At 38.3% G+C, this 72,089-nt stretch overlaps 1 protein-coding gene across 2 annotated transcripts; it reads right to left on the reverse strand.

The window, feature by feature from the left end:
- Positions 1 to 17,478: 17,478 nt before the first annotated feature.
- LOC109236532 (ultraviolet-B receptor UVR8) lies at positions 17,479 to 55,318 on the reverse strand. Of its 2 annotated transcripts, XM_019402721.1 has the most exons (12): positions 55,073 to 55,318; positions 48,295 to 48,481; positions 45,236 to 45,382; positions 44,121 to 44,202; positions 43,432 to 43,587; positions 37,938 to 38,111; positions 33,882 to 33,953; positions 32,731 to 32,802; positions 32,472 to 32,590; positions 18,410 to 18,495; positions 18,239 to 18,294; positions 17,479 to 17,817 (listed from the first exon to the last, which is right to left on the reverse strand). In XM_019402721.1, exons 1-12 carry the CDS (start codon positions 55,158 to 55,160, stop codon positions 17,731 to 17,733), a joined length of 1,326 nt encoding a protein of 441 aa, XP_019258266.1. In that variant the 5' UTR covers positions 55,161 to 55,318; the 3' UTR covers positions 17,479 to 17,730. The 2 variants fall into 2 exon arrangements, with proteins under 2 accessions (XP_019258266.1, XP_019258267.1); XM_019402722.1 differs by lacking the exon at positions 55,073 to 55,318 and having other exon boundaries at positions 45,236 to 45,456; positions 48,295 to 48,382.
- Between the last annotated feature and the right edge of the window lie 16,771 nt (positions 55,319 to 72,089).

Consider the following 72,089-nt stretch of genomic DNA (forward strand, 5'->3'; position numbering starts at 1 on the left):
TCATGAACGAGCTATGAAGCTAGGGAATAGAAGTTCTACAACTATTCAAGGAACTAGGCTTAACTGTATTTCTGAGGTAATTGATACGTTGTAAAAGAAACGTAGTGTAGGGAGAATCATTAAAATCCCCAAACATAGAGAGTTAGCCTCACATACCTTAACTTCCTCCTCTTGAGCATAATACAACGTTTGTCAACCCTTTCAACTTTAATCTAAATCAATACAAGTCAAAGAGATTTCATATTAGCAATGATTCTCATGTTTTTGTCACTTAAGCATCTTATCAAACACTTGGTGAAAATAAAGATTTATAGTCCTTATTAATGGTGTCTCTACACCCAATGACCCATTCTCTTGTTCCTAGATAAATTCTAAAGCATCAAATTGCTATGTTCAATACCCTTCTTTATCACCCATAAGATAAAACGATATCTTTAATCAATAATCAACAATCAACAACTCAATCCTATAATTTTTCATGTTTTTCTATCAAACCCATCAACTCATATCTCATTAACTAGGGTTTATAATCATTAAACCAATTTTAGAATTAATTAGAGGGTGAAGATATTACCTTTTTGACGTTCAATCTTCTTGAATTCGAGTTCTAGGATTTCTTCTCTCAACAATGGTGTCCCAATCGAATATCTAATGATATGGAGGGTTTACCCATGTTAATAAGATGTTGGAAAATTAAAATTAACTTAAAATCACCATTAGAACTTACCTTGGGTGGTGGAAGGACCCTTAAGGAGTTAGGTTTTTGAGAGTTCCCCTTTCTAGAGCAAGTTTTTATATTTTGGGGCTGTGGGGGACGAAATATAGCTTTAAAATGACCCCCCACGCGCGAGTTCGCACACCTGGAGGCCTGTTCGTGCGAGAGTTCACGTTCAACGGCAGTATCACTGCCTCCCACGCGCGAGTTCGCGCACCTAAAGGCTTGTTCGCGCGAGTGTTCGTGCATACGCGTACTGTTCCGAAATGCACATAACTTTTTGCATAGAGATCCGTTTAGGCTCCATAATATATCGTTGGAATGCTATTTCAAAGGCCTACAACTTTCATGCTTTAAGTTTTCTCAAATTCATTACACATTCTTACTAAACACTGATGGAATATAGACCTTCTGCAAACTTAGTCGATTTTGTCAAATCTTATGCACCTCACTTTCCATCTTGATTTTGAAACAACTATTTTCACCCACAATCATCCTGCTAGGACTTCATATGTCTAAAATATTAAATTAATACCCATTTAACATATCCATACCTAGTCCGAATGTACGGGGTGTTACATTATCGATACCGAATTTTGTAATCAGAAGCTATGTGGTTGGAAAATTTTGCTATGGGCATATGAGTCATGTGGTACATCATGTGGTTGCATCTTGCAAGTACAATTATGCTTTAATACATCTTTTTGAGATTGATACAGTGTATACATTTGAGAATCGAATCTTTGAGGGAGCTCCGGAAGTTAGAATTGGTCTTATGGATCCTTAATCTAAGGTTGATGAAATTTTTTTAGTCTGGATTGTGTAATGGCCTTATGTGGTTTGAGGTAACGTGAGACACCCACGGGTATGGGTATGATGAGTCATACAGTGATTTCACAGCTTTGGAACGATTCTTGGCACGTTCCAGGACAAATGTATGTTTATGTGAGGGAGAATGTAACGACTAGACTGATCTTTTTGAACTTTGGCACTTAGCTCAGAGGGTTCAAACATTGAGTAGCTTCATATTATGGTTTATTGTCACACCTCCTTTTTCACTACTACACCCCCGGGAGGGTATAATAAAGGGAGTTATTTCCAACTTGAAGTGACAATCGAAACGGGATTTATTATTAATATTCAGAGTCGCCACTTGGGAGATTAATGGTGTCCCAAGTCACTGGTTGAATCCCGATCCGAGGAAATTATGACTCTGTTAACGGTCCGCGAACCAGAACTCCGAGTAAGGAATCCTGTTAACCCGGGAGAAGGTATTAGGCATTCCCGAGTTCCGTGGTTCTAGCACGGTCGCTCAACTATTGTATTTGCTTTTATCTTATTTTAAAAAAACCATATTCTAACCTATGTGCCTTTTATTTTAACCGCTTTTATTTTATGTCTTTTTAATAAGAATTGCAACGTCGTGAAAATGCATTTCGAACCACGTCGCACCAGTGCACCCGTGATTGTCAACACATTCCGACTCCGTTGAGATTTGGATTTGGGTCACATAAATGTGCACCCGAGTTTAGGAAAGTATATTATTAAAATACGCGCCTAAAGCAACTACGCTTTTATTATCTTTGGGGAAAACCGTGAAATTCGCTAAGCGGTTCACCCGAATTATAAGTATTTTATAACATCTATTGAGGGCCCCGTGATTTTGCATTTTTATTGGCGAGGCTCATCTCACTTTATTATTTAAAAGGCAACCTAAAGAAACTACGATTCTCCTATTAAGTCTTGTCTCTAAACGACCTTAATTAATTAGCAATGATGTACTTTCTGTGTCTTGGGCCTCAAAGCTGGCCCTAAACAAATTCAGCCGTACTCATAAGAACAAAGTTGCCCAAACATGGGCCCTGTACAAGCAAATTCCAGGCCCAACTGGAGTTGCGTCAATTTGAGCGGCTACTGAACTTTACCAATTGATAATTCAGAAATAAAGCACTCTGTCTAGAATGCTAAGGGCCCAACACTTTGGGCCTAATGTTAGAACAGTTGGCCCAGATATGATTAAATATAACCAGGTATAACTGAGGAACATAGCTTCAGGGTCGAACCCAGGCAGGGACGGCTTGAGTGTAAATCCAAACGTCCCAGCCTTCCCAATATGATTACCAAATTATGCAATTACTCGCGTTTTCTGGGATTCGATGGTAGTAATAGTCTAATTGCCAGTTCAGTTAAAACAAACAACTATGGTGAACTCCATTTGGATTAATGCTATGCTACCAATATTCAATCAAGCATTCAGCTCATGATCCGAGCCCTTAAAATAATAATCATGCACGTCTACTTTTAACAGTTCATACACAATATTCAGCTACTAAGAGATTGATCTACAGCTAATTCTAAACATCAGCTGTCCAGCTACACAGTCCAATTAATACAACCATGAATATTCAATCAAACAGTAATCGAGCTATCTAGACTTAATAAGATGTCAAATTGAAATTCCAGGGCAGCACACAAGCTTCAATTGTATTTCCATATTCATCAAATGCAGTTGCATCAATATAGGCTGGAAATATGTACCTGGTAGACAGAATGTAAGCAAATGAGGATTCACAGCAAAGAAAAATCAGAGGAACAACACAGCAGTACAAGCAGCAGCGAATGATAGTTTCCAACAGCAACAACACAGAAAATTCAACCCAGGAATGGACCAGTGATCCCAGTATCAAATGGAATTGAGAGATTGAACACAGTAGCACCAAAATAGACCCCAAGACTGACTTGCTTGGACTCCAAACCCAACCGAAAATCAAAACAAGACTACTTCTGACCTTCAACTACAAGAAATTAAGTTAAACAATGCAAACCAACCACTAAACTTGGAATTGACCTAAGAGATTGAATAAACAGTATTCCTTTTTTGGATTTTTGTTTTGTAATTTCCTATTGTTTTGGTTTTCGAATTTTGAATTTCTGCTTTCAAATCTGGGGACTGAAGAGTACTTTTGGGGAAGAGCCTTTTTGGAGGTTCCAAAACTTGTGAATCAAGGCAAATGAATGCCTATTTATAGGTGAACTTAGGGTCCAATTTCAGATTTTCCTTTTACCCCTTAGTCCCTATTCTAATTCTATTTTTACCCTTTATTTTCTGACTTGTTACACAAGTAACTACACCTATTCTATTGAAATCTATACTATAGTCCATCCTAGAAGGTTCTATACCCATTACAATTCCTATTCTACCCTTACTTTACTTCAACAATTACCAATCTTAATGAAACTACCCTTTTCCATGCCTAAACTACCCTTTGAACCCTCTTGGAATTACTGAGCTAAACCAGACCATCCTAAACTAAAAACCTAACAATGCTAATTAATGCTAAACACTGAATTAAGGCATTACTAATGATGACAACTGATTAAACGAGACTAACTGACCAGACTAACTCAAACATTAGAACAAAAATTAAAACCAGCAAATCCTAAACAGAATTGACTAAGACGACTAATGAAGAATTATGACGATGAACCATAAACTGAAAGCAAGCATTTAGCAGGACAGATTCAAAACGAAAAAAATTAAAACTAAAACCTAAGGTTTAACAGAATAGGATTAAATCAAGCCAACAAAATTAAGCTAAAGCTAAGAACAATTACAAGAACAAGATGAAAACACACACATAATCAAAGACAGAATCGAACAAAACTTACTGATTTTGAGCATTCGACTGACCATAGGACGAACTCTGACCGGCTAGTTGTTCTTTGAATCCTCCGGGATTCTTGACACGTAACATCCCTAATCGGGTGTTTTCAAAAGAAAACACGTGATTAGGGAAATTACGGTCCAAAATCCCCAAGATTTCTGAGTTAGGGTTCTGCCGGACTTTGGGACTTAAAATTCGTAATGTTCCGGGCAGATTCGAGACAAGTGGCTATGGGGGTTGGGTAGAGAAGACTCAGATGAACCTAGGGTATCAATTTGGGACCATTTGGCATACTTTGGGTCTTGGCCGGAAAATATTCAAACTGAGATTCGACCAATTCCAGGCAGATTCGAGAGAAACTACCCGGGGATTTGGATAGGGAAAGGGGAAAGGGACCTAGGGTGTTAATTTGGATCGATTTGGGAGAAGTTGTGTCATGGCCGGAAAAATCTTCGATCTAATATTCGACGCTTTGGGGTGAGATTCGAGACAAACCAAGATGGGGGTTGGAAAGAGGAGAGAACAGTGGTTCTAGGGTGTAATTTTGGTGGTCATCGGAGCATCGCCGCGGCGGCGGCGATTTCCGGCCGGCGGCGCTAGGGCGGAAGACGGTGGTGGATGGTGGGGTGGCAGTGGTGTTACAGGGAGTACGAGGAAGGTGAATTGTGTTTTGTTTTTTGTATAATTTTCGGACAGTTTTATTTAATTTTGAGAATCAATCGTGGCCACTGGATTTGGGGAGATGGACGGTCGTGATTAAACGACGTCAAAACGACGTCGTTTTGAGTATGGGGCATTTGGACCGGGCGGGCGTTTGGGCCAGTGGCTTGGTCCGGTGATTGGGATTCTTTTGGGCTGGGTAAAATGTGACCAAACGGCCCAAAACTGAGTATTGTTAAAGCACCCTCTTTTAAATGTTTTTGTTTTCATTTTTATTTCCTTTGTTTACTCTTTGTAATTCATTTTGTATATATATATTTTTTTTTATTTTATAAAAAATGCAAAAAATTAAAATGAAACCTAATTTATTTCAAAATTTAGCTAATTATTTCTATTTAAAGTAAACTCAAGACTAACAATTAAAAATGCAAAAATGGACTATTTTTGTTCTTTTTCCTTTAAATTTTGTTCTAAAAACAACTTAACCACTAAGTAATCCTTAAATATGAAATTAGATCCTAAATGCAAATGTCAGGCATATATTTTTTATATATTTTTAATATGAAATAAACAAATAAAAATGCAAACAATTAACAGAAAATAACACCAAATTCACAAAAGTGTAAAATAATAAAAAAGAAATTATTTTGTTTGAATTTTTGGGAATAATTCATATATAGGGCAAAAATCACGTGCTCACATTTATTACTTTTGTGTATAGTTGAGTTTGACTTTCGAGAGGTTCAGAGCTGATTTGGAAGGGTAATTCTCGATTCGGAAGCTTAAGTTTGACGAGTTGACCGAGGTTTGACTTTTGCATAAATTACCCTGAAATTACAATTTGATGGTTTCAATAGGTTTGTATGGTTATTTTGGACTTAGGCATATGTTAGGATTCGAATTTGGCCAGGTTTTGGCTCTATTTGTCGAAAGCTGGCAATTTGAGGAATTTGAGAGTTCACAAATTTGATCGGGAGTTGACTTTGAGGCTATTAGGGCTGGATTATTGTTTCGAGAATTAGAATAGGTCTGTTTTGTGATTTCGGACATTTATGCAATGTTTGGATTCATTCAAGATTGGTTAGACTTGAATCAGATGCTTGGTTCGAAGTTGGATGTTTATGTACTTAAGAGATTGGTCTTGATTGACGATTCTTGGTTTAGACCTTCATCGTGGTGTTTTGAGCCTCTAGAAAAGTTTGGATAATTTATTTGGACTTATAGGTATGATTGGACAGGGTCCCGAGGGGCTTGAGTGAGTTTTGGGATAGTTTCAGACCATTTTGGATTATGTTGCATTGTTGATTTCTAGTGTTGTTCTGATGAGCCTCGCGATTGCGCCAAGAGCATCACAATTTGACTTTTGCTGACTTTTGGAAATTTCTTCAAAGATTGAAAATTTATAGATTGGGATCACTTCTTATGGCATTGTTGACTTTCTTGGATGATGTTTTCCTTGGATTTGCACGATTGGAGAGCTAGATCAAGGTTTTGGTGCGATTCGAGATTGAAGACTAGCCTGGATGAGGTAAGTAATCTTGCCTAAGCTTGGTTTGAGGGTAATTTCCCCATTCACTGTGATATTTGTTATGTGTTGGGGTGACGTATATGTGAGATGACGAGCGTATATGTGTGCACCGTGGTTATTCATGATCCGAGTAGTTCTTAGGCCACTATTATGCCTTATTTTGCTATCATGCCTATTTGATATCTGTTTTCTCCACTTCTATGACTATGTAGGTTATTATTCGTGCTAGGAATGATGTCTAGGCTATTTGCTTGTTTGTTGAGGTATGATAGGGTTGTTTTCTCTATGCAGATCTATTTATCTTAGTGGTAGTCATACTTTTCGGTCATGATATTACATCTGCATGTTATATCACCATCTTTGTATACTTCTTACATGTTATATCACATGTTTTTAGCATCCTTACTTGTGTAATATGATTTTGAGTGGATTTGTGGCACATTGGCATAATCCAAGGGGTATACTGATTTTGACACTGTGAGATATTGGCATATTGAGATCTGAGCGGATTAATGACTGAGTTAGGGCCATAGAACCGTATTGATATTGATATTGAGGTGACGCATGTGTCAGGCCCCCCATTGGGCTGAGTGGTATTGATATTGAGGCGACTCCTGCGCTAGGTCCCCCATTTGGGTTGAGTGGTATTGATTGGGTTGTGTTATGATGATCGTTGACTTTGATATGATCGACGCTTAGTCTATAATCCGCCCCTTCATAGTCAGGTGATAAACCATGGTCTCTGGGCCTCTAGAGTGCTGGCACACATTACGTGTTGGGTAAGGGACTTATGTCGGGCACCCGTATAGTGCTAAGAGTGTGTATATGTTCGTGTGTGGGGAGCCATGGGCATCTTGCTAGGCAACGTGAGAGTGCTGAGACTACGAACGAGGAGCACCGTGTGCTAGTTACTTTTAACGTGCTGACATTCTGTATATCTGATATTTAAACTGTGTTTCTTTGTTGATTTGGCATGTATGACTGGCATGTTGGCATAGAGTTGTGTTATTCCTCATGTTAATTGGTATTTGATGTCTCCACTTGATGTTTAGAGCTTGATATTATAGTTGTATCTTGTTAATTACTTGTCTAAGTGAATCTATGGAAGTTGATGCTTTGACTGTTATATCTAAAAAGTATGTGTAGTTTTCCTCTTGTTGTGTTAAGCTGAGTTTGTTATTATTTTAGCTGCTTTTCTTTTTATGCTATTGTTCTGCTGTTATTGCTATTGTTGGTTGTGGATAGTGAGCATCAGACATTTCCAAGCTCTTCACTACTTTCAGCCGGAGGTTAAGCTTGCTACTTATTGAGTACATGGGGTCGGTTGTACTATTAATACACTCTTCCCTTTGTGTGCATATCGAAGTATTGCTAACAGCGGTGGTTGCTAGTTAGCTGTATGTGGATTAGACTAGAGATTTCGAGGTAGCACATATGTTTTGTTCGGGGTCCTCCCTTTTATCTTATGTTCTTACGGTTCAGTCTTCCACATAGTATTGTTTATTGTTCAGACTTTGTAATTAGTATTCCATAGAGCTCATAGTTGGTGACACCAGATTTTGTGGTGGATTCATTGTATTGAAAATTTTAACTTCTATTATTTATACCATTCCAGTATTGAGACTATTTCTTATCATTATTGAGGTCTACTTCCGCATATTTATTATTGGATTGTCTAACAAGCGGTGTTAGACGATAGCACGCCTCCGGTGGGAGTTGGGTCGTAACATTCTTCCCCTGAATCATGAATTCCATCTTCAACTATCTAAAGTTCCACTTGATATCCCCCAATGTAATCAACCATTGAATTCCCGGAACTAAACTACACCCTTCCAATGGTAAAATCAACATGTTAGTAGCAAAGTTGACAACCTGCATCCTCCAAGAAAACCCTTCATACATGTACCTACTGTACACTGTATTCCCATCTGATACTACAAGCAAATGGAGGCATTTCCTACAGGAAACATTCCAATCTTTGTGGTGTATTCAGATTCAAGAAATTATGACTACTTCTTATATCAATCAAGATTTGCACAGCCTTTCCACCCACCAATTCAGTCACTTCATTGTCCTGTAATCCATCGATCCAGTTATAGCATGCACACACTTGAGGAATCATTGCAGACCCATTTTCCTCATCATGCTCCCCATATTGAGGCTATTTCATCATACTTCATCCTTGTGGACCGTCCTCTTTTTCCCCTCCTTCGCACGAATCATCACTCAACTTCATATAGAAAAGTTGTCTCTTCCTAAAACATTGATGACTAGGAGAGTACTTCTCATCACAATAAAAACATAGCCCCTTAAACCTCTTTTCCTCTATTGCAGGAGGGTTCAACATTTTAGGACCCTTTGATGGAATTTTCTAGCCTGAACTTGAAGGAAAAATTGTAGGGGGGTCTTATATGGAGCTAATCTGGGTGTTGGTAGTAACGGAGGTAAGGATTTGGAGGATTGTTTAGGTAAGGATAAGGTCTGTTCTTGGATCTTGGCTAGGCTTATGGCTTTTTGTAAAGTTCTATGCTGAAACATTTTCACAACGAGGCCAATCTCAGGTTTTAAACCCCTTCTAAAGCAATTAACAATGTACTCCTCACTTAATTCTACCCTAGCCAACAATTCGTCAAATAGATCAACATAATTTTGTACACACGAAGGTTGATTAAGATCTTTCAAATCACCCATTGGATCATTATATAATGCAGTACCAAATCTATCAAAAATAGCTTTAACATACTCACCACATGTTGGCCAATCTCGAGTAATCCTGTTTTTCATATACCCTTGATCCAGTCTTTTCCTTCCAGATGCTATGATGCTAGGTTGACCTTCGAATTTTCTGAGTATTTTTCACATCAAAATATTGCTCGCCTTTGGAAACCTAGTCCCTCAACTCGCTCCCATCAAATTTTGGAACTCAATTTGACACTTACGAGTAACCAAAGTGTCTGAAGCTTCCATATGCTGCTCTTCAAGATTCGGACTTCCTCTAGGATTTTGAGGGCGGATTTCACTCATTGTAGGTTTATATTCACTCATCCAAGAACCAAAAGAAGTCTTGAGTTCCTCCATGGACTGAGCTTGTTGGACCTCCATTGATTTTCTGAATTCCTCAAAGGATTCCTTAATACCATCAACTTCTTTACGAAGCTTTGCATAACGTCATTCTCCCATGGCTATGTCCCTCTGAGGACCAGTGGCTTCGATACCAACTGATACAGCTTGATTCGAAGTGAGCTTAAGTGAAACGATGATCTCCTAAGGAACTTTTAGAAGAAGAGTTCCTGAACAGAAATCGGTTGCAATCGGGATTCAAGAATCAGAGAAGAAGTAGAAAGCTAGAGAGAAAAACAGGGAGTTATTTTCATTCGAATTCAACCACTGTCAATATACAAATGAATTTTTTTCTTTTAAACCCAATTTCCACAAATTAGTTACTAACTATTTCCCAAACCGTCTAACAACTTGCTAATAGCAATTAACTAACTCACTTGCACAAAACGACACTGAGTATCTATTCTCTCTTCGCTAACAATTCACTTATTAAAATGACACTGTGTGACTTCTACTTCTTTACAATATGAACACTCAAGTTCTTATAACTATTTTGGACATAACAACACCTGAGAATGTTGTGTTTCCAGTCGCGACGCAACAAATACATCACTTGGATCAACTACGATTCCCAGTGCGGCGCGACCAATATATTCTCGAAGCCAACTCTTTCATATTTGGGTTGGACTTGGTTAAAATCGTCTCGGATTTTTCTTACACGTATAAATAACTCTTAAACTCGTTTTAGGGAGAGTTCGACCCTTGTGAAGGAGAAACGCTGCTAGAGCAATTTAGGAGTCGAAAATCATAGAGTTTTTCTTCCTTTCTCTTCTTATCCATAGTTTTATGCTTTTAAACTTTCATACTAATGTTAGCATGAGTGGCTCGTTCTCTTAGTTCTACGGTTATGGATGATAAATTTATGTTGACGTTCGAAGTTTGAATTGACTACTTTGATTATACCGGATTGATTTGTTTATTTAATCTTACGCTTTATTATTTTACTTTGTAGCTAACATAGAAATACTATCTGCGAATCTAGAGTTTAACTCGAAAGTGAATTCTAGCATGTGCATAGTGATGATAGGCTATAATTACGTATTTTAGTTGATTATTACACTCTAATTTACTGCACTTTAGTTGAGTTTGCGCTTTAATCGCTAGTGTTTTGCACTAACGGTGTGTTTTATGCCTTGTAGGAGTGATTCCGAGTTATATAGATGTTATGGAATGAATGCAAGTGATTTAGAGCTTTAAAATCTGAGTAAAAGCCCAAGGAATTAAGCCGGGATCGTATTCGGGGATCAACGGATGATAGAGCAACAAAACGAAGAACCGAGTAGGCATATTGCGCACTGTCTAGTAAAATGCACATAACTTTTCGCTCAGAACTCCATTTGGGCTCCACAATATATGGTTGGAAAGCTAACCCAAAGGGCTACAACTTTCATGTTTTACTTTTTTCTAAATTCCAAACGGAACAGGGTGAAAATCGCGGTCGAAACCGCGAAAGCGGACCTGAAGCGGGCTGAGGCAGTATACCTGCCATATACCGCGGTCGTACCACAGTTTTACCGCGGCCGCGGCGTCCAGACGTGAAAAAATTGTCCTTTTTGTGTAGGAGAAGGTATAATAGCTTGGGCCCGACCCTACTTGGTATAAATACATAGAAAAATGGTATTTTGAGAGGTTGGACACACTTTTGACATAATTTAGACCTAAGGAGGCTAAGGAGACCGGGGATTCGACCTAAGGAGTCAAGAACACACTGGGAGCAAGGCGGAGAATTCTTCAATGAGTTTTTCCTTCCTCTTCCTATTTTTCATTGTTGGTTATGATTTTTAGTATTGTAGTTTTACATACTATTATGAATAGCTAATTTGTTATCTAGGGTTTTGATGGAACCTTTTGTAGGATAAATTCTTATTATATTTTTATATAATTGAGCCGTAGTATTTTCTCTATTTGTTCAACTATATTATTCTTGTGGTTGATTGAAGGGCCCTCAATTAGCTGTGCCTATTTAGTATGTATTACTCGGGAGAGAGTGCATATTTAGGTAGTTGTTGAACAACACCACTCCCGACGTATGTGAGGAATCAATAACCAAGGGTTTAAAGGTGGGATTAGGGATAACGAAACCTTGGGTGCGATCTAAGTGAGCTATAATTAAAGCCAGCTAGCGTAACTCGGGAGAATATGTCTAGTAAATTATCGTAATTACTCGGGAGAGAATTGCAACACGCAGAGCGGTCATGATCGGTAGAGAATACTTAGGCAAAATTATAGAAGACATAGCGAGAAAGATTTCGACAATTGGGGAAATCATAACTCTAGACCTCCTTAATCTTTTCTCCAATCTGTAGTATCTTTAGTGTTAATTTATTATTTTAATTTGTTAGTTAGTTAGTTAAACACAAGAATCTTAATATCTATAAGTTAGGAATTGTTCGAGCTTGTATTCTTGGTGATAACAACTGTAACTAAGCCTTAGTTCTCTGTGGGATTCGACTCCGGACTTGTAAACCGGTTTATATTTACAACGACCGCTTTGTCCTTTTTATAAGGCATAGTTGGGCGTGATCAAATTTTGGCGCCGTTGCCGGGGAACTAACGGTGTAGTTGTAGGTGTACATATTACTAGGTTTCAAGTTTGAACTTTTATTTTATTTTTTTAGTATTTGATTTTTTTTAATTTTTTTTTTATTTTAGTTTTATTTGTTTATTTGAGAAACATGGCATCATGGAATTATGAGAATTTGGATGTTGGTAATGCTACTTTTAATCCTCCTTATGCATATTGTGAAGGAAACCACCCAGGGCAAAATTATCAAAATATTCCCGAGAGCGAGTTTTGTGCACCAACTCAATCTTATATGTGGAATGTGTGTGATATGTGTGGTGGTCAAGATGGTCACTTTCATGGTTGTGCTTATATTTCTTATCTTCCCCTAACCCCTTACTTTGATGGTTCTTCTTTTTCTTGTGAAGTTAATAGGAACAAAGAACCCAGGTATGAGGACCTGAAAGAGATCGAGGATATGCTAAAGTGCCTTATGGAACAATTTGATGAGATACAACTGCGGTCACAAAGGCAAGGGGCAACTATTCACAACTTGGAGGCTCAAGCGAATAAATTAATTGAACCTTGTAAAGCGCAACAAGTTGACATTGTGGCTAGTAGCCAATATGAGTATGAATTGGCTGCAGAAATTGCCATTATACTGGAGGATTTAAAAAAATACGAGGATGAGCTAGAGGAGGAGGTCATAGTAGAACACCAACAATCTATCCAGCTAGAATTTGAGGATGCCGATGTTGAAGAAGTAATACTAGAGTCAACCAGGGACATTGAAGATACAAATTTAGTTGACTCTAGTGTGAATGATGTTGAGGATGTTGAAAGTCCTGAAGTTCATGTGTTTGAGTGCATTGGTCCACACTCCAAGCATTTTTCCACATTATGTTTGGATGATGATATGGAAATAGAGTCATCCGAGCCAATTGAAGAGTCAAGGAATGTGGAACAAGGTGCATATATTCTGGAATTCTTCTTGCCAGAAAGTCAGGATTACATACCTCATACAAAGGCCAAGGAGTGCAGAATACTACATTATTTCCTTGGGCCAGTTAGATTCGTTCCACCGCCCCATGACCATAATTATAAGCTTGAATCAAAACTTGGGGTTCAATTCATAAGCTCGAGATGGAGGCAAAAAGCGATTCACGTCGTGCCGCGACGTTAAATCAAGCGCTTGTTGGGAGGCAACCCAGCTTTATTTTATTTTTTTTAATTTAGTTTATTTTATTTATTTTTTATTGTATTATTCTTGTAGTGTCGATTTTTGATTTTTAGGAGCATGGAACGCAAAGCCATTAGAAGGATGCAACAACAAACCAGATGGTATGGTTGGAACTAAGTGTGAGGTACCCGCACGAAGGACCAGGCCTGGGAGAAGTCTGAGTACACCCCATGAGATGCTAGTGCTTCGGCCTTTGGCCTGCTAGGGAGTTTCTCTTACCCTCTTATAGTTATGATGTGCATTGGGGACAATGCACAATTTTAAGTGTGGGGTGAGGAGATTGTCTGGGTGACTTTTCATGCCATTTTAGCTGTGTTAGTTTAATTAAATAATATTTTTTTTAAAGATTGGACTTTTCCCGACGATGGATCTATTAGACAATTTTCTTGAGGGATTAAGTCTAAAGAAATAAAAGACAAAAAAAAAGATTTTCTTTTGTTAGGTAGTGTAGCAATTACCCCTTGGTTTTTCTTTGTGCTGTGGTTCTTTTCCAAGGGTTTTGTTTGAACTGGGTGTAGTTAGTTTTTTTTTTTTTTTGGGAGTAGGAGCCATTGTGTTGTGTTTTGAATTGAAGCAATATCTCTTGACTTTGTTATGCCTTGAGAATAGTGAGTACTTTGGTTGTGACGCTTAGGCTCAGTTTTTGACTCTTGTATAAGTACCTTAAATTTTATGATCTTAAACTTGCTTAACTGCTTTGACTAGAGTGTCTTGATGAAACCAATCTTGAGTGAGTTATGTGCCATGTGTGTGTAAGGATTTGTTATATTCTGTGCATTGTATTTGATGCCTAGAACTTGCCCTTGTGTTTGCAAAGAGAAATAGTAGTTTTGTTCAGTCTTGGAAGTGATATAGGCGTTTCTTTGTTGAGCCAGATATGTATATTTTACCCACCTAATTGTTATGTGTCGTAGTTAACCCCTTTGAGCCTGTAATCTTGTTTCTTTGGCAACCACATTACAAGCCTTACCCATTTGTTTGAATTAATCATCTATTTGAACCTTTTAACCTCTCATGAGCACTTGAATTATTATGAACTGTGTAAAAGTTAAAGTGTGGGGTGGTTGGTTTGGCTTTTGAGTGGAATTAATGAAATAAGGAGAAAGGTGCATTGTTTTGAAAAAAGTAAGAGCCACTTGAATTGGGAAAAAAAAAGAAAAAAAGGAAAAAAAAGTTGTATTGTTGTGAAAAAAAAATCCTTGATAAGTGGTGACTCTTGATGTAATTGTAAGTGTGCTTAAAGAAGAATGGGGTAATATACATTGATGTGAAGGTGGAGTTTTGGTTTGACATAAGTATTGGGTTTGAATGTTAAAGTATATGTATTAAATTGCTTAGGGAGGTGTAGTCACTCTTATATCTAAATGTATCCTACCCGTCCCGAAGCCTACATTACAACCAAATAAAGTCCTAATTGATCCTAGATTGAATGAGCTCGATTAGTGGAGTAGTACACTACGGGAAAGCTTATGGTGCATCTTTTGTGGCATATGAATGTTATTTCTGAGAGTGAGTGAATTTTTTCTATCTTGAGTTCCTAAGTGTTCTTAAATTTTATTGTGTGGAACTACTCTCTTTTGTTGTGTGAGGGCACTTGATTCATGAAGGAAAGGTAATGTCAGTGACCTCTATGTTAGAGTAAGTGGGTGAGTTGTGAATTATGCGTGGTACTTGTGAGTCAAATCCTGAGGTGAAGATGTTATGCTTTTGTGCTTAGTCTATTTTAAATACTCTTGGTGTGATGAGTTAGGAGAATTGTTTAAAAAGGTCGTGTCTATAACAAAGTGTAGTTTGATTGCTCGAGGACGAGCAATGATTTAAGTGTGGGGTGTTGATGATAGGCTATAATTACGTATTTTAGTCGGTTATTACACTCTAATTTACTGCACTTTAGTTGAGTTTGCGCTTTAAACGCTAGTGTTTTGCACTAGCGGTGTGTTTTATGCCTTGTAGGAGTGATTTCGAGCTATATAGATGTTATGGAATGAATTCAAGCGATTTAAAGCTTTGAAATCTGAGTAAAAGCCCGAGGAATTAAGCCGGGATCGTATTCGGGGATCAACGGATGATAGAGCAACAAAACGAAGAATCGAGTAGGCATATTGCGCACTGTCTAGTAAAATGCACATAACTTTTCACTCAGAAGTCCATTTGGGCTCCACAGTATATGGTTGGAAAGCTACCCCAAAGGGCTACAACTTTCAAGTTTTACGTTTTTCCAAATTCCAAGCAGAACAGGGTGAAAAACGCGGTCGAAACCGCGACCGCGGACCTGAAGCGGGCTGAGGCAATATACCTGCCATATACCGCGGTCGTACCGCGGTTTTACCGCGGCCGCGGCGTCCAGACGTGAAAAAATTGTCCTTTTTCACGTAGGAGTAGGTATAATAGCTTGGGCCCGACCCTACTTGGTATAGATACATGAAAAAACGGTATTTTGAGAGGTTGGATTCACTTTTGACATAATTTAGACCTAAGGAGGCTATGGAGACCGGGGATTCGACCTAAGGAGTCAAGAACACACTGGGAGCAAGGCGGAGAATTCTTCAACGAGTTTTTCCTTCCTCTTCCTATTTTTCATTGTTGGTTATGATTTTTAGTATTGTAGTTTTACATACTATTATGAATAGCTAATTTGTTATCTAGGGTTTTGATGGAACCTTTTGTAGGATAAATTCTTATTATATTTTTATATAATTGAGCCGTAGTATTTTCTCTATTTGTTCAACTATATTATTCTTGTGGTTGATTGAAGGGTCCTCAAGTAGCTGTGCCTATTTAGTATGTATTACTCGGGAGAGAGTGCATATTTAGGTAGTTGTTGAACAATATCACTCCCGACGTATGTGAGGAATCAATAACCAAGGGTTTAAAGGTGGGATTAGGGATAACGAAACCTTGGGTGCGATCTAAGTGAGCTGTAATTAAAGCCAGCTAGCGTAACTCGGGAGAGTATGTCTAGTAAATTGTCATAATTACTCGGGAGAGAATTGCAACACGCAGAGCGCTCATGATCGGTATTCTTAGGCGAAATTATAGAAGACATAGCGGGAAGGATTCCGACAATTGGAGAAATCATAACTCTAGACCTCCTTAATCTTTTCTCCAATCTATAGTATCTTTAGTGTTAATTTATTATTTTAATTAGTTAGTTAGTTAGTTAAACACAAGAATCTTAATATCTATAAGTTAGGAATTGTTCAAGCTTGTATTCTTGGTGATAACAACTGTAACTAAGCCTTAGTTCTCTGTGGGATTCGACCACGGGCTTGTAAACCGGATTATATTTGCAAAGACCGCTTAGTCCTTTTTATAAGGCATAGTTGGGCGTGATCACATAGGATTAAAAAAAAACGAGTTTTTGAACCTGGACATTAAGGAACAAATTCACAATTAGAATAGACATATACTTATCATCTCGCTTGGTTATTATGCATGATAATAAACACGTTCTTGTTATATGCTAAGATTAACTTGAATAGGCAAGTAAGGATTTGAATTCTTACGAGTAATATTAACCTTGTGAATTAACAAATAATCTCTGAGCCGAGGGTCTATCGGAAACAGCCTCTCTGCCCTATTGGGTAGGGGTAAGGTCTGCGTACACATTACCCTCCCCAGACCCCACCTGGTAGGATTTTACTGGGTAGTTATTGTTGTTGTTGTTGTTGAATTAACAAACAAAACAAATCAATTAGATAATTTAAACAACTCAACAAGATTGCTAGCTAACCTTTAACCTTGGAAAGTTTTCTCCTATTAATTTTATACTAAGTTGCCTACGTGTTTCATTCAATCTCTAGTATATTTAATTGCTTTATAATTTTTGCAATAGTTCTAGTTAGTAACCAAACTTAAGGAATCACTTAAATAGATAATTCATAATTTAATTGATTGTTAATTACAAATTCTCATGGAAACAATACTTTACTTTATCATTATTATTACTTGTTGACCATGTATACTTACGGGTCCATTTGACCCCAACAATTTTCTGAGATATCATAGAGAGTTCCTCTTCGTTGTACAATCTATTATGCTCGAGTATCAAACACAATTGGTGATCAAAACTTCATTTCATGTGTCTTCGTGCAAGAATATATAGCACTTTCAATTTTACTTGTTCTAAAACCAGTAATCACACCCGAAGACATGTAGAAAATCATAAAAAGAAATGCAGATCTGCATAGCCCGTTTCCTAGCGACTTAAATAGAGGTATACTATTATTTGAAAAGCAGATATCAGTGCAGAAAGTCCACCAGCAAACGTGAAACTGTTACATGCATACACTAAAAATCTCATAGCCGTATCCTTTTCACATCATTTTCAGGCACATTTACGTCGTTTCCGTTCCCTTTTACTGAAGTCACTGTTTGCTTGGGCACCTGCAGGTAGAAAATAATATCTCGGATCATTTCATGTCACCTTTAAAGTTTTCGAAGAGAAGGATATCTGACGTCTGGTAGTTAACTTTGAGTTATCCGCTGATAAGACGGGAAGACATGTAACTTGAAAGTCAAAATACAAATATCTTTTTGGTCATTTCTCCTAATTGGAATCAAGTGATTTCACTAAAAATGGCATAACCTGGGAAATCATTTTACGAACCAGCAAAATATGCATAGTTATGCAGTTTCATCGACCATATATCCAGGGTACAAACTTAACCGATCATACTCTAACCAACCACCACCTGAAATAAATTTTGATGTGCCCATTGCACAAATGGATAATTTTTAATGGGACAACGCTGATGCTATTTTAGACCATTCAACAAAATAAAGCTTGCTTGAATGGTGAGCTTACATTTTCATTTGGAACAACAGCATATCTCTCTGTAGGTGAAACCCAAGATTTTTCAGCTGAACAAAAGTTGAGAAAAAATCAGATATATAGTATCATTTAATTTTGTGTGTGTGTGTGTGAGAGAGAGAGAGAGAGAGAGAGCGAGAGAGAGAAGGCAAAGCAGATGCAAACCTGCTGATGGGTCAAAAGTCGAAGACCCGATTTGTTGTCCACTTGATCCATCAACACTTAATGCTTCTATTATCCTTGGGACATTCCTTCACATCTCACGAACATCAGTAAGTTTAATTTTGGAAGTACCAGAAATTGTGTTAGTTCACTAAAGCAGAATGTTGAAAATAGAGAACAGATGTTATTATCCACGGCGCCACTTTAACCTATTAAAATATAGCACTACAGTTAATTCCTACCTGGAGATTACACTATTTAGATTATATGAGAGTGCAAAATTGTTTACATTGAGGACTTCATTATGTGATATTATTACAATGAAAATAAATAGTCATTCAATTAGGAAACCATCCTAAAAGTTTGATGAGCCCTGCTACAACTAAACAACTTGCAATATACCAGGTGCACAATTTAGACGGAAAAGTTATTTATGTGATGACGCTAAGCCTGAAACACAACGCAAGTTTTGCACAGCTCTAAGGAGATGTACTATGAAGCTAAAAATGAAAGGAAGAAAACTTAGTACACGGATTGCTTGCTTACTTCTGGAAAAATGTGATGGAAGGGTATGCACGGATTGCAAGGTTCTTGTTAGAATTAGTTCATGTAGAGTGTCCCACATTGGTATATGTTATAGAATGAATCTAGACACTTATTATAGGATGAATCTAGACACTTATTATAGAATGAATGTAGACTCTTTCTTAGTAGTGTACATAAATAGCAGATTTGTAGGAATCTCTTTTATTTCTTTCCTTAGTTAGCATCTGATGTACATGTATTTATATTGCTCACCTCTTGGAATGAGAACACAAGTTATTCTTTCTATTTCGTTCACATGGTATCAGAGCAGGTTCTCCGGCTTTACCGGAGTTAGATAGAGAACTTACCGAAACTGTCAGTTAGGGTCAGAATACTTTTGAAGGGTTTGGAATTTGAAGTTTAACCATCTCTCCGGCATCGACTTTACATTTTCGTCCAACTTATGGTGTTTGTTTGTTCAGGAAACCTCGGCTGGGAAAATCTCTGACCGTCCCAGGTTCGGTTCATAGTGTCAAGGTTTTGTCACCTTTTCTCTGTTGTGTTCAAATTTTGTTTCCTTCTGTGATTGCCTGATCCTTAGTAGTGAACCAACTTTGTGTGCAGAACTTTGGCCTTTTTTTTTTATAGCTTTGAGATTAATCTGTTGGTTAGTGATTCTTGGTTACTGATTCTTACACTATTGGCCGGACTTTTGATTGGTTATTACCCATTAGATTGGCTCTATTGGAGTTCCGTTTCTTTGTTTTATTGGGTGTCTTTCCTTCGCTGTTTCGTTGGATAGTGTTATTCTGGTGGAGAACTTTTGAGCTTTATTGGCTTTTCTGACATTTATATTGATACTTTGGGGATTTTTGGAAAGATGACCATAAATAGTAAGCAAGGAGGAAATAGTGATACAACTTCTAGTCCAACAATCCTAGTTTCAGATGAGTTTCTTGAGTTCCTTCAATATCATAAATCAATTAAGGAATCTTCTTCAGTTACTGCTTTTGCCGGGCCAGATAAGACATGTCTTATCACCTCTTCAAATAAATGGGTGATTGACTCAGGTGCCACAAATCACATGACGGGTAATCCAAATATTTTTTCTAGCTTTCGATCACACAAAGCACCCTCTTCAGTTACTGTAGCTGATGGAACAACATGTACCAGTGTTGGATCTGGGACTGTTAAACCGACTTCCTCTATTACCCTGTCATCTGTATTAAGTCTACCAAACTTGGCCTTTAATTTGATTTCTGTTAGTAAAATCACCAGAGACCTTTAATTGTTGTGTAGCGTTCTTTCCCAATCATTGTTTGTTTCTTGATCTTACGACGAAGCAAATTATTGGTAAAGGGTATTTATCTGGTGATCTCTATATCCTTGATGAATGGGAGCCACAGTCTATTGCATGCTCTAGTATCGTGTCTCCTTTTGAAGCACATCGTCGATTGGGGCATCCCTCTTTACCTTTGTTGAAGAAGCTCTGTCCTCAGTTTCAGAATATTTCTTCATTGGATTGTGAGTCATGTCGATTTGCAAAACATCATCGCATCTCGTTAGGCCCAAGGGTTAACAAGCGAGCTGAGTCATCTTTTGAGTTAGTTCATTCTGATGTTTGGGGACCATGTCCTGTTGTTTCTAAAACTGGACATAAGTATTTTGTCACTTTTGTAGACGTTTTTTCCCGAATGACTTGGATTTACTTTATGAAGAGTCTCTCTGAAGTGTTTACTCACTTTTCTGCCTTTTGTGCTGAAGGTAGGCTTTAGATATATGTAAATATTGTATATAAGTAGGGCTATTATAAAACACTTAACGTACATCAATAATATATTTTCTTCCATGCTTCCTCACATGGTACCAGAGCAACTAGTGAGAAATCTCCGTTCTGCGGTAACCAGCAAGTCCGGAACAGTCACCGTGCCTTTCTTCTGGTGAATTTCAAGTTGTTTTTTTGCTTGACCTCTTCTCCGGTGGGTTTTTTATTGAAAAGTAACACCACCAGCACGTGCAGAATTCACAAGCGACCAAACCCTGAAAAACCACACCGGAACAACCTTAGCCACGCGCCTGAAGAAGCTCTAACGCCGGCTCCGCGTCAGACCCACACGCCGGCGCGTGACTCTGGTTCCGGCCATTTTTGAAAAAATATCAGATTGTACCAATATCAACCATTTTTCTTCCATTTACTCCTATGCCAGGGCAAAAAAGAATTTTCTAAATCATAGAACAATAATGAAATATACAATCAACCAATATTTATCGAATTGGAAAAAGAGCCCGAAAAAATCGTCCGAGCCTCTTATTTTGATTTCTCGAACCGAGAGATCCATAAATCGGGATCGTAGCTTGGCAAGAAAAATTTGAGTCGTGGGTACCGGACCCTTTACATGTAAGACCTATTGCTCATGCAACTTGGGATCCTCATTTTGGTCGGACAATTGTCTTGTCTAGTAATTCTGACCCTACCCATATTGTTTTCTTTTTATCCCGAGCACTTTGAGATTTTTCCTGCAACTACATTGATCTTCTAGCAGCTGCAGTAATTTTTCCAGCAACTACAGTGTTTCCTTTGTCTGTTTCAGCGAGTTACATTTGATTCTTTCTGTTATTTGATGATAACTTTGCAAGGCCGCTCTTCAATCCAATGATGTCTTTGGAATTTGATGTTTTTGGGTCTAAAAACACGGGCCCTAAAAGTTCCAGTGTTATAATCACCTCGGAACCTTTAATGGGAAATTCGAACTACTTAGCTTGGCTTCGTGTGTCAAGTTGTGGTATAAAGCTCAAGGTGTTCAAGATCATTTAATCAAAAAGTCTAGCGAAGGAGATGAAAAGGCCAAAGCACTTTGGAAGAAGATCGTTGCTCAATTATATAGTATCATATGGCAATCTATTGATTCCAAGTTGATACTCTTGTTTCGTCCATTCCAGACATGTTATATAGTTTGGGAAAAGGCTCGCACTTTATACACTAATGACATATCTCGTTTCTATGATGTAATATCGCGGATGACAAATTTAAAGAAATAAGAATTAGATATGTCTACTTACTTGAGACAAGTACGGGTGGTCGTGGAGAAATTTGAGAAGTTGATGCCAGTTTCTACTAGTGTTGAAAAGCAACAAGAGCAATGACAGAAGATGTTTCTAGTTCTTACCCTCGCTGGACTTCCTAATGACCTTGATTCATTACGCGACCAAATTTTGGCAAGTCCGGCTGTCCCCACAGTTGATGAATTATTCTCTCGATTAGTTCGCCCTGCTGCAACACCCAGTCATACAGTGATCTCATCACAGATAGCTAACTCCTCTGCTCTCGCATCCTAGTGGAAAATCGAGCACCTCAAACTATGGAGAATGGACGAGGAGGAGGTTATTTTTGAAGAACTAGACCAAAGTGTTCTTATTGTAACACGCTTAGGCACACTCGTGAGGTGTGTTACTCTTTGCATGGTCGACCATCTAGAAATGCTCATATTGCTCAGACTGAGACTGCAGGTAACCAGGGGTTTTCTTTATCTGAAGGGGAGTATAATGAGTTCCTTCAGTATCAAGCAACTAAGCAGATACCTTCATAAGTAGACTCTGTCACTAAGACTGATACTTCTGCGGTGGGTAATTCCTTTGCTTGTGTTTTCCAATGTACTACTCTTGGACCATGGGTCATGGACTCAGGCGCCTCTGATCATATTTCTAGTAATAGGTCACTTTGTCAATATTGTTTATTCACAATCTCTTCCCAATGTTACTCTAGCCAACAGAGTCCAAACAAAAGCAAAAGGAGTTGGACAAGCTAATCCCCTGTCCTCTGTCACTTTAAATTCTATTTTTTATGTCCCTAATTGTCCTTTTAATCTCACATCTGTTAGTTGTTTGACTCATGCCCTTCATTGTGGTATATATTTTATTGATGATTCTTTTATTATGCAGGAAAGCTACATGGGAAAGTCGATTGGCACAGGGCGTGAATCACAAGGCCCTTATTACTTTAACTCACGCAATCCCTCTACAGTATGTCCAGCTACAGATCCTCCAGACCTAATTCACAGATGTTTAGGACATCCAAGTTTATCCAAGCTTCAGAAAATGGTGCCTAGTTTGACTAGCTTATCTAAATTAGTTCGTGAGTCGTGTCAACTTGGGAAACATATTCAAGCTACATTTTCACATAGTGTTGAGAATCGTGCAGAGTCTATTTTTTCTTTAGTTCAGTCTAATAGAGTCAGTTCAACCTTAGGATTTCGTTATTTTGCTAGTTTCGTTGATGATTACTCAAGATGTACTTGAATTTTCCTACATCGTTCTTGTTCTATATATTCCAAAGTTTTTGTGCTGAAATTAAACTCAGTTTGGTGTTTCTATTCGCACTTTTCACTTTTCGTAGTGATAATTCCTTAGAATATTTATCCTCTCAGTTTCAGCAGTTTATGCCTTCTCAAGGAATTATCCCTCAGACATCTTGTCCGTATACTCCTCAACGGAATAGGGTAGCTGAGAGAAAGAATAGGCATCTCATTGAAACTGCACGCACACTTCTCATTCAATCCCATGTTCCGCTGCGTGTTTGGGGCGATGTAGTTCTTACAGCTTGTTACTTAATTAATCGGATGCCTTCATCATCCACTCAGAATCAGATTCCACATTCAATATTGTTCCCTAGGTCACGCTTATATTCTCTTCCTCCTTATGTTTTTGGGAGTACATGTTTTGATCATAACATAGCTCCCGGAAAAGATAAATTAGCTCCTCGTGCTCTCAAGTGTGTCTTCCTTGGCTATTCTCGGGTACAAAAGGGATATCGTTGCTACTCACCTAATCTCGTAGGTATCCTATGTCAGCCGATGTCACGTTCTTTGAGTCTCAACCTTACTTTACTTCATCTAATCATCTAGATATATCTGGGGCCTTACTTATACCTACTTGTAAGGAATCTATTGTTCCTCCTCTTACATCCCCATGGACGTCTACAATACCACCACAGCCGCTCCTACCTATATCGACTTCTGATGAGTCTGCAGTTGCTCCTCCTACATCTCCAACCATAAGGCCACCACTCTTGACTTATCATCGTCGTCTAAATCTAGCATCAGGCCCAGATGATTCACGTCCAGCATCAGCTTCTACACCTACTACAGACTTGTCTCCTTCTCGTCAACCGATTGCACTTCAAAAAGGTGTACGATCAACACTTAATCCTAACCTCCATTACATTGGTTTAAGTTATAACCGTCTGTCATCACCCCATTATGATTTTGTATCATCTTTGTCCACTGTTTCCATTTCTAAGTCTACGGGAGAGGCACTATCTCATCCCGGATAGCGACAGACGATGATTGACAAGATGTCTTCTTTACATGCGAGTGGTACTTGGGAGCTTGTTCCTCTTCCTTCGAGTAAGTCTACTATTGGTTGTCGTTAGGTTTATGCTGTCAAAGTTGGGACGCATGGCCAAGTTGATCGGCTTAAAGCTCGTCTGATTGCTAAAAGGATATACTCAGATATTTGGGCTTGATTATAGTGACATTTTCTCTCCCGTGGCTAAAGTCGCATATGTTCAACTTTTCCTGTCTATGGTTGTTCGTCATTGGCCTCTTTATCAGTTGGACATTGAGAATGCCTTTCTCGGTTTCTCCATGGTGATCTTGAAGATGAAGTTTATATGGAGCAACCAACTGGTTTTGTTGCTTAGGGGGAGTCTAGTGGTCTTGTATGTGGATTACGCAACTTTATGGTCTGAAACAATCTCCTCGAGCCTGGTTTGGCAAGTTCAGCACAGTTATTTAGGAGTTCGGCATGACTCGTAGTGAAGTTGATCACTCAATGTTCTATCGGCATTCTGCTCCTAATCTGTGTATTTATCTGGTGGTTTGTCTATGATATTATTACTACTGGCAATGATTCGGATGGCATTGCTAGTCTGAAACATCTCTTTCAACACTTTCAGACTAAGGATCTCGGCAGATTGAAGTACTCTCTAGGTATTGAGGTCGCTCAGTCTACTTCATGTATTGTTATTTCACAAAGAAAGTATGCTTTAGACATTTTTGACGAGACAGGAATGATGGGTTGCAGACTCGTTGTCACTCCTATGGATCCGAATGCTAAGCTTCTGCCGGGACAGGGGAGCCTCTTAGCGATCCTGCAAGCTACAGGCAGCTGGATGGCAAATTGAATTACCTCACGGTGACTAGACCTGATATTTCATTTCATGTGAATGTTGTAAGTCAATTTATGGATTGTCCCAGTAACAGTCATTGGGATGCAGTTGTTCACATCCTTCGGTATACAAAGTCAGCTCCAGGCAAAGGACTACTATTCAAAAATCGAGGCCATGAGCATATTGTTGGATACACAGATGATAATTGGGCAGGGTCACCTTCTGATAGACGTTCCACATGTGGATATTGTGTTTTAGTAGGAAGTAATTTGGTCCGGAAAAGCAAGAAAAAGAATGTAGTTGCTCCGCCTAGCACAGAAGCAAAGTATCGAGCCATGGCTTTTGGAACATGTGAGCTAGTTTTGGTCAAACTGTTGCTCAAAGAATTAAAATTTGGAGAAATCAGTCAGATGGAACTTGTGTGTGGTAATCAGGTTGCCCTTCATATTGCATCAAATCCAGTGTTCCTCTCAGACACATTGAGATTGAATATCACTTCATCATAGAGAAAGATTCTCTCAGGAGATATTGTTATAAAGTTTGTGAAGTCAAATGATCAACTTGCAGATATTTTCACCAAGTCTCTTACTGGTCCTAGTTATATATGTAACAAGCTCGGTACATAAAATTTATATGCACTAGTTTGAGGAGTGTTAGAATTAGTTTATGTATAGTGTCCCACATTGGTATAGAAGGCTTTAGGTATATATAAATAGGGCTATTGTAAAACACTTAACGTACATCGAATAATATATTTTTTCTCTTGCTTTCTCACAGTTCTCCCGGGGGAGAACTTTGTGACCCAGCATAGGCTCTTGGTTAGGGATTTGGGGATTAAGAAGGGAGGAAGAATAGGGTTGTGCATGGTCAACCCAAGATCGAAAGGGGAGCGTTGACTAAGAACAAAGCTCGGGAGTTGGAGGAGAAGCTAAGGGGTATGGGGGCCTGCTTGAATAGTGGGGATGCTAGTAGCATGTGGACCAAGACAGCGCATTGTATTAGGGAAGTAGCTAAAGAGGTGGTAAGGGTCTCTAAGGGCTACTCTACGAGGCACAGAGGAGACTATAGGTGGAATGGAAAGGTTCAAGGGAAAGTGAACGTTAAGAAGGCGGTGTATTTGAAGTTAGTAGGGAGCAGAGACTAGGTGAAGAAGAGGACGAGCAAAAGGTTGTACAAGACGGCTAAGAGGGAAGCGAAGCTAAAAGTCATGGCAGCAAAGACAACAGCGTTAGGATGCTCGTATGAAGAACTTGAAGGTAAAGGCGCGGACAAAAAGATGTACAAGCTAGCTAAGGCGAGAGAGATGAAGGCCCGTGATCTGGACCATGTGAAGCACATCAAAGACGAGGATAGAAGAGTTTTGGTGGAAGAGGTGCATATTAGACGAAGATGACAGACGTATTTCCATAAGCTCTTAAATGAGGAGAGAGATAGGAACATTGTGCTTAGTGATCTGGAGCACTTCAAGAATCGCCAAGATTTTGGATATTGTAGACAAATTAGGGTTGGGGAGGTGGTGGAGGCTATGCGGAAAATGAGCAGGGGTTAGGGCGACCAAGCCCGATGAGATTCCGTAGAGTTCTGGAAGAGCGCGGCAGGGCAGGCTTGAAAAGTCTCACCGGCCTATTTAATGTTATTTTTAGGACTTTCAAGATGCCCGTAGAATGGAAGTGGATTATGATGATCCCGATGTATAAGAACAACGGAGTTATCCAAAACTGCAATAATTATAGGGGTATCAAGTTGCTAAGCCACACTATGAAAGTCGGAGAGAAGGTGGTAGAGATTAAGGTGCGGCAAAAAGTATTTGTACCTGAGAACCAGCTCGGTTTCATGCCGGGGCGAACTACCACAGAAGTCATTCATCTCATCAGGAAGTTGGTGGAATAGTATAGGGAGAGAAATAGGGACTTGCATATGGTGTTTGTCGATCGGGAAAAAACATACAACAAAGTCCCAAAGAGGTTTTATGGAGGTGCTTGAAGGTGAGAGGTGTCTCTATAGCATACATTAGGGTGATTATGGATATGTACGATGGAGTTAAGCCCAAGGTTAGGGCATTGAATTGCCTCAAATGTTTGAATTACCAAAAGCTTATGAACTCGATTTATGTTACATTTTCCATTCTGATGCTCTCCTCTTTGAAATTTATTTCAAATATCTAAGCTTTCATGTGTTTGCGGCTATGGTTATCCGATGTTTTAAATACATTTCTATGACTTCCGAAAACCCATGGCAAGTGAATGAAATAAAAGAATGGAGATGATATTTAGTCATTTTTGCCAAAAATGAGAATAATGAAGTATGTCCACAAAAGGGACAATGAAAAGAAAAGTTTTATGAAATGCTTTAAAGAAATGTTTTTGGTTGTTATGTAACCGAGAAGGTATAGGTTGCAAAGACCTATACCCGAAACTACACGTGCCGGTGTAGGAAGGCAATTTGGGACAAGTCCCCTTCGCACTATGATGAGATTATGACCTCTAATTGGGATGAATGTATTGCTAGCAAAGTCATGTCGATCCACACGACATTGTGGTGAGAAGGCTTAGCCGATCGGGCCGAGGTCGTACACCATGCCGCACATATGGTGGTTATATGTTCCTATGTCAACAACTAATGATCTCCCCACTAAAATGTTAATGTTTATGTGAAGGTTTTACTCATGTTACACTTTTTCCTTATGCCTTAACATGTCATTTTCATATTGATTTTCTCCCTATTTCCATGTGTTCTCTCCTTATGTTGACAGTCCATTCTATATGGGGTATTTAGCTTTACATACTAGTACTATATCATATGTACTAACGTCATTTTTGCCGGGGATACTGCATCCTTAATGGATGCATATGATACCTCAACAGGCGGCATAGATTCACGATAGTAGTGTACCCTCTCTTCAGCTGGTTGTGGTGAGCCCTACTCTACACTGAGGTCCTCATGTTGTATTTTGGTCTTTTTGTATATTATTTTGGGTATAGCCAAGGCCCTGTCATCGACACTTTCTTACTTTACTTATGAGAGTTTAAAGGCTCCGTAGACACATTGTGGGTCATGTATGTATGGGGGAATTATAAATGTTGTTGTCGTTATGCTTCCACTTAAAACTATTGGGTTGTAATATTTTGTCAACTACAATGGGTTCCTGAAGTAATGGAAATCAGTGTTGCATATTTCTATATTCTCGGTAGATTATTACATATTATTTCTTCTTAAATCATTTATGGACAAGGGTATATAGTAGGAGCCAGGTAGACTTGCTTGACTGGTTATCTCGGTGGAGCACCGGTCACGCTCCCCAGCGTGACAGGAATGATGATAGAGTAAGGTCGTGTCCTCGGGTGGGGCGGGAGGCAAGGGTGGTAAGGGAGCATCGAGGCCGAGAGTTGGGTCTAGGAACGTAGGGACTTTGACGAGGCGGTCTATAGAGTTGGTGAAAATCCTTCTGAAGAAGAGGATTAGTAGAGTGTGTGTCCATGAGACTAGATGGGTGAGGTCTAAGACACGGAATGTAGACGGGTATAAACTGTGGTACTCAGGAAGTGGGAAGGGTAAGAATGGTGTAGGTATTTTGGCGGATAAGGAGCTCAGGGAGCTAGTAATATAGGGTAGGAGGGTCAACAACAGGCTTGGCTATTAGGTTAGTTGTTGGAGGGCTCACTTTAAACGCTATTAGTTCCTACGCACCTCATGCGGGATTGGACGAGAAGGTCAGAAGGCGTTTCTGGGATGATATGGACGAGTTTGTGCGTGGTATTCCGCTTACCGAGAAGCTTTTTATAGGAGAGGACTTCAATGGCCATATCGAGACGACTTCCAGGGGTTATGCCGATGTGCATGGAGGCTTCGATTTTGGGATAGAAACGAAGGTGGAACTTCGTTGTTGGATTTCGCTAAAGCCTTTGATTTGGTGATAGCTAACTCAAATTTTCAGAAGCAGGAGCACTTGGTTACTGATAGTAGGCTATATAGTTGATATTTACAACTTAATTGCTCATGCTTTGTTGTTGTTTTATAAGGTAAATTGCCAACAAAATGCTTTAAATAGTGTGATTTGGTTTCGCAGGGAATATTATATGTGAGGAAGCAACAAGAAGCATTTGGAGGCAATAATGTGAAGAAAACACCCACTCAAGAAGTACCCGAACACAAAGAGCAAAAGAAAATGACTGGACCAAAGTCCACCGCGACCGCGGTGGACCGCGGTGCAGAGCGCGGAGACAAAACGAAGAAAATAAACGAGGCAGTGTTCATCGCGGTCGACCGCGGTCCACGCCGCAGCCGCGGTGAACTGTTCACGTATCTGAAAATTGGGGGGCCAAAGTGTCAATTCGGGGAAACTTTTGTAAAACCCTTATAAGCTATAGAAACTCGCCCAAAATAGTTTAAGCTTGTTTTGAGATTACTTTTGGAGGAAAAACAAGTGTGAGAGATCACCCAAAACATCATAGTTCTTTTTTCTCTTTTATTTTCTTGCAATTTTTGCATTATGAATAATCTAGTAGTTTCATCCTACGTTGTTATGAGTAGCTAAATCCTTTGTCTAGGGTTTTGATGGAACCTATTGAAGGATGAACTTCTTGATTATGTTAATATAGATTGCCAGTTTAATCTCTATTTGTTCAACTACATGTTTTTTGTATATTTAGTATGCATAACTCGGGAGAGAGTGCATATATAGGTAGTTGTTGAACAACATCACTCCCAAAGTATAAGAGGGATCTATAACTGCGGGTTTAAAGGCAGGATTAGGGATAACGAAGCCTTGGGTGCAATTTAACGTGAGCTGTGATAAACTAAGTTAGCTAGCGTATCTCGGGAGAGTGCGTTTAGTAAATTATTGTGATTACTCGGGAGAGATTTACAGTAAATAGAGTGCTCATGATTGATAGAGATATGTTGGTTAATTTATATGAAACATAACCGGAAGTGATTCCATCAATAGGGGAAATCATAGCCTTAGAAACTTCTCATAATTGTTTACAACTCAAGCATATTTAGTTTTCAGCTGTCTATTTACTTCCAGTCTTAGCTATTAGTAATACCATCAACTGTGATTTATAAAGTTTGGGAAAGTTGATTCCATAGAAATGAGTACATCCAAAGAAAGTAATTGATAGGTTAATTCCCTGTGGATTCGACTCTGGGCCTAAATACCCAGACAATATTTGCAACGTCCGCGTGTCTTTTTATAAGGCATAGTTGGGCGTGATCAGTTACCTTCCAAAGTGCGGTGGCCAAGATTGACTACCTACTCCTTAGGAAGTGTGATAAAGGTGTTTGCATGGATTGCAAGGTTATCCCAAGTGAGAATCTCTTGATTTAACATAGGCTCTTGGTGATGGACTTAAAGATCATGAGGGAGACGAAAAAGAGGGTTGTGTATGGTCAACCTAAAATCAAGTGGGGAGCCGTGACTAAGGACAGCTTGGGAGTTGGGGGAGAAGTTGGTGGCTATGGGGGCTTAGAGGAGTTCTGGGGACGCGAGCGGTATGTGGACCATGACAGCGAACTTCATTAGAGAAGCTGCTAGAGAGGTGCTAGGAGTCTCGAAGGGTTACTCTAGTGGACCAGTGGGACAGATAGTGGAATGGAGAGGTCCAAGGAAAAATAGAAGCCAAGAAAGTAGCGTATTTAAAGCTGGTGGAAAGCAAGGAGGAGGAGAAGAGGACGAATAGGGAGTGGTACAAGAAGGCCAAAAAGGAGACGAAGTTGGCGGTTACAGCAGCTAAGACTGCAGCGTTTGGGCATTTGTATGAAGAACTTAGGGGAAGAAATGGGGACAAGAAGTTGTACAGGATAACCAAGGTGAGAGAAAGAAAGGTCCGTGACTTGGACCAAAGGAAGTGCATCAAAGACGAGAAAGACAGAGTATTGATGGAAGAGGCACATACTAGACGTAGATGGCATTCATACTTCTATAAACTCCTAAACGAAGCGGGGGACAGGGAGATTGTGTTAGGTGATGTGAAGCACTCCGAGAATCTTCGAGATTTTTGTTATTGTAGGCGTATTAGTATTGAGGAGGTAGATGGAGCTATGCGTAAGATGAGCGGGGTAGACCGATAGGGCCAAACGAAATCCCGGTGGAACTTTGGAAGAGCGCAGGAAGGGCAGGCTTGGAATGACTCACTCGGTTGTTTAACATCATTCCATTGTACAAGAATAAAGGTGATATCCAAAATTGCAAGTTGCTGAGCCATACTATGAAAGTTTGGGAGAGGGTGGTGGAAGCAAGGGTGAAGAGAGGAGTGTCTATTTCCGAAAACCATCCCCTTGTTGTTTGAAGAAATCCTCCACTTCAATTGGTATTTTTTCACGAAAAGCAAGCATGCGATAAGAATTCCAGTGTTTCACTAAGATTAGAATAGTGGTCCTGAATTCAAGTTGATTCTATTTTGACTCTTCCACAGAGAAAGACGATTAAACAATTCCCGATCATGGCCCTTGCGAATCGGATCATCCATATAATACATAGAAAGAAACTCCAGATATTTGAGATCTTTCTCTTTGAATAAGATCTCAATTCCAACGACGATTTTGTTAGATATCTTACAACTAGAATCCCTCTTTTTTCTGATCCAGTTCCTCCACCAATGTAAACCCTAGATAGATTCAGGCATGCTACACTTTTTAGTTATTGGGAGAACCCAAGTACTCTCTTTCGGATTCAAGTTGAGATGGATGTAAAGACATACCAGGATTGATAAAATTAGGAATGAAGTTATTCGTGCCAGGGTGGAAGCGGTCCCAATGGAGAACAAGGTGCGGGAAGCAAGGCTAGATGGTTTGGGCATGTGAATAGGGGAAGCACAGATGCTCCAGTAAGGAGGTGTGAGAGGTTGGCCTTGGTGGAATTGAGAAGAGGTAGAGATACGCCAAAGAATTATTGAAGAAAGTAGATCAGACAGGATATGGCATTGCTTCAGTTTCCCGAGGACATGACCCTTGATAGAGAAGTGTGGAGGTCGAGAATTTAGATAGAAGGCTAGTAGGTAGTCGAGAGTATTTCTTGCCATACCAGTAGTAGTGTTAGTTTTGTATTCTATTATTGTTAGATTTCTATTACTACATGTTCCTTTCACTTTGTGTTCTTATTATCTTATTGTTGTTACTGATTGTTGCTACTGCTTTCTTTTCATCTTCTCTTGAGCCGAGGGTCTATCGGAAACAACCTCTCTACCTTCAAAGTAAGGGGTAAGGTCTACGTACACACTACCCTCCCTTACCCCACGTGTCAGATTATACTGGGTTTGTTGTTGTTGTATGAGAAGCTGCTTTAAGGACCAAAAATAGTATAGCATAGATCATTCAACTATAGATCTCAATGCTCTATCAACGAGTTTAAATACTCGATATGCTCGCAGTAATTACCTATCAACAGACTCCCCATGACCTAGCTGACCATTTGTACCTCTTCCCCAGGAAAAGACATTCTGTCTTTCTGTAACAGCAAGTGTGTGCCTCCATCCGCATGAAATCAGAATTACTTTCTGCCATTTTAAAAAAAGTAAAATGTCAATCTCTTTCTTCTTTTTTTTTGTTTCTTCAAGACCTCTCAGGTAAGGCGATAATGAAAGCACATACATGACAAAGACTAGAGCACATTTCAGCTGAACATACAAAGCAGTACCTGATCATGTGGAAATTTCACTTGTACAGGTGAACAATGATCAACATTGTCACCAACACCAACTTGTCCAAACTGCTCATGAGGAAAAACAAGACACCAATTCAATAAGATAAACCTATGCGAAGTTCTATCTGATGCTAAATGGATGTTTGCATCAAGCAACAGGTGATTGAATGCCGCCTTACGCAAAGGATATGCATGATCAAGAAAAACTGAATGGAGGACCAAGTAAAATGATAACGAAGCATATAAACAGATTTTCTCATTTAAATCAAGTTGATTACCAGGTAACAAAATAGGCTGACAATAGTAAAAGTATGTCGGCCACATCTAGCAATTATAAGTATAACAAGAATAGACAGCGTTGAACGTAAAATGGTGTCTTCCATAAAGGCTTTATTACTTAGCATTAAATAAAACTGGTTGGAGGGAAGCGACAAAGGGTACATGCCAAGGCAAAAAAACACATATGAAATAAGGCAACCGAGACGCCTGGAATGCAGTATGAACTATCATAACAGAAGGGTCAACAATGAAAAATGAGATTCCAAATATTAGCAATGATGATGTACAAGTGATTTAATATTGGAAAGGTAGTGCACTGATATTCTGGAAATACGTAGTTTTCGTTTTCTTTTTCATATGTTTTGCACACAAGTCCCTTTGGGTGCCTTTCTACCTAATACATTTAGCTTTCAGCTATCCAACTATCTGTAGCATCCAATTGTGGAAAATAATTTCTCTATCAAAAACATCATAGTTGTGAGCCTAGTTCGTCTAAATATAAAAAGAAACTTTCAGGCAAGAGCTACTTAGAACTCCATATGAAAACAACGAACCAACACAGCATGAAGGAAATTAACAAATCATCTTCAAAAAAATGTACGACAAATTTGCATGAAGACATTAATTGCATGTTGATAATGCATGTGACAAACACTATAAGATATGTCCTAAGAATGACCTGAGAAAATTCTTTGGACTGGTGAACAGAAAAACGTGAGGAAGAATACTCCATTTCTGATAAGAATAAACTAAGAAATGGACATAGACAGCAAAGTGTAGACACAGGCAGGTGGTGCATTAAGTTGAAGTTGCAATGGACATGAGCGGCGTTTTTCAACTAAAAAATAATGAAACAATGCTCAAACCTTGTTCCAACCCCAACCATAAAGTTCTCCATCAGCAGTAAGCGCCATGGTATGCCTCCAACCACCTGATATCTGGAAAATGAAAATTCTTACGAGATTTAGAGATATAAGAGAACACAGATACGTGCATTTTAGCGCATCTCTCAATGAAAAGCTTTTAGAAGTATTTTAAGGCTTGTCATGCCATCCCTTCAATAATTGCATCACTGGAAACAGTACCCGAAAGCTTAAATCACAGAATGTGAAACCTTTCTAAATCCTTGCTAATTCCTCTGTTTCAAAACAAGTCATATTTCCTTCTAGTAAGTACTAGAATGATGTCAATGTAAAAGAAATCTTTTAGCACATTTACTGTGATGAAATATGAACAAGTCTCCCAACAAATATGAAGCAACTTACATTATCAAAGCTCTCTTAATATCCATGTCAAGCCACAATGGAAGATATAAGGGGTGGGGGGGGGGGGGGTTATTATCTAGCACAATTGACCTGCATATCTTCACCACTGTAATTACACCAACAAAAGGGATTCACATGACATTTAGCTTTTTTTAGATGGTATAGAAGTTGATTTCCCCTCAAAACATCTTTTCTTTTAAATTTGATAATTAAAGCATCTCATATTTCTTTCCTTCCAAGGATGTTTTGATCTTTTGAACACAACGAATTCAGTATATCATTTTAGGAGGCCGTATAAACCAATTGGGAAAAAATCTCGTTAATAGAGCCTTCTATAAGAAAACACATAATGAGAGTTCACATAAGGAACAAAGCACAAAAAGCCTACTCATCTTAAAGCAAATTCTGCTTTCAGATGAATTCAAGTTAAAAAAATCCAGTACAAGGAGAAAACTAAAGTTGTCTGGATAGTGTAACTTAGGATAGCTTGCTGCAGTTTTCTTCTTGATTCACCACTTTATGATTCTCCACGTTACAGTACTCCACTTGGTGAAGGCCTCTTTAAAGTATATATTGCATTACCCATTACAGACCAAACAACAGGCTACCGCACACAGTAAATATATTGTTGATTGACTTAATTATTAGGAAAGACTTGATTATATTCTGATTGATTGTAATTTATTTTCCTTCCTAAAATAGTCATAGGACTTAGTGTATAAATACATTTACTTAGGGATGTCAGAAATACATAGAAATATAAAAAGCTTTTTTTTCTTCTCAAAATCTACATAGTATCAAAGCCATGGCTGCCTTTTTGAGGTGAGTTCGCAGCACTAGGGTTCCATTTTGATCAAAGAGGTCGAGTTTTCTCTCTCTTGGTGGCTGTCTGCAAACACAAACCTCTTCTGGTTCCCTCCAGGCAGATTTGGCTTCCGGCGAGGCAGATTATTTTTGAGCAATTTTCTTCAAGTTTCCTTCTGATTGGGCAGAAAATATGGAGACATTCAAGGAGACGAGTTTTGGAGAAATCTTGTCTTCGGATGAAATTCAGCTTCTTCGTCGCCTCCTATACAAACTTGACTCTGCTAATGTTGCCACATCCAATTATGAGCAATCAGGTACTGCAAGTACCTTTGCTGCTCATCTTACCCTTCTCCATGTGTCTATTTGCACCAGAATCAACAATCCAAGAATTAAGGTGAGCAGCAAAGGCGGTACCTAATTGCACATAATTGGATGTGGTAACATTAGCGGAGTCAAGTTTGGCTAGGTGGCGACAGAGTACGTTGAATTTCATTCGAAGACAAGATTTCTCCTGAAACTGTCTCTTTGTATGTCACCATATTTTCTGCACAATAAGAAAGAAATCTGAAGAAAATTGCTCAAAAATAATCTGCCTCGCCGGAGACCAAATTTGTCTCCACGGAATCGGAAGGAGTATGTATTGCGGACAGCCAACAAGAGAGAGAAAACTCATCTCAAAAAAGGTAGCAATGACTCTAATACCATGTAGATTTTTGAGAAGAAGAAAACGCTTCTTGTATTTTTGTGTATTTCTTACATCTACATCCCTAAGCAAAGGTATTTATACACTAGGTCCTATGACTATTTTAGGAAGGAAAATAAGTTACATTCAATTTACAATCAATTAGAATAAAATCAAATCTCAATCAGAAACAAGTCTTTCCTAATAATTAAGCCAATCAACAATTATTGATATTCTATTAAGTGTTTTACAATAGCCATATTTATAAAACTATACACTATACATATTCTACTCCTATTCCATGTGGGGATAGGGTTATTCACATAACTATCTAACATGCACCAATTTTTAACAATTCTTTAACAGTGTGGCACTTGGATAAGCTTTTCTTGCATCATCAAAGCTACCCACAAGGCAACCAGTTAGATAATCTTTCGATCTCTCTAAGCTTTCTCATCCAATGTAATCCTATTAGCTGGACTATCTAATACTTTAATTTCTCGTATGAGCTGTTCTGGCAACATTTATATTGTTGCAGCCTCTGCACAGGATCCTTTGGGTAAGTTAGATTTTAGATTCCTCTGTATTTTTGCTCTTCTACATCTTCTATGCATATTTCCATCCAACATTTTCTATTATTTCTGGAATAATTACTGCATTTTATACTATCCAATCCATGCTTCATATCTTTCCTTCTAAATCTATTTAAGTTTTAATATACTCTAGACCCATAGACTGAACCATACATTCCCATCTACGACATGCCTTATCAGATCCTTCAAAACTTGCCTTGGTAGACTGGAAATTCAACCAAGATTGTCTTCATCTATCTTAATTTGCATGTAGAGTTTCTTGTTTGTCCTGCCATCATGAACCAGTTTAGCCCGACGTTGCTGATATCAACGAGCTCAAAGGATTTCTCACCCACCAATAAGTATGTGTCTCATATTGGAGCCAGTATTTTGAGTTTATGGGTTCTAGATTTATAAAAAAAAAAAAAAGGCAGCTTATTGGGTTCTTGATAAATTATTTCTAAATATTAAGCAGAATTTTTAACACAAATAAAGGATCTGGGCCAAAGCTACTGGGTTCTGCTGAACCTGTAAGTTGAGCGGTACCTCCGCCCCTATCTCCATGCTTTTCATGTTCTTGAAGAACGAATCAACAACTCCACATATGTCTAGGCATAAGTTACTCTGTCAACAGGCTCCTTCTTACACATCAATATTTGTATTTTCAAAGTAATATTTTAAGCACTTCTCTACCTAATCAATTTAACATTCTTTCACATATCTAATTCTTGACTTTCACACAACTCAGAGTGGATCAAGTACTGACAAGGTAAATAAAATACAAACACGTTAAGATCGCAACAAGAAATATCCATGGAAAACAGTTATCCTTTAAGCAGTTATTCCATGTGCAAAATGAGATATGTTAGGCATGTAAGCCATGACAAAAATCACTTGTTTTCAGAGTTTGGTTCTTTATCTTAGCATGCACAGAATATACCTGATAAAATCATACAATATAAACAAATTATGGATGCATTTTTTTTCCATTCAATGCCTTTCACTTGCAAACTCATTGAGCATATGTAGTGTCTCTTCTTGGAATGCAGCTCATGATTTCATTTGGTTGTCCATCTTTTTGCTTGAAATTAACATGCAGACTTTCATATGCCTTCCATCTCTTGAAAATTGCTGGATACCTAAAACCTATTACTGGACATGTTCCTTTATATGCAGCAATTACATTTCGTGTTACTACAATAGCTAAATTGCGAATAGAGAGTTTCATAGTTTAACACTTCCTAGGTCACAATAAAGTATATAACAAAAATCTGAGAAAGTTAAAAATGGCAAATACCACACAGATAAACCAGTAGAAGTTAATAGCAAAGCACACAAAGGAGCATGTCAAATTTCAGTAAAAGTCTATGCAGGATATGAGAACATCTATACAAATATTTCGCTAGGAAAAAGACTTCAGTCAGGTAAATTGTTTGGATTAAGGAGCTATAAAGCATAAAAACACAGATATAAAGAGGTCAACAATTTTCACTGCCCGGAAATGCACAAAAAAGAGTAAAATAGTTACTATAAAAACTTCCCATCTTTAATCTTAGAAACGTATGCCAGAAAGTTTTCATATAAAAGAATAAGTACCTGAGAAGTAAAACTGCCATGCAAAGCTTGAACCTTATGAGGGAAAAGATGATCCTCAAAATCACCATGTCCTAGTTGACCATATTTGCTCCAACCATATGTATACAAAGCACCAGAAGAGGAAACACAGATAGTGTGCCGCCAACCGCATGCAACCTTGAACATCTTTTCTCCCTGCAATTCTAGATATCAGGTAAATAGACAAGGGGGCTAAAAACAGGAACAAAGATTAGAGCAAGTGCCGGCAGAGTGCAGGCAGTTGTATATAATATTTGTACAGAGCGTAGCTGAATACCTATCTCAAGAACCAAAGCAAACAGAATATTATCTAAAGTTGTAAAGAGAAAATTCAATATTTTCAGCTCAATAAATTGAGAACATAGAGGTCCATTATCGCCAGTATGCATGTAAAAGCCAAGTGAAAAGGGGAAAAAATGGAAACAGACAACATACCTTAGTACAAATTGTTTGCTTAATGTTACAGAATATTGTAGAATCGTGTAAAGATATTCTCTTACCTTATATAGCTAGCTAAATCATAGGAGAGATTTGTAGGATATGTACTAAACTTTGACAGAGCCTCTTGTAATTGTATATATACATGTACTCCTGAGATTGTGAAATACAAGTTATTCCCTTGAATTCCATGGTATCAGAGCCTAGGGCTCAAGATCTCTTTCCAGCAAAATCGAAACTTTTCCTGGCATCTTAGGAAAAGGCTTCGGCTACTTAGGTCAAAGCTAAGAGGTGAGTAGCTTATCTCACCAGCACTGTATGAAGAAAGGGATGGAGGTTTCTGCCCGGAAGATTCATCTCCGGCATCTGGGCGGGCAGCGAGTTAATCTCATGCGCCACCTGTACCTTGTGACTGTCTCTCACTCGCCGATGCGTGTGGTCTGTGGTCCGGAAAAACAGATCTTGGCTTGTTTCTCCGGCGTCGCCTCTTCATTCCTCGTACTCTTCTGGTGTTGAATCTCTTTAAGGTGTGTTGATTCATTTGTTTCCATCGTAAGTATTCTGCAATTGTACACTTATTGTTTGGGTAGGGTTCTGTTATTTCTAGGAAGGAGGGTTTTGATTCAATTGTGGAGTAGTCAGTATTTTGGCATTAATTAAAAATGTCTGAAGATAAGACTTATGTCACTTCTGAAATAGTTCCAGCACTATCCAAATTACGGAGTATAAACTAAATGGGCCTAATTATTTAGATTGGAGTAGAAAAATCAGGTATATTTGCGTAGTGTTGAGAAAGATGACCACCTCACTGATGACCCTCCAACTGATGGACTCCCCTCTGAGTTTGAGACAGCCAAATCACAGATTCTCTCTCAAAGATGTTTTCTGTTTGGTGTGAGCACAAAGAGTACTCCGTCCAATCAGTATATGAATGTGCTTGTTGCAAAAGGAGAGGAAAAAAATAATACTGGCAGGTGGAACAATAACAGTGATCCAGGGAGGGGGAACAATAACAGTGAGCCAGGGAGGTGGAATAATAACAACAATGCTGGGCGGTGGAACAATAACAAAGGAGGAAGCACTGACATTATTTGCCGCTACTGTATGGAACCAGGACACATGAAACGAAATTGTAAGAAATTACATATTCATAATCAAAGAACTCAGACAACCACTGTTGCTTTACTTCCCGTTCATCCTTAGAGAAAACTGTTACAATCTCAGCAGATGAATATGCCAGGCTCGCTCAATATCAGAATATAGGTAAAGAATCTCCTCCAGCTCATGCTGAGTCAGGTAACAAATGTCTCATTTCCTCCTCAAACAAATGGGTCATTGATTCTAGTGCCACACATCACATGACAGGTAATTATAAAGTCTTCTCTAGTTTCGGTCCTGTAACTATAACCGATGAGTCAACCTATACAATTGAGGGATCTGGGACAGTTAAACCCACTTCATCTATTACCTTGTCCTTTGTGCTAAGTCTACCTAGCCTTTCCTTTAATTTGATTTCCATGAGTAAACTCACCAGAGACATACATTGCTTTATCTCATTTTTCCTCATCATTGTGTTTTTTAGGATCTTATGACGAAGCAAAACATTGGTAAAGGACATTTTTGACACATAGGTGCCTCGGTCAGTTGTTTGCTAGAGTGTTGTCTCTCAATTTGAAGCACATTGTCGGTTGGGACATCCTTCTCTACCTGTTTTTGAAGAATTTATGTCGTCGGTTTCACAATGTACCTTTAATAGATTGTGAGTCTTGTCATTTTGCAAAACATCATTGAAGCTCATTAAGCCCTAGAATCAATAAACGAGTTGATTTTGTTTTTGAACTAGTCCATTCATACGTTTGGGGACCATGTCCTGTTGTGTCTGAAGCGGGTTCAGATATTTTGTTACTTTTGTGGATGATTTTTCCCGAACGACATGGATTTATTTTACGAAGAACCTCTCTGAGGTGTTTTCTCATTCTCTACTTTTTGTGCTGAGATTAAGACACAATTCAATGTTTCTATACATACATTAAAAAAGGACAACCCGGTGCACTAAGCTCCCGCTATGCGCGGGGTCCGGGGAAGGGGCCGAACCACAATGGTCTATTGTACGCATCCTTACCCTGCATTTCTGCAAGAGGTTGTTTCCACGGCTCGAACTCGTGACCTCTTGGTCACAAGGCAGCAACTTTACCGGTTATGCCAAGGCTGCCCTTCCATAGATACATTAAGGAGCGATAATGTTAAAAAATACATGTCACAATCAATTCAGAATTATATGAATTGGCAGGGCATTCTCCATCAATCCTCTTGAGTGGACATACCCTCTCGAAATGGAGTGACTAATAGGAAAAATAGACACCGGCTTGAGGCCGCTCGTGCTTTGCTATTCCAAATGAAAGTTCCTAAGCAATTTTGGGCTGATGCAGTTTCTACAGCTAGCTTTCTCATTAACCGTATGCCGTCTTTAGTACTTAATGGTGACATTCCCTATAATGTTCCCTCTCCTAATAAGGCACTATTTCCACTAGAGCCAATGGTGTTTGGTAGTATATGTTATGTTCGTGATGTAAGGCCTCATGTCACTAAACTGGATCCAAAGGCCTTAAAATGTTTCTTTTTAGGGCATTCTCGCCTCCTGAAAGGGTATCGGTGCTACTCTCCAACCCTAAATAAATATATGGTCTCGACGGATGGGGTTTTCTCCGACAATACCCCATTCTTTTCCTCCCTTCACACTTCTCCCCGCCAGGAGGAGGAAGAAGAATGGCTCATATATAGAGTCACTTCACCAAGCTTAGAGCAATTCGTGGATAAGGTTGTTTCGTCTCCTTTCTCTCATGTTGAACAATTGAGATATGGTGTCCCTTCCCGTGATATTGTTGCGGTCGGGGGGGGGGGGGGGGGGTATGGGAAAGTCTGTCACCCGAAGAAATCCTTGTATGGTTCGAAACAAAGTCCTCGTGCTTGGTTTGGAAAATTTAGTAAGGTAGTTCAGGAGTTTGGGCTTACAAAGAGCAAATGTGATCACTCAATCTTCTACCGACAATCAACGATTGAGATTATTCTTCTTGTTGTATGTGTTGATGATATTATCATCACCTGAAGAGATTATGCAGGGATCTCTTCTCTTAAGTCATTCTTGCACACTCGGTTTCACACGAAAGTCTTGGGGACAGTTGAAATACTTTTTGAGAGTAGAAGTATCTAGAAGCAGGAAGGGAATATTTTTGTCCCAAAGAAAGTATATCCTTGATTTGCTTGAGGAAACTGGAAAGTTGCCAGCCAAGCCTTGTAGTACTCCAATGGTTCCTAATGTGCAGCTAACAAAAGATGATGGTGATCCCTTTGACGATCCAGAGAGATACAGAAGATTAGTTGAAAAATTAACTATCTCACCGTAACTCGCCCGGATATTGCTTTCGCAATACGTATTGTTAGCCAGTTCATGTCCGCACCTATAGTCAAACATTGGACTACTTTGGAACAAATTCTGTGTTACTTAAAAGGAGCCAATGGACTTGACATATTATATAGCAACCATTGGCATACTCGTATTGAGTGCTTTGTGGATGTTGATTGGGCTGGATCTAAGATTTATAGAGGGTCTACTACCAGATATTATGTTTTTGTAGGCGGAAATTTAGTATCATGGAGAAGTAAGAAACAGAATGTTGTAACTCGATCCAGTACCGAATCCGAGCACAGAGCTAGGGCACAATCCACGTGTGAGATTATGTGGATACATCATCTTTTAAATGAAGTTGGGTTGAATTATTTACACCAGCAAAACTTTGGTTTGATAATCAAGCTGAAGAACCAAGCACATCGAGGTGGACTTCCATTTTATTCGTGAGAAGACGGAGGAAAACTCGATTTCCACTAGCTATGTGAAGACAAGAGAGCAGTTAGCTGATTTATTCACAAAGGCATTGAATGGAGCTCGAGTTGATTATCTATGTAACAAGCTGGGCATGATCAATATCCATTCTCCAGCTTGAGGAGGAATGTTACAGAATATTATAGAATCGTGTAAAGATATTCTCTTGCCTTGTATAGCTAGCTAAATCATAGGAGAGATGTGTAGGATATTTACTTACCTTTGATAGAGCTTCTTGTAATTGAGGATAATTACTTACCTTTGATACAGCCTCTTGTAATTGTATATATACATGTACTCCAGAGATAGTGAAATACAAGTTATTCCTTGAATTTCACTTAAATAATCCATGATTCCCAAAAGTTAAACGTACTATCTCAACAAGCTGAAACCAAGGAGGTGGGTCGGCTATTGCCAGAATGCATGTAAATAACTAGGTGAAAAAGAAACACAAATTATAAAATGGAAGAAGAAACCCGAAATTTACCTTACTGCTAACCGGTGCACTTCTTTCAATAGATACAAGAAGATGAACAAACCAATAACTTCAACAACTTAACGATCCAAATTAGTTCTTCAGGTTCAAAATAATTACACGAAATCACCACAATGTCATTCGTCCAAAGAAGTAAGTCTCTCAACGTCCTTACTAGAGTCTACTTGGCATTAGCTATGTAGAATACAAAATATTTACAGCCTTCATGCAAACAAAATCCACATATACAGATTACAGACTCAAGGTAAACATTTCAGGGCACTATGTTTCTCTCCTATAATCCTTTTGTTTGAAGCCCAAGGCATAACTCAAACTGAATACAACAACCTAACCATTTGACACGCTCAATATACTTTCCAAATAATTCTCTCCGAATGGTTTCTGCGGATATTCGTTTTTTTACCTTTTCCCCAGTTTCCCCTAATCCAGAAGAACTTATAAATCTGCAGATTAAACACTTCTGACACGAAAAGAAAATTGAAAACAAACATTAAACTTTGTGTTGCATGTCAGCAATACATCTTTTTGAGCAATAACAGATACACATTATAAAAATAATTCCATACCACAAAACAATGTTTTAAACCCAGTTGTACGATGTGGTTGCAGTAATTAAAAAATAGCCTGATAGTAATCAACAGAATTCCACACAAGATGCCTACCACAGTAGCTGAAACTTTTACTGGAACCAAGCGATCATTTCGGTCACCTAACCCCAGATTACCATATCGACCCCAACCCCAACCATAAAGTTCACCATCTTCTGTAACAGCAGCTGTATGTTCGGCACCAGCAGCAACCATTTTTACAGGTATTCCCTGCAAAAGCATGTTGTAGTTAGGTAAATTTCAGATATTGTGACACCAAATCAAATATGATGCACAACCAAAGAAATTCAAATTCTTATCAAGTCATTCATCGAGAAAGTTTCATGGCTAACCTTTCAAAAAAGCCAAGAAGTTCAATTACAAAATCAATTATTGTCCACCCTTGGATAACTAACAAAGCAGATGCATATCTTCTACACCAGGTTTCGGCTGGAGTACTTACATATCTTTGCGAAATGAAAGCAACAAAGGTTCTTACATCACAAGTATTCCAAATGACGCACTCATAACCGAGTAATTTCAGAGAATATTTTCTCATTATATGAGCAATTTGAAGTTTATCACCACTATATGAATAAAGCTATTAATTTATTGGAATTCAAACATATAAGCTAAGTGAAGCCTTGAGAGTAAGGATCCTTTACACCATCATTTTGATAAGTCACCAGGAATGTCACAGAAGAGTTTGTGAAAGAACAAGACAATAACTACATAAAACATAACAAACAATTAGGAAGCAATACCTTGAAAGCTTCAATCTTTTGAGGCACAAGAGAGTCCTCTGTGGTGCCAAGGCCTAGTTGGCCATTTTGATTTCTCCCCCAACTAAAATTGAATTGATAACAATATTAATAGTTGGATTCAAATTGTCAGATGAAAAAGAAGCAGCTTTAGAAATAATAAAATCTTATATCAAGAAAGCGAGTCCAAGTATGCAAACCAGATTTCTATATTTTATATTCAGGGAAAACTTAAAATGTGATCCTACTAGTCAGAGAAAGAGGCAGGATGATAATATAAAAATTACATAATATAAAAGAATGTGGTAGGAAGTGCTTTTTGTCCTTTGTTTGGTTTGAGCAGAAAGTGGAGACGAAAGGAAATAAATATGTCACTTTATTGGGGAAGACGGAATTGTATTCTTTCCATCTTTCTAAATAAACATAATAAGTCAAAAAGACTTCAAATTTTCTCTTTCCGTAGTTGATAGTTTATTGAGAACCCTACCATATTTTGGATAGTGGTTCTTACTTGTTATATTCATCAAATAAGAGAGCCTCATTTCCTTCCAAAACTTCAGTGTCATGTTTCACTTTTCATGCTTCAAATCTATATTCAAATCGTTAAGTAGGAAATTTGTGGCTGCTATATGTTGGATTCTTTCTGTACAACTTTTAAACAATGTGGTTTCTAAGCATCCAAATTTTACCATTAAGAAAAAATTAAACACCTTCATGTTCATTCTGGAAATGGCCAAATCATAGCAGGCAATTAATTTTTTTTTTTGAACTCAAACTAGCAAAAAGTGACAGATGAGAGCCACAAAATTTTAGAACAAAAGATTGCCTCAAGTTTGCGGAAGTAATGTTCGAAAATAGAAAGATTGATGAACTGCCAATTTACTTTAAGAAAAAAGATGAATAGAGAAATGAGACCAGAAGTCTTAAGAGTTAAATATTGATAGAAGATTGATGAACATGGTAAAATTACAGATGCACCTAATTTAGATTGGACAAATGTCATAGCAACACTGGTTAAGGAGACAAAACAAACATATTTATCAAAAGAAAAAGAAGAGAAATGAGCATAAGGTTTACAGGTCCACCAAAACAACAGCTCAAGAGCAGCAGCAACCAACCTCTGCACTTCGCCTTCCATTGTCACAGCAAGACAATGGCTGTCCCCACATGCAATCTGCTTAATGCATATACCATGCAGTGCTTTTATTGGTTGAGGAGTGAACAAGTCACTGGAGTTTCCATGACCCAATCTCCCAAAATCACCCCTACCAAATGAAATAGAAACAACGCCTGCTGATTTGATCCAAATGCATGCTGACACAATCATTAAAAGTACATGCTGCATAGAAAGTTAATGTTCTTCATGTTCTTTCATCGCAGAAATTATTCTTGGTAGGATTCAATCCACGTATTATGGTAAAACCAAGCAGAATACTCCCATTTGTCTCAGTGAAGACCATGGGGAGTTGCTAAGATTGCACTGATCATGGGAAACTAAAAGCAAGTTCAATGATAAGACTCAATATACATAGGGCAAACACTCATAACGAATCAACATATATTGGATAAGATGGCTGAAAAAAGTGAGGACTACAGGAAATTAGAGATGTTGAATTTTGAACCCAAAAAAAAGGCTTCATTTCTTGACCATACCATTCTTCGAATAAATTGTCACCACCAGCCAATGCACATACAATTTCAAGTACTTTATGAGTATCGAATTTATTTTCAAAAAGCTTGAATCATCATTTGATCAAGATGTAGAAGTTGGTCTATTTGAATATCTAAACAAGGAAGTTGTATCACATAAATTGGGATGGATGGGAGTATCAATCACAACTAAGGGTGACCAGTGAAATTTTACAACCAAAGAACAATACTCTAAATTCGTTTTTGGCCCTGGAAACATATGCAACCCCTTAAATTTGTCCGTTTTTTTTATTTTATTTAGACACATAAACTAAGACTTGTTCCTATTGAACACCGGAAGTGAAAATAAAGTGTGTTAATTAGACACACGGTGCTTACATGGCACAGTGTGTGCAATACACTCATTTAAGGCGCATGAAAGGCATAACTTTTGAAAGAAAAAAAGAATTTTTTTCTCACTTCTTCCCATTCTCTCTCCTACCACCACCTCCTCTGCCATACCAGCCAGCACCACCTCCCCTTCTACCTTTTCTCTCTTTTACCACTCAATACACATTACACACATACAAACAAAAAAACAATGTACACAATTTTCATCGGAATACACTAGGCACACACAAACAGAGAGACGACACTCACAATCTCAAATTCACTCGAACCCTAGGAATTCACCACCAAAGCCGTCGTACCCCCACTATAGCACCTCCATCGTTTCGATTTTATAAACTTCATGCTGCCACTAGGCTCCTTCACCTTATTACTGCTGTCCCACCTCCATAATAACCATCGTCTACCGTATCTCCATCCAAATGCCGCCACTGAAAACCCAAACTCCATTATCACCGCCATTCCTACCGCCACAAGCTATTGAAAAAAACTCAAAATAGAGTGAAATGGAGTTACGGGAAGCCGTTGTATTTGATAAAACATAGTGAAATGGAGGTTGGTGTTGCCGACTATTTAATTATTAATGTTATGTAGCGATGAAGGTTAAAGATTGTGGCCGTTCTGATGGTGGGTTTGTGGTCGTCGAGGATGATGGTTAACAAGAGTATGATGATAGCATGATTCTAGGCGGAGATGAAATGGAGATAGATTGTGAGCAATGGTAGTGAACTGGATAGAATAAGATGGTGTTGGATATTGTTCATGGCTTTTGCTGTGAAAAGTGCAGGGGTGTAGTGGAGAAGCTGTAAGGAATTTATGGTGGCTGTGAATGATTTTTTAGAGGAAGGAATAGAGGCTTGAGTGATAGCTCTTTCTTTCTTTTTAAGGGAATGTGAGGGTGGTTTTAATGGGGAGCTCTGTTGGCCAACCATGGAAGTAATTAAGAATGGGTGGAAGAAGAAGACTTTTCTAAAAGAATTTTTTTTAAAGATTTTCCACTTGTCACATTTTGATTTGCTTTTTTGGCCACGTACGAAGCGTTTAGCAACACACGCTTATACTGTTTCGCAGATTGTGAAAATTGTGTCTAATAGATATACTTAGGCATGAGTTCAGGTGTTCAATAGGAACAAGGCTTAGTTAAAGTGTCTAATTGAAAAGATTGGGCCAGTTTAAGGGATCGCGTATGTATTCAGCCTTCTCTTTTTGATGAATAGAACAAGACCCTTAATTATTGAGACTACAAGAACTCGAGGAACGCCAAGAATGATAGAAACTCAAGCAAAGATGGGAAAAGCATATCCTTAATGAAATTATTTCATGAAGAATTGAACATGTAATGCATTAAGAAGTGAACTGTGTTTTTCCAGGTGCATGCTTGTACAACGCGGTTTTCTATTAACAAAAATTAGTTTACAAAACACACAAAAAAAATGTATGTTTACCGAGGTATAACATGACTGAAAAGATAATAACTTATTTCGAACCTATAAGAACAAAAAGTATTGAGAAGCTACAAAACAGTGGGGAAGACTTCAAAGTCATCTCAATTAAAGCAGCACTCTCAAACCAGAGGTTTAATACCAGCATCTACCACTCTTTGCTTCCTACATCATTCTATTGTTAGTTAATAGTTGCTGCATGTTGTCACATCTAAATTGGATGTTTAATCAAGCTCCCAATTCATCAGCATTTGTATTTGCCTCTTCGTGCTGTTATAATCTCTTTTATGTTCGCTTTGTTTCTAAAAGTTCAGAGATTTTTATCACATTATTGGCCAACTTTTATGTTCGGACTACATTAAGCAGATTCAGGATCTCACCTCTAACGTTCCATTCTTCGGCATGCTCAAAATATATTTGCAATATGTAGAAGAGGTAGCTTCACGAATTGCTTCCTCAAGTTGCGTATAAACAGGTTTTGGGCAGTTCAGAAAAGGGACTAGCTAAGATAAGATCTATTAATATACAAACCACAAAAGTATCAGGAATTCTCAGGTTTACTAACAGCCAAATTCCTGAGATAACACTCATATTTAATACTAGCTAATATCAAGAACTTACCAGTTATCATAACTTTAACAAAGATTCTGAATAGAATAATGTTTTAATTAGAAGTATTTGATGGAATGAAAACCTACCATCCCCAGCTATAGACTTGCTTGAGGGCCTCAGAGTAAGCAGTTGCATGATCAGCTCCACAAGTGACAGATACTATTTGCTGCTCATCCAATGCACTGACCTGAGTTGGAGAAAATCGATCTTCAGCATCCCCAAGGCCGAGTTGTCCATCCTCTCCCCTTCCCCATGAGACAACGACATTTGCAGCTGCAATTACATGAATTACATCAACTATCCATCACGCCAAAAAGCTTAATAGTTGAGTTGACAGCTTAAATACTGAATCGAGCTCTTCTCTTGTTCAGTATTGCAGACTCCAAGTTCAACTTCCCATATAAAGTATCATGCAACAAGACTTAATAATTGATTATGCGAGTTGTTGTAACAACAATTTTGGACCAGCTCAAAGTCAAATAGACATGTTTGCAATCCAGTTTGAGTCAATCTAACTTAATTAAGCATGGGTTACGCAGTGCTCCAAAAGAAACTATCTGAAGCTAACAGTTGCAGCCAAACACCAAGTCATCCAAGTACAACTTTTAAGATCATTTTTCTAAGAAATTAAGTTACATACACATACAGTGTAAAGATTTTTCACACTATTACTGTAGTTTAACCTACAATAGCAGGTTAGATACCATTTTTATGCTGTAACCAATTAATGCTTATCATAGACCCTAAAACATATAATAACAAGTCTCATCGGTTGAATCTATATATTATTAAAAGGAGAGGATAAAGCCCTCTCCTTAAGCCAAGTGGCATCATAAAAAAAAGCCACATGGCATAATTAGTTATTAAGTAGTTTTTTAGTTAATAATTAGTTATTAGTTATTATGTATGAATTTAANATATATATATATATATATATATATATATATATATATATATATATATATATATATATATATATATATATATATATTTACATATATATATATATATATATAAATTGGTTACTTTATTTTAATTAATACATATAGATATCTCATAATTAGTTATAATAAAAAATCAAAAATATAAATATATAAAAAACAACTACACATTCAAATTGGGTGGAGTAGTTTCAAGTTGGAGTATTAAAATTATTTTAAAATAAAAAAAAATAAATACACATTCAAATTGGGTGGGAGTAGTTTCAAGTTGGAGTATTAAAAATATTTTAAAATAAAAACAAAAATAAAATTAACTATAATAAAAAAACGAAAAAAGAAGAAGAAAAACTACCCAGTCAAATCGGTGAGTAGTTTCAAGTTGGAGCTTTAAAATAAAAAAATAAAATTAGAAAAATAAAAATTACCATTTCAAATTGGGGAGTAGTTTCAAGTTGGAGTTTATAATTGTTTTAAAATAAAATAATAAAAATAAAGCAATAAAAAACTTTTGATTCAAATTGTGGAGTAGTTTCTTTCTAATATTCTATATTCTATATATCTTCTATATATTATTAAAAGGAGAAAATAAAGCCCTCTCCTTATGCCAAGTGGTAGCCTAGGAAAAAACCTTATGGAATAATTAGTTAATAACAAAGAAATTATCTATTGAAAATTAACAAAGAAATTAACTACCCAAAATTAACTACTAAAACATGGGGGAGAGTTGGTTTAGGTTAGTTAATTCTTTATTTTATTTTTTAAAATCATTTTATTTTTTATTTTTTGAAATAAAAATTATATCTATTCATTAAAATTCAAACAATATTATTGAGAAAAATATAATAAAATTTAAAATAAAAAATAAATATTTTCTAGAGTAATAAAATGTATATCTTATATTATATTACAAAAAAATAGCAAACAAAAATATCAAACAAGTATGCTAATAATCTATCTATATATTATTAAAAGCCAAAGAAAAAGGCACCACATTAATACAAGTGGTAGCCTAGATAAAAGCCACATGATATAATTAGTCAATAACAAAAAAATTATTTATTAAAAATTAACAAAGAAATTAACTACTCAAATATCGGTGAGGGTTGGGTATATCGCATTGACAAATAAAATGGCAATTAAAATTTGTTAAAGCAATACGGTCTAATAGTATCAAACAAGAATTATTATAATTTAATTTTTTCTTTTTTATATTGACCGCGCATCGCGCGGGTACGACTACTAGTAATTATTAAAGAGAACTAGGAAACCTGGTTATCAAAAAGAGATTAACCCTAGGGCCAGCACTAGACACGTTATTAACAATGCTTCCAGTCTCTACTGCAGCCTTAGCAAAGTAAAGTACCTAACACAAAGTCGCAAAGAGGGATGAACTAAGTTTAGATAGTATATGAAATAGGCGAAGGTTCAAGTTGTGGAACTACACAAATTCAACACACAATATCGTAGCTATATGAGAAATGAAAAGAGAACAAAGAGAAAGAGGAAGAAGAAAGAAAGAGCAGAACTAGGGTTTCATTCTCATTAACCATGGTTGGCAATTCCAGTACAAAATAAGGGACCAATGCTCCTGACAATTCCCAATAATCTCCACGTCACTGTTATCCAAACGACGAAATTAACTAACTCATGACTCAATTGGAAAAGGGCAAGACTTAAAGGGAACAAAGGGAAGTAAAGATGGCTTTTAGTAAAGCTCGAGGGGAAGCCCTAGATGGACTTTACAAGAAGCTAGTGACACGAAAAGAGGAGAAAAAAATATTTAAACTAGCTCGACTGAGAGAGAGGGATACTGTGTTTATTTCCGAGAACCAGTTCGGTTTCATGCCGGGACGTTTGACTACGGAAGCCATCCATCTTTTTAGGAGGTTGGTGGAACACTATAGGGATATGAAGAAGGATTTGCATATGGTGTTTATTGACCTAGAGAAAGCGCACGACAAGGTCCCTAGGGAGGTCATTTGGAGATGTTTGGAGGCTAGAGGTGTTCCTATAGCATACATTAGAGTGATTAAGGACATGTATGATGGAACTAAGACCCGGGTGAGGATAGTGGGATGAGACTCGGAACATTTTCCGGTTGGGATGGGGTTACACCAAGGATCTGGGCTTAGCCCGTTCTTATTTTTTTTGGCGATGGATGCACTGACACGTCATATTCAAGGGGAGGTACCATGGCGTATGTTATTCGCTGATAATATAGTTCTGATTGATGAGATGCAAAGCGATGTCAACGAGAAGTTGGAGGTTTGGAGATAGACCTTAGAGTCTAAAGATTTCAAGTTTAGTAGCACTAAGACGGAGTACTTAGAGTGGAAGTTCAACGACGTGACGGAGGAGCGGATATTAGATGTGAGGCTTGATTCGCAAGTCATCCCCAAGAGAAGGAGTTTCAAGTATCTTGGGTCAGTTATCCAAGGAAACGGGGAGATTGACATGTCACACACCGTATAGGGGCGGGGTGAATGAAATGGAGGTTAGCATCTGCCGTCATGGTGACAAGAATGTGCCATCAAAACATAAAGGTTAGTTCTACAAGGCGGTGGTTAGACCGACTATATTATATGGGGCAGAATGCTGGCCAGTTAAGAACTCTCATATCCAAAAGATGAACGTAGCTAAAATGAGGATGTTGCGATGGATGTGCGGGCACACTATGTTGGATAAGATTAGGAATGAGGATATTCGAGAGAAAGTGGGCGTTGCCCCATAGAGGATAAGATGCGAGAAGTGGGGCTTAGATGGTTAGGGCATGTAAGAAGGAGAAACCTAGATGCCCCAGCGAGAAAGTGTGAACGGTTGGCGCTGACAAGTAGGAGAAGAGGTAAAGGGCGACCTAAGAAGTATTGAGAGAGGTGATCAGGCCGCCCTATATATAATACATCTTCTACTCCTACTACATATGAGATTAGGACATATTCTACTCCTACTGCATATGAGACTAGGAGATATTCTACTCCTACTACATATGGGATTAGGACTATTTACACATAACTATCTAACATGTTTAATTTTTAATTTTGAGAAATCAAAATCTTAATTTTCCCACAAATTTGTCGATGGACTCAGGTCAAAGTATCCGAAATTAGTTAACCAAATACGGGACGTATCACATTCCCGCTCCCATCCCGTGTCGAGACGGATACTGCACCAAAAACGAAGAGTCCGCGCAACTTAGGTGGATGGGGATGTAGTAGGAGCAACTGTAGACTCCTCAAAAGTTTGTATAGTTAGTAGTGGTGTTGTGGCTGTGGATTCCTCATAAGTAGGTACAAGTAAGACCTCAGATATATCAAGATGATCAAAAGAAGTAAAGTAAGGTTGAGACTCAAAAGATGTGACATCAACTGACATAAGATACCTATGAAGATCAGGTGAGTAATACCCCTTTAACCCGGGAATAACCAAGGAAGACACACTTAAGAGCACGAGGAGCTAATTTATCTTTTTCAGGAGCTAAGTTATGAACACAACATGTATTTCCAAAAACATGAGGAGAAAGAGAGTATAAGGGTGACGTAGGGAATAATACTGAATGTGGAATCTAATTCTGCATAGAGGATGAAGGCATCCAATTAATCAAGTAACAAGCTGTAAGAACTGCATCGCCCCAAAAACGCAGTGAAATATGGGACTGAATGAGAAGTGTGCGAGTAGTTTCAATGAGAGGCCTATTCTCTCTCTCTGCTACCCCATTCTGCTAAGGATATACAGACAAGATATTTGATGGATAATTCCTTGAGAGGTCATAAACTGTTGAAACTGAGAAGATAAGTATTCTAAAGCATTATTACTATGAAAACTGCGAATAGAAACACCAAACTGATTTTTAGTTTCAGCACAAAAATTCTAGAATATAGAGAACAACTCAAAATGATCATTCATTAGGAAAATCCAAGTACATCTTGAGTAATTATCAACGAAACTAACAAAATAACGAAATCACGCCATGTTCGGCCTCTATACTCTCCTATCAAGGGCCATGTTCTAGGTAAGCTGAAGTCACTCCATGTACCGTGCATTCTCACATGGTATCAAAACTTCAGTGAGAAAATTATCGTTGTGCATCATTCTAGCGACATCCGAAAAGAAAAATCTCATCGCTGTGCAATTTTTCAACAACTTGGTCTTGTTCCAGGGTTCATCACTGCTTCAGTGGTACTACGCATATACCAGTACCACCATCAGATTCGAAACCCTTGTGCGACCAAACCCCAGAAATTCCAGCCCCGTCTGAACAGAAAAGTGAGTCACCGTACGTCTTTCCGATTTACGACTCAAGATTGATTTGTGTTATCTCCTCATCAGTAAATGTTGTGCGAAAACCAACACTACATCTTTTTCGAAAAAGTCAGGTGAAAACCTCAGTTAATCGCTCCGACAGAAAGTCACGCGCTGCCAGAACTAGTGTTCTGGCGAGCTACAATAACTTTTCCGGCGCGTGTGAGCCATTCCGGCCAATTTTTGATAAAACTTCTTCGGGACAACTAACTTGGCACTCAATTGGGAAAGACAAAAATTAAATGGGACCAAAGTGTCCAATCAAAAGCTTCTAAATCTCATACTGGGCCAAATGCTAAAAGAAATCAAAGGGGATGTTTGGTACAATGGTGGGATTCCCATAGGGTGGGATATCTCATGGGATTAGTAATCCTACCTTCTATATAGGATAACTACTCCTACCATTTCAGTGTAAAAGTTATTCCCAGATTAGCTAATACCTCAAACCAAACATAGGATAAAGTTAATAAAAACTTATCCTTATCCTATGTACCAAACGACTCCAAAGAGTGCAACTTTAGAAAGAAATCACTTATACTTGGGTGGATGTTATTCCGAGAACCTTTCATTAATCCACCTTAGCAGGTTCAGTTTATGAAGCACCTGACGCCCATCCAGTAACTTGTACTACCGTCTAAGCATAACAGTAAATGTCACCATTCAAATGTAAATGTTTGTTTCCATCATAAAGGATAAAACATTCATGTGACCAGCAAGTAGGGCAAGAGATTCGAGAGAAAAACTGAATAAGAAAAAGAAAAAGTAACTCCCAGAAGTAGGATTTCGGATAGTCTGATTCCTTTGATGTTTTAAAAATAAGATATTCAATCTATTCCATTTAAGCGATGTAGTTATCTTGGACAAGTACTTCTTTTTGTATCTCAGAAGAAAACATTTACTAACACTTCTTTATTTTCTCTTTTGCCGGTCCATTTATCACCCCCTAAGCATCAAAGGAATTTAATGAGGATATTTTACTTTCAAGATATAAGCAAAAATAAAAATATCACCAATAGAACTTTAACTGTCTTCCCAATATATTGATTCATCTAATCTTACAAATTCTTACAGCCTTTTACTTTAGAAATTACATAAAGCTAAAAAGATAACCTTTTTTTATTTACAAATTACAAATGAATAAAGATCAACGTCTTTAATATGTAGTTCCAGGACGCTTTGGCTGGGGAAACTAACAGAAATTGTTGTACTTGTACATACATCAAATGAAGGGCCATAAGAGATGTGATAAAGGTGGGAGACCAGATTACCATTTTACCCATGGCAACGTGGAGCATTTTTGTCCATGCAAATTCTAACAACGCCTTAACCCCTTTACCCCCTCCCCTCCCCTACCCCCTAAAAAGCCTCTTTCTTCCCATCTTTGTCTGCGTTTTCACATTGCATCTGCAGAAACACATACACATACATGTTTCCACAGACCTACTTCACATTAATCAGGCCTCTTATATGTTATATAAGATACAGTAGGTCGTCTTATTCCCTTTCCTTTACATTAAATTCATGATCTATAAGCAGAAAGAGAAAGTAGTAGTAGTAGTAGTAGTATTAGTACAAGAAGAAGAGAAGAAGAAGAAGAAAAGGTGTGGGCAAATGTTAAACGTACATAGAAGAGCAACGGAATGACTAGCACCAGCGGAGATCTGAAGCACTTTTCGACTCACTGCTCTTTCACTACTCCCGTCAGCAGCCATTTCTTTTACCTCTGCTCTGTGTCTCTGAATTTTCAGAGAAGAAAAGGTTGAAAATAGATAGTAAGCTTCTGGTTCAGTAATAATATGGAGAAAAGGAAAGAGATAACAGAAAAAGGAAAGATGGGTACAAAGAGCGTATTTAAGTGATTGAGACGGCACATGTGCCTAACTCGTGTCCTTGCAGACACTCACTCATGTTTTAAATAGTGCAGTTGGAGCATTTTCCACAGGTTTTTATTCTATAATAGTAGCTTTTTTCTTCTTCTTTGTTTTTTGGCACTATTATTTGCAAATTTAGGGTGTGTTATCAAAAAATATTTTTCTGTTTTTTCATGTTTGTTTGGCTTGAATGCGTTAAAAAATATTTTCCTTAAAAACTCATCTTAATTAGAGGAAAATGATTTCCCTAATAAAAGTAGGGAATATATTTTCTGAAGCTCTCCAACCTTATCTTCAAATGTCCTCAAACCTGCATCCCTCACCCCACTTACTTTGCCATGCGCACAACCCAGACTAACCCCAGCCACCTCCACCTCCCGATCGAGCCAACTCCTCACTCCCACCACCCAACACTCACATAACCCTAACCACCCCGACAACCACCGCTAACCTCGATCCTACCCACCTCGATTGAAAATCTAACCCCGACTCCACTCACAACCACATCGACCCGACCTCGATCCTTGACCCCTAAGATGACCTTAGCCTATAACTCTCACCCTTACCCTCAACCCGACCCTGACCCCCCACTAACAGGCCTAGCCCTCGACCCCCTTCCGACCCTCATCCCCGACCATCGAACCCTAACTCGACCTCCAACACCCGATACGACCTCGACACCTGACTGCGACCAAGACCTAGACCCCGACTATGACCCGTATCCAAATCCCACCATATCGTGATGGCACCTAATCTAATCCGGCAGGTGAATGAACTAACATCAAACACAATTCACAATTTAATGAAATAAGAACATGAAATTAATACAAAATACCCTAGGAATTGATGTCACAAATCATAAGCAACTAAGGACAGAAATACAATGTTGATCTGAGAAATTATACCATTTATTTCAATATACATAAATAGAAATACAAGATCCCAGGCTACCATGATTAAACAACAGCTATTAACTGGAACTCTGATATATCTGCAATGCTCGCTCTCAAAGTCTACAGCAACTCAGCTCCAAAATCTGCACACAACATGTAGAAGTGTAATGTGAGTACAAGTGACGTCATGTACTCAAAAAGTATCAAGACCAATCTCAACGAAAATAATGATGGGGTTTTAGTGAAAAGATACTCACTTTACATAATATGTACAGTTCATAAGTATATACAATAACAGAAAAACACCCAAGAAATAGCGGATATCAATAATAAGGTGCACAGTCAAAGACGGAGATGTTAAGTATGCTTTTTTGGGGTAAATAACAAGGTCAAAAATATATATAAATGTACAAAATTCGCATGTAAAGGAGATATACAACAAATAGCATTAATGTGAATGCTTCTACACGAGTCTAGAATATCTATGCATGATAAAAGCGCAAACCTTACATCAATCCAATATCCTCCAAATGTCCAACTACCTATTAACAAGTCTCATACATATGTAAAATGCATGAATATGCATGAATACTCCTATATGAGTCTAGAATTTCTATGCATGATTAAGACTAGAACTTTACAACAATCGACACTCCCAGTGACCTGATACCCCTAGTGTCGAACCGCATTATGCCACCAAAAGAGAAATATTGGATCCACACGTAAAATATGAACGTGACCAGCACACCCAACGTACGGACAAATCGCGTGCCATGATCATCTCAACTTGCACGAACAATTTACGTCCCAAAATTGTCTCAACTCGCACAGATAACTCACATGCCACAACTCACTCAATATAAAATTACCATATGCAAGAATGTAAGCATATAAGCACGAGATAATAGTATCTATATGTGCATATGAACAAGAGAGATAAACATGCAGGGGTATATGTACATATACAATGTATGACTACAGCTATAATGTGTAATCTAACATGCGAATAGCCGTCATGTTCAGATAAAATATAAAAAACCTATACATGATCTCTAACATGAATAAGAAAGCTCAAGTAGTCATACGAATAAAAGAATATGTTACAAGAGATCATAAATCAAACAAGGCATGAAGAAGCCTAAATTCTACCCCCAAACATGGTATAAGCTTGGTGCATGCATATACGCTCGTCACCTCGCGTAGGGAGGCAGAATTTGTGCATCGTGTTCACAAGGAAGGAATGTAGTGGGTATTTCTGGGGTAGAAGCAGTTGTACTTCGCAAACACGAGGCACGTGTTGCATTCACGAAGGGTATCCTTGTGCAGTGCTTTTAAGTGATAAATTTTGGAATTTTAGCCATTCTTTCATATTTTTGAACCCTAGACGTGGGAGAATCGATTTTGGCTTGGAGATTCTTATACAAGGCTTTGGGGTAAGTGATTTCTACACAATTTTAGTATTATTTCAAGAATGTACATGGATTTCTACACCTAAAAACATAAAAATTTGAGGAAAATTTGGGGGGTTTCCTATAACTTGAGGGAGTAAAATTGAGAATTTGAAGGTCAATTTGGACTTGGTTCTAGAATTTAATCACATATTTGGACTCGTGGGGTTATGAGTAGTGGGGATCTACCCCTTGACTCAGGTTTTGACCATGTGGGCCTAGGTTGACTTTTGTTGACTTTTTGGGAATTGAATAAAGATTGAAGCTTATTGTTTGCAATTGATTCCTATAGCTTTTTTGATGCTATTGAGTTGTTTTTGGCTAGATTCGAGTCGTTTGAAGACTGTTTTGCGAGGGAAGGCATTTTTGGAGTATTGATTTGCCTTGTTTGAGGTAAGTCTTGCCTAGCCTTGGTTTGAAGCACTAGTTGCTTGAATTGTTGATGATGGCTACATGTCGAGGGTGACGCACATGCAGGGGGATGAGCATATGTATGTGCACCATATTTTATCCATGTTCAAGGTAGTCATTAGGTTGTGTTATGCCTTGTATTGGATACTATGCTTCTTGCTATGGTGTTTCATATGTCTGTACCCTTTCATGAGCTTCTTGAATCATGCTAGAGATCATGTATAGGTTAATTTCCTATTCAAACATAATAATTGCTATTTTGTGGCATATCCGCCTAATCTGAGTTGTGGTAGCACACTTCGCACATACATATACCTTAGCATGTAACTCTTTATCAGTCCATGAGTATGTAATTTAATATCCACTGTTCGTATACATGTATTCTGGTATATGTTTTTTATGTAATATGGACTGTTTCACCCTATTTTGCACAAGTAAAAACAACATACAACTTATAGTACTCTACAGGATTATTTGCAGTTTAGAGTTGCCACCTAGTATTCAAGGTACACTAGGACACCTATACTATACTATAAATGTACACTTTGATTATGATCTGCGAAACCATTGAGATTCTAGTTTACGGTTCAAATTATCTCTAGAGGAAGCTGTTAGACATCCCTCAATATCCACAAGTTATGATCTGCGAAACCATTAAGATTCTTGGTAAGGGTGCAAATTATCTCTAAAGCAAGGTGTTAGACATCCCTCAAGATCCATAAGATATGGTTCCAGCGGACTTAATCAAATAAATGAGGGAAGGTTCACAAAAATGATATTTATTCTCAGTAAAGCATGAAACTTGAAATAAAATATGTAATTGAGTATGCACAAGAAAGTAGAGAAAATATTTGAGAAAGGTGGAAGCTGTGAGGAAGGTATACATTTAATTAATAAAGTACAAAAGGTTATATTTTGACAAACTAAAATATTTTGATGGGGGTTTGAATCAAAAGTAAGCCTATGAGAGTTGACTTGTGATTAACAACTTTAAAATGGAATATGTGAAAGAATATTTGTTTGAAGTAGTCTTGAAAAGAATGATAAAAGAATCTTTAACAAGTGCATGGCAAACAAAGAACATGTTAAGAAATAATTGAATTATATTCACATAAACATAATGGATATACAATGTGATAAAATATTCTGGACTTTGAGAGAATTTCACACGAAGACAAATAATTGTGCAAAATTATATATAAACTAATCACGTTAAGTGTTATTCATAAAAAGGGTCAATTATCATGGATTTGTACAAACATGTATTTATTTAAAGTGAGGTGGTTAAAATAAGTAATTCACAAATAAAGTGACCTGACAGTACAACTAAGTATAATAGCACACATGTGAGAAAATATATAATTATCTGATTAGAAAAAAAAAATCATGCTTATATAGTGAAAACTATTTTAATTAATTAAGTTCGTGTCAATCCTAGTCAATTAAGCACGCTACAAAAGCGTACCCAATAATCTTATTATAGATGCAAGCTACACACTTATTTCACACACATATTGAGTATTTATTATTTAACTAGATGCATTTTGTCCTAAGTGTTGTTATATGTAAATAAACATCAAACAAGCATAAATAAATATTATATTTGTTATCTATCCACGATTCTACTATGCTTGTATTTTTAGTACATCCGAGAACGGGAAGTACGAAGCGGGATTTTGACGAGGTTTTATCTTTGATTTTCTCGAGTGTCGTCTTTCGAAAATGAATCAGTGTGATAGTACCTCGCAAGATAAGAGAAGTAAAATTGTTAGTGAAATAATATACAAGTAAAAATAATTTAAATATGACATAGTTTGAAAATGTTTATAGAAAATTATTTTTCAGAAAATGTTTTTTGGAAATTCTTTGAAATTATTTTGAAAAATATTTTTTAAAAATGGTTTGAAAATGTTTTTGGAGAATAGTTTAAAAATATTATAGGAGGTCAATGTGATGACCCGATAGGTCGTTTTGAGTACTAGCCTCTATTTTCATGTTCTAAGACCTCTATTAGCTCCATTTAATATATTTTGATTTGCGTGTGTGGTACGTATCACTTTTCGAAAAGCTTTTAAGTAAAATTCCGAAGAAAATAAAAATTTTGGCTAAGAATGAGGCTAGAGTTGACCACAGTCAATATTTTGGGTAAATGACCACGGATCAGTGTTTTACGATCCCAGTAGGTTCATATGATGTTTTTGGATTTGTATGCATGTTTGGTTGGGGTCTGAGATGACCCGTACGCGTTTCGGCGTATTAATGTGCGAAATTGTGAAAATTGAGTTTAAGTCGAATTTTTTTGAGTTTTGAAGATCAATTCTTGTTATTTGATGTTAGTTTGATGATTTGAGGAAGTGATCAAGTTTGTATAATATTGTTACACTTGTGTGCATGTTCGGTTTGAAGCCCGAGGGATCGGGCGAGTTTCAGGTGTGTATCAGATGAGGTTATTTGGTTTAAGGATTGCTGGTGCAAAACTGCCGGTGTCTCAGGTCTGCATCTGGCTCGCATTTGTGAGCTCGCTTTTGCTGTTCAATGATTGCATTTGCGATAAGAGACAAGTGGGTTGGTATTTCGCATTTTCGAACATTAGATCGCATTTGCGGACTCTAGGAGTTCGCATTTGTGACCTTTAAGTCGCTTTTGCGACTAAGGGCTGGGGCAGGCAGCTTTGCAAATACAAAGCTTAGCTCACATTTGTGGTCAGTGGGCAGATTGCATTTGAGGGTTTTTTTCGCATTTGCGACGTTGCGTGGTTTGATGCATTGATCGTAATTGCGATCTGTGTGTCGCATTTACGGGCATCACATTCCTGCAGCTGGTTAAAAGAGGAAAAACTCGGGACTTAGCTCATTTTACACCATTTCTAAACCCCAAACACTCTAGAGGAGATTTTTGAAGAACTTTTTCTTCCCAAATTTATTGGTAAGCAATTCTAATCCATTTTCTATCAATTCCCCATTGTATTTCATGAGTGTTTAAACATCAAATCTTTGAATTCCATGGTAGAAATCAGGTATTTTATAAAATTGAGATTTAGACCTCAAATTGAGGTCAGATTTTGAAGCAAATCAGACATGACCGGGCTCGGGGGTGAATGGGTAATTGGGTTTTGGTCCGAATCTCGAATTTCGGCTAAGCGAGCGCGGGGTTGACTTTTGTTGACTCCTTCAAAAAATGATCAAAATTGAACCTTTTCATTCGTGGGTAGTTTCTAAAGCTTATTTTTCAATTGTTTGATCGATAATTGGCTAGGTTTGCATGGTTTGGAGGCTTGTTCAAAGGGCAAGGGCATGGTGGATTGATTTGGTTGCGAAGTGAGGTAAGTGTCATGGTTAACTTTGACTTGAGAGAATTAGGACTAGTTGGTCTATTTGCTATGTGAATTATGTGTGGGGACGACGTAATATGTATGGTGACGAGTATATATACGTTGTCATGGGTTAAAGCATGCAGGTGGAATTTATTTTATTCGTATCATGTGGTTACACTTGCTATACTTTCCATGTTTTAGTTAACTTCTTTATTCGTTAAATTGTTAGTTTTTGTTTAAATTGCTTACTTTAAAGTTGTGGTAGTAGTGAAAGTTGAAATGCATTTTTGGCACCACGGTTGAAGGGAATTGTTTCCCACCTTGCTTAACACTTTAGGATGTTATTGTTACTGGGTGAGGAAAGAGTAAAAAGCATGAAGGGTGTTGCCGTGCCATATATGCATATTATTGTCATTGATTGTGTGATTGTGTGGATTAAAACACAAAGGGTGATGTTGTGCACATGACTGCTTCATTACGATTTATCCTCATCATGTGAGGATGAGAGTAAAAACACGAAGGGTGATGCCATGCCATTTCATTCATTATATTACATGCTGAGGATGAGAATAAAAGCACGAAGGGTGATGTCGTGCCATTGAATTTATGATATTGCATGGTGACGATGAGAGTAAAAGCACGAAGGGTGATGTCGTGCAACTTTTGATTTCATTGCGTTATTTGACTATTAGATTGGTGATTTGATCGGTCGCATCGCTGTTTATTTCGGAGAAAGGGTACTTGGTGATTTGTGTACTTGTCGTTCATATCTTACTTCCCTTTTTACATGTCCCCTCCCCGTTATTATTTTAAATGCTCTACTTGTTATTTCTGTTGCTTTATGTATATATCTGCACAGGATTTTAGTAGGTGTATTGTTATAGACTCGTTACTACCTCGTCGGGGTTAGGCTCGACACCTACGGAGTACATTGGGTCGGTTGTACTTATGCTACACTTCTGCACTTTTTGTGCAGATTCTGGAGTTGGTCCCCGTGGTGTTTAGTGGAGTTGCTGCCCGGATCACATCTGTATTTGGAGACTTGAGGTAGACCTGCATGGCGATTGCAGTCCCCGAAGTCCCCTTCGATTCTATCTTCACTATTTATTCTATTTTTAACAGTTTTAATTCCTTCAGACATTGGTTGTAGTTCTATTTAGTATGCTCGTGTACTTGTAACACCATATTTCGGGGTTTGGCTAGTCAGTGTTGGAGTTATTATATTTACTTTGGAATTTTACAGCTTCAATTCTTATCTAACTGCTTTTAATTGTTTAAAAATGATTAATTGGCTACTAATGTTGGCTTGCCTAGCAAGTGGACATTAGGTGCCATCACAACCCCGCGGTTGGGGATTTCGGATCGTAACAAGTTGGTATTAAAGCACTATGTTGCCTAGGTCTCACGAGACATGAGCAACCCTAGTAGAGTCTGGAGGATCAATACAGAGATGTCTTTACTTATCTTCTAAAGGCTATAGGGCTTTAGGAAAATTTCACTTCTTTCTTTCTCTATCGTGCAACTTTATCTTATCACTGAAGTTTGAATCATACTATTCTTGTTTTCTCGCAAATAGTGAGGACACATACAGTATCCATGGCGAGTTTGAACCAGAGCCCTAGGTTGCTGCCACTACTAGCCGGGGCCGAGGCAGGGGCATAGCTCACTCTAGAGCACGTGCAACAGCACCTATTGCAGAGCCTCAGTTCGAGCAGGAGGAGGAGGCCCTTGTTTAGACAGTACCAGTTCGACCAGCTCAGGTCCCAGAGGGGTTTATCGCCACCCCAGTACTTTAGGATGCACTAGTCTGTCTGGTGGGTCTTATGGAGTGTGGCCCAGGCCGGTGCATTTCCTGTAGCACCAGCTGTCTCTCAGGCTAGGGGAGGAGCCCAAACTCCCGTTACCCACACACCGGAGCAGATGGATCCCTTATATCAAACTCGGCGATCCTAGCAGCTGGAGTAGTTCAGCCTGTCATTGCTACTCAGCCCATGGAGAGGCCCGTGCTGTATTTTGAGGGGCTGAAGAGATTGAGCAAGCTCACTAAGTTATTTCCTATTCGCTTTGGTGGAACACCTTCTGAGGAGCCACAAGATTTTATTGACCGTTCCCACGAGGTATGCGCAACATGGGTATAGTGGAGTCCAATGGAGTTGACGTTGCAGTATTTCAGATGCATGGCTCCGCTAAGAGATGGTGGGAGGATTATTTTCAAGGCAGACCAGCAGGATCAACTCTACTCACTTGGGATCAGTTCTCACAATAATTTTTGGAGAAGTTCATTCCTTTTTCTCTGAGAGAGCAGTACCGCATACAGTTTGAGCACCTCCAGAAAGGTAGCATGATTGTTACCAAGTACGAGACCAGATTCACGGAATTAGCTCGCCATGCAGCTGTTTTACTCCCTACTGAGAGGGAGAGAGTGAGGAGATTCATTAATGGCCTTACTTTTGGTATTAGGCTACAGATGGCCAAGGAGACTAGGGATGATATTTCTTTCCAGCGGGTTGTAGAGATTGCTAGAGGAATCGAGAGGGTTCGTGGTCAAGGTAGGGAGGCGGTATCTACGAAGAGGCCTCGTCATTTTGTTGGTTTCAGTGGTTCCTCGTCTGGAGGTAGGGGTTCATTCGGTAGAGGCTATCCTTCTAGGCCGATTCAGTCAACGCTTCTGGTATCTCACGGTGCTTCTGGTAGTCATGGTTCTTATGGGTCTCATCCTGAGCAGCTAGCCTACAATGCACATTCAGCTCCGGTCAGTGCACAACCAATTCAGAGTTATCAGGGTGGTTATTTAGGTCGACAAGGTCAGTTTCAAGGTCAGCAGTCTCAACATGAGGACATGTTATATTTGTGGAGATCCATGGCACGTCGTGAGGTTTTGCCCTAGATCACATAGCAGCATATCACAAGAGGGTACTCGTGTAATGGTTCCGGCTCCGGTTGCTCCACCGCCCACTCAACCAGCTAAAGGCGGGGTTCAGGCAGCCCGTGGTGGTGGTCAGGCCATTAGACATGGAGGCCATCCAGGGACATGTTGTTTGAGAGGTGGAGGTCAAAGTGGTAGGGCTCAGCCCCATTTTTAAGCATTTCAAGCTAGACCTAAGGTAGAGTCATCTGATGCGGTCATCACATGTATTATTCTAGTTTGCCATAGAGATGCATCCATTTTATTTGATCAGGGCTCTACTTATTCCTATGTATCATCCTTTTTTTCTTCATATCTGGATGTGTCTCATGATTCCTTGAGTGCTCATGTTTATGTGTCTACGCCTGTGGGGGATTCTATTGTGGTAGACCGTGTTTACTATTCGTGTGTAGTCTCCATCGGGAGTTATGAGACGAGGGTAGATCTTCTTTTACTCAGCATGGTGGACTTTGATGTTATCTTGGGCATGGACTGGTTGTCACCATAGCATGCTATCTTGGAGTGTCACACCAATACTGTGACCTTAGCCATGCCGGGTGATGACGTCCAAATCCGCTACTAAAAAGTAAATGGACACGGTCGCATGCAATATAATTTACCCAACTATGAGTCGGGATCGAATCCCACAGAGAACAAATATGTAGGCGTTAGGCGTGTAAGAGAATTATCACTTATTATGCTAAGCCAAACACTTAGAAAAGTTTTGACAAAATATTTATAACTAATTGAGAAAATGTAAACTAACCTAGAAAGCAAGTAAAATAATCATTGGCTACAAGCATTGATGCAATGGGAATTAAGTAACATTCTAATGTATTTCACGATTTTACAAATATGAGCGAGTTTATGTTAATTAGCCTCGGGTACTGAATCTATATTAGCTTCTTCTGAAGACTAACAAGACTTCCTAATTGAATTATCCCTAAAACAATTAAGAGATTAAGCACACCCGAATATGGCTACAAGTAGTTCAATCCTATCCCTAGGTAGAATCTATAAAGTGAGGGTTAAAGCCTCAAGTTCTCTTTAATTAATCTTTCCCAACCCCAAATTATCTTTTCCAGAATTAATTCAAAGTAAATGGGCGAGTCCTAGGGTTAGCTATTCCCTTTGGAAACATTAAAGAACAAGTATAATTAAAGAAACAATAAACTCACTTCATACTAAATAAAAATCGTTAAATACATAAGCACAACAAGATATTTAATCCACACTTTAAATATGAATACTTCCATAAATAAGATTCAAGTGTTGGAAAAAAAACTACACACTTAGATATTCAATACAAAGAAAGGCAATGAAGATATAAACATAAATGGGTAAGGAATTCTCAACCAAAAACTTCAAATCTTCAAGACCCAAGTGTGTATGCAAGAACCCTAGTTCCAAAACTTGTGTTCTCTTGTCAAGATACGTCAACTATATCCATGAACTAGGTCGTGTATCAAGAACTTTTCCACCCTTTCTTCATTTTTCATTTCATCACCTAGTCTTCCATTTATTCACAATTCCTTATTTTTCCTTTCTTTTTCTCAAATATTTTTTTTATTTACCTTTCACCTTTTAAGCAACTTCCACATCACAACTTTTCAACCTTCAGCCCCAAACTTAGGCTTTTAGCCTATGTTTATACTTTCAAAATCCTTAGGGAGGTGGGATGCCAAAAGATAGATTACTAAAGAACGAAGGGTTAAAGCTTGTAACATGGTTGCCAAAGAAAAAGTTTAAAGGCTCAAAAAGGGGTTGACTAGGAAAAATATGCAAGGGTAGGAAATTTAAGGTATAATAACGGTCCAAGGAAGGCCTAACATCATTTTTCAAACCAAGTTAGTCTAGGATTTCGCCTTGACGCACATTGCGAGCAAGTTCGAGGCTACAAATGATGCAAAAGAACTCACAATAAATCTCGCCACACATGGCACATGAAAACTCGAGTGGAATACAAATCCAAAATCCAATTGAAAACAACGAACTCAAAGAAGTCACATATAGCCTAAGAGACTATTTACTGAATCAAAGAGCCAATAATTGAGTCTAAAAGTCATGACAATGATCTTTACTTCAATCATTTTTTGTTTTCAAAGATTAACAATTCATATGCTGAGGTTTAAATCATGTTGGTACTATCACGACCCAAAATCCACTAAGGTCGTGATGGTGCCTAACACCACCGTCAGGCAAGCCAACGGTGAATGATTAACTTAATTACTCCTTTTAGTATTTGAAATCATATTTTTTATTAATTAAAGAGTATGAAATATAATTTACAGGATAAGTGATGATATTTACACAAACTACAATAATGAACAATGCCGTAAGAACCCCAAAACCTGGTGTCACAAGTGCATGATCATCTATTAATGAGTACAACAATAATACAACATCTGTCTGAAATACAAGTTAGATGGGGAATATAAAGAACTCTGATGGAGACTTTGTATGATGCAGATCGTATCAAGGAAGTGCAACTCACTGTAAAGTCCCCGTAACAGCCGCGCCTTTGTACCCAGAGGACCACCAGAAACATATATGTGTACCTGCACAATAAGTGCAGCAAGTGCAACATGAGTACGTAAATCAACGCGTACCCAGTAAGTATCTAGCCTAACCCCAGAGAAGTAGTGACGAGAGATCGACATCGACACTTACTAGTGGTCTAATAAGAGAGATACAGTAAGAAGTAACAAATATGGTAGAGTAAATAAACGAGATAAACAAGTATAAATACTTGGTACAATCCTTCTCTCAACAATTAAGCTCAAACTCTCGATTAATAGTTACCTCCTCCACCAGTGTGTGTGTGTGTGTGTATATATATATATATAATGGACTTCACCAGATAGGTCGTCATAATTCAAATCAGTAAAACTCCTAGATACACTGGCCTTTTGACAAACAATACGCGTGATTCCATAGGAGTATTTTATAGAAATGTCGAGGCGTACGACCCGATCTCATCATAATCTGGTATATAACTATAGATACATCTATTATATTGCCGAGGCGTATGGCCCGCTCCCATGAGAGTGTGATACATAATCCTGCCGAGGCGAACGACCCGATCCCATAAGATGTGCGCACTGCCGAGGGTCGAACGACACGAACCATAGATGTATCTATCCTGCCGAGGCGAACAGCCCGATCCCATTAGAATAAGAAGCTTTAACGAGTTCTCAACCCCACTCACGAAGGGACATGTGAGTTATAAGGAGCTTTGAGGAAACCTTTCGATGAGAAAGCATAACGCGGGAGAAATTTATAAGAGGAGTAAAATTATTCGCGACTAATCACGTAGCCCGTCGAATCTCTACAATAGCTAGTCTATCGCTCTACACAAGTCTAGTCTCAAGTCGTAATGTAACATAAAGGAATTTAATAGGCAAGGGACTACTCAAGTAGTACAACTATAGCATGGTGTGAACCTAAGCCTACCCGAACAATAACATGTATTTAGCTACGTACGGACTCTCCTCACCTCGTGCATACGTAGCCCCCGCAACAAGTAGCACATATCAAATACATCACCTAGGGGTAGTTTCCCCCTTATAGAGTTAGACAGGAGACTTACCTCGCTCCGAAGTTCCATAACCGGCTCCAAAGCCTCTCTAACAACTCAAACCGATGCCTGTCGATCCAACAACTTGTCAAACAAGGTCCAAACCAATCAAAATATACTCTAATACTCATAATCAATCAATTTAAACAATTCCCAAACCCGCTCAAAAAGTCAATAAAGTCAACCCTCGGGCCCACGTGCCCGAATTTCAAAAAATTTCAAAGATAAACTTTACCCATAATACCACGAACTCAAATATATAATGTATTTCTAATTCCACATCCAATTTCGTGGTAAAAGTCCAAAAATACCAATTTTTAGGTTTCTTTCAAAATCTCACAATTTCCACTAATTTACATGGTTAGATCCTTGTAGAATCCATGTAGTTAGCTAATAATATGCGGGAATTACTTAACTTGCAATAGATGATGATAATATCCCCTTGAAGCTCTCCAAAAATCGCCCAAACCAAGAGAGAAATGAGCAAATTCCCGATTTAAAACAGTCTACCCAGGTTCGCATTTGCGGACAAAAACTTCGTAATATGCGAATGAACAGTAAACACCAATGAACAGTGTTCGCAATTGCGATGAAAAGTGTTTGCAATTGCAAATGAACAGTGTTCGCAATTGCGAATGAACAGTACCTCACCAGAAACCAGCAAATCCAAACTTCTCCGAAATGATCCGAAACTACCCCGAAACTCATCCGGAACCTCCCAGACACAAACCATATATGAAATTCAATCATAAAACACGCTACGGACCTGCTCGCGCACTCAAAACACTGAAAAGAGGTTGTCTTGACCCGACATTGACCACGGTCAAACTCCAAATTTCTTAACTTTACTAGTCTCTCAAACAATGATTCAAAATACACCCAAGCCCCTCGGGACCCCGTAAAATCGTACCAACGAGTCCCACAATATGATACGAACTTAGTCGATGTCTCAACTCACATCAAACAATGCCGAAACTAGGAATCTCGCCTCGAATTGAATTATGAGTTATGAAATTTCCAAATTCTATAATTTGCGCCAAAGCGTATTAACAATCCGGAATGACTTTAAATTTTGCACACAAGTCATAAATGACATACGAACCTATTGCCAATTCTGGAATCAGAATTCGATCCCGATATCAAAAAGTCCACTCCCGGTCAAATTTTCCAAAAACCTTCAATTATCAACTTTTGCCAAATGACCCCGAAATGACCTACAGACCTCCAAATCCACATCCGAACGAGCTCCTAAGACTAGAATCACCATACGGAGCTATTTCCAGGCTTGGAATTCCAAACAGACATCGATAACATCAAAATCCACTTCAACCCATACTTTTGAAATTCATCCAAAATGCCAACTTTCCACAATAATCGCCGAAATGCTCCCAGGTCATCCAAAACCCAATTCGGGTATATGCCCAAGTCCAAAATCATAATAAGAACCTATAGAAAACTTCAAATCCTGATTCCGAGGTTGTTTACTCAAAAGTCAAATCTTAGTCAATTTTTCCAACTTTAAGCTTCCGAAATTAGAATTTTCCATCTAAATCAACTCTGAACTTCCCGGAATTCAAATCCAACCACACGTAAAAGTCATAATACATGAAGTGAAGCTACTCAAGGTATCAAACTGCCAAACGACGTTCCAGAACTCAAAACGACCAGTCGGATCATTACAGGTACCAAGCAAGCCACAAATTGGCCAATGGGCACAAACCCCAGCTCATACCACTTATTCTTCCTAAATTAACAAAAATTATATATAAATTACAAGACTTATTCCCTTAAGAAAGTTTCCTAGTTATCTATCATCGGGAAAAGTCGACACAAAAATTTACCAAAAATTACCCGGTTCAAAAGGAAATTGGCATCCTCGGAAAAAGAACTGTGGTACGAAGAAAACCAAGGATTTCGCCACCAAAATAAAATATACTATTTTTGAAAAAAATCAAGAAGCTAATAAACATGAAGTCAATAAAACATACTATATATAAAAACATAAATTCAAGAAGCTAGTAAACATCAAGTCAATAAAATATACTATATATAAAAACAAAAAATCAAGAAGCTAGTAAACATACTAATATAACACATCACATGAAAACAAAATATCAATCTTCCATATCCACAGTTACACAAAAAGCCACCCCAGCTAGAAATGTTGCAATGTCCCCAATGCAACTAAGCAAAATAGAGTAAAATGGTGGAAAGTGCTCCCTGAATACTGCATCAAGTGCTCTCTTCGCTGTCGAACTCAGTCGCATCCTCCTCCTCTTCCTCTTCCTCGGACCAATGAACTGGAGCATCATCATCATCTTCCGGCTTGGTCGATGGCACTAGCTCTTAAGGCTTTCCATAGGCCCTTCACACCCTTCCACATGCGGGTGAAGAATTTATCTCTCTTCTTCTCCCTTTTCTTCATCCTGGTGTGTGCATTTGCCAGCTTGGCATGAGAAGTACTCAAAGTACCATGCGTCGTGGCCAAATTAGTATATGCTTTCTCCAGCTTCTTAAGGTGATCCTGCTTCTCCTGGTCATCAAGATACTTTTGAAATTCTTTTTTTGAAATGCATATAGAGGGTCCCTCAGATGTTTCCCCAAGTCACTGTGGAAAGCCATCTACTAGGTCGTGAATCAGCCGTATTTCCGCGAAAAGCATAGCAAATGGTCCTCCCGCAGAAGATGATGGCTGGCTACCCTAGTTGGTCTGATAGGAAGATCCCAACTTTCTCTTTTTGCTTTTGACGGTGCCGCCCTCTCCTCTTTTCTTCAATAGTGCAATAGGCTCTCCCGGATCCTCCTCAACCCCAGCAAGTTGGCACAACCCAGTGATGAGAGATGGGAACATCAGTGATTTACCCTCATGAATCCGATACTCCCTTAGTTCATTGATGAAAATCTCACCAACATTGAGCCGGATACCATCAAGAATGGAGGCTATCATTTGAGCTCTTATTATTGGTACATTCCATATATTCCCCGCAGGGGAGATGCGCCTGCATATGATGGCCAGCCATATCTTTGCTTTGGCAGTGAATTCTTTGGATGTCATCCCTCTCTTTTCAGCTGCCCATGGAACATCTGTACCCGGGCACAATTTGGAGACCAACCACTCGCCCGAGGCACAATCTTTCTCACGGAATGGTGCCTTTCATGGTCATATAGGTGATAGATTTGGTTCACAACTTCAGCTCCAAAATTTACCATTTTTCCACGAATCTTCACGATTGGATCTCTTAACTTGATGGATGGAAGGTTAGAATAGAATTTCGTCACCCATTGCTCATTCGCTCTGCAAGGTTGCAGGACAAAACAGGTCCATCCCATGTCTACAAGCCTCTTATGGAACTCTGGAAGACGTTCTGGGATCTTTTCCAGCAATATACCACTTTCCGGGAGCAACTTCTTCGTAATCAACTCGGCATAGTATCATTACTGGCATTCCAATAATATGAACCGGTGTTGGTCATAGTTCTCTTCTACTTCCAAAGGATTTTCATGCGCATATTCGTCAGAGTTAGAGCTCATTTTCAGCTTATGGTACCTGTAAACAAAGTATTGGAGTGAAAATGTGGTATGACTATGAAATATATTTCAAAATAAGTTAAATATGCCAAAGATATGATTGGACAGTCGAAATCCAGCCTTAAAAAAAATTTCAGGATTTTCAGTTCAGCAAAGAAGCCTGCTTTCTGATGTCACAATTGTGACAATTTCATTGCAATTGCGAAGGCATCAAGAATCCACAGAGTTCTCAATTGCGATCTATACTTCGCAATTGCGAAGGTTTCTAGAGCTGACTATTTTTGCAATTGCAACCACCTCTTCGCAAATGCGAGGCTCGCAAATGCGAAGAGGCCATCGCAATTGTGATCTCATCGTCCCAAGCAGTACCTTACACAAAACACTACCAATCTCCAAAAATTTCGAACAAAGGCACACTTTTAGAGAACCCAATTAGTTTTGAACACAAAATCATGCAACAAAAAACACACACAACCACGAGTTGAAGAAATTTCAATGAATCGCCCAAGAATTTCATTCGGGCCTGTCATCGAACACATTGAAGGCACAAATTCATTTCACATTCCAACAAGCTATGGGTACTCAGACTTCCCCATTTTTTTTAGCAGAGAAAGAAGCTCACACTCTCAATCAACCTCACCCAACAATTACAACATGCTTTAAAATATATTTTCAATAATTTTGCTCAGAGGAGA

Source organism: Nicotiana attenuata, unplaced genomic scaffold (assembly GCF_001879085.1).
Source record: "Nicotiana attenuata strain UT unplaced genomic scaffold, NIATTr2, whole genome shotgun sequence".
Taxonomy (NCBI): Eukaryota; Viridiplantae; Streptophyta; class Magnoliopsida; order Solanales; family Solanaceae; genus Nicotiana; species Nicotiana attenuata.

Coding starts and splice junctions, on each gene's coding strand:
- LOC109236532 (XM_019402721.1), bottom strand. CDS start 55,160: ATGGCTGCTGACGGGAGTAGTGAAAGAGCAGTGAGTCGAAAAGTGCTT. Junction 48,482..55,072: donor TCATTCCGTTGCTCTTCTAT/GTACGTTTAACA, acceptor ATGTAATTGCAG/CTGCAAATGTCGTTGTCTCA. Junction 32,803..33,881: donor ATGGTTGGGGTTGGAACAAG/GTTTGAGCATTG, acceptor CCTCATGAGCAG/TTTGGACAAGTTGGTGTTGG.